Genomic DNA, 72,089 nt, shown 5'->3' with positions numbered 1-72,089 from the left:
TCTGCTGTGTGGGTGAAAAAAAGAATTGATGCTGAGTTATGTTGTCACTATGCACGCTTCTTACAAGACGAATCCTCTTCGTGTAGCAGTCATTTAATTCCTCTTTGAGACATCATTAATGCATGTGAGATTGATGTAAAGTCATAGGAGGTATAAGGACAAGGTTAAAATCATCAAGAGGTGGTGTAGGTTGTGGAAATTTTGATGACAAAGTATTTTCTGATTTGTTTTCATGTAAGGAAAAGTGGAATTTGAACATGACTTTTGGTTAGATGGAGTGTATGAGTGATGAAACTGGTGTTAAGGGACCTCTCTCAACCTTCCCTGAAGAATACATGACTTTTTGAGCCCTTTCTCCAATCGGATTTTCTCTTGTAGCTTCTTCTCAGCCATCCTGTAGTGCTACAGGATCTTTGTATAGCAATTACACTCTTCCTGTAGCAGAATTATTTTATGCATATCTCCCAAACAGTAGACTGGATTGACTTGAAATTTGGTGAGCATGTTTCCATCATCCCTATTCATCTCCCCATTAAAAATCTTAGCCAATGGATGTACGAATCTAAAGAAAATTTAAATATGGTTGTAGGTGATGGAGGTCAAATTCTTGAAAAGTGTGCACCAAAATTGGCTGAAATTGCTTGGGCATGTTACCATCATCCACATGCATCTCCCCATGTAGCGATTCAGAAAATGGATGTACGGTTTTCAAGACATGATAAAAACAATTTTATGTTCTATGTATTTTGACTTCCTGTAGTAAAACAAAGCCTTCTTGTAGCATTTTATGATAGCAAGGAAAATGAATGGGAAAATCTTGGGAATGATGGGTAGATGGTGGAAAGAGATGAGGGTGATGGATTGGCATGGACTTGGGCCTTCTAGAGCATATGAGGAAAGGGGGAGAAAGTTCAAGTTTGACTTCCTTAGACTAGAATTTTGACCAACTTTTTCTTTTGGTGCCAACTTGTTTCTATTGCTTGTAGAGGTTGGAGAGCACTTGCATACATCAGAGAGATACACAGAGCAAAGGATTTTTCTTTTTTCATTTTTTTTTTTCTTTTAGGCCTACTTGTTGCCTCAATGAGGTTTTCAACTAGTATGTCTGCCTAGGCACCTCAAAGGAGGTTTTCACCTATCATATTTTCTTTTTCTTTTTTTCTCTTTTTTGCCAGCCCATTGACCACCTCATGAATGTTTTCAATCAATGAGCCAATCTTAGGTGCCTTAAAGGAGGTTTTCACTTGAGATTTTTTTTCTCTTATTTTTCATTTTTTTCCTATCTTACTCTACTCGAAAAAAATAAATAAATAAATAAATAAAAAATCATTTTCAAGTGAAGGAATACTTCCAATGGAGCCACTTTCATAACAAGATGACAGATAAAATCATGTCTAGGCTTGAAACATATGCTTTGGCATGTACCTAAATGTGAGATACCAACTGCTTTGATTGAGATAATATCAAAACTTATTGAAGAAGTGTGTTGTTGCAACTTAACAATTTTATGAAACCCTATTTCAATATAGTTATGATGCCCTTGGTCCACTTGTTGATTTGGATCATCTTGGATGTCTTCTTCTTCCATGAAATTCATATCTTCTTCTTTTCGCTGATTATTATCTTGAACACATAGAGGATCTAATGGTGAACATGATGTAACTTCCTCAATATCTGATTCCGATGTCTTTTCTCCATCAAGTGCAGCCCATGATCCTTTGGTTTCATCATTTGAATCTTCTTCTTCTGGATGTTTTCCTTTAATGACATCAATAGAATATCTTTTTTGAAATACCTTTCTTGATATAAGATGAATACCATTTAGATAAAGAGATGTTAAGAAGTTTTGTGCCTCAACATTGTAAGTGGATTGAGTTACTTCCTTGTGTGGGTTTGGAAATGGTGGTACAATTAGTTGAGTGGGAGTGGATCTTCAAGATGGATGAGGTTGGGGTTGTGGTTGTGGTGGAGGTGGATGGTAGGGATAACATGGAGTTGGGTATGGAGGATATTGATGAAAAGATTAAGGATATTGTGGATTTCTCCCATAAGTTTCTTTCCAACCTTGTTTCTAAGACTTCTTTTCGGGTTGAGATGGCCAAGGTTTCCAAGGAAAGGGTGTGCTCCAATTATTTTGAGATGGATGTGCATAATTTTGACATTGTGAATGAGGCTCTTGCATCATACCAAGTTGACTAGGCTTCCATTGTCCTCTTGGAGCTACATAACATAGTTGCTTTGGTGATTGACTTGCTCCATTGTCCTCTTGGTAAACTTCCTTCAACCTTGGTAATGATGGGCAATATTTAACAACATGTGATTTTGCATGGACAACACAAATATCATCATCTTATTTTTCCTCATCTTTCATTCTTAACATTTCTACTTGTTCGCTTAGATCACTGAGAATTTGTGTTTTAAAGTCATCAAACAAATTTCCAAGTTTAGCCTGACTTACTAATCTTGATGCCAATTTACTTACTCTTGCCCTTCGTCTTGATAAGTGTTTGCATGTTTCACAAATTTCTTCAAATGATAATTGGTATACATCACCTCTACTCATGAGATCAAGGAGATGAATCCACTCATCTTTAATTGTTCTAAGTAAGAGGGTTTTTAGTGTTTCAGATCCTAAATGATTTAATTTTTCCCTCTTAATGTTATACATGAACCTCTTTATTAGATACTCAAGGATATCATATTCTTTTGTATTCATTCTAAATATTTCTTCCTTAAGATCATGACCTTTATATTTTTCTAGAAATATCTTTTGCATCATTCCATGATCTTATTGAATTAGTCCCTAAACTCATGAACTATTTAAGAGCTCCATCCTTCAGTGTTGCCAGAAACAATCTCAACTTTTGAGTGTTTAGTAAGTAGCCATAAGATATACAAAAGATTTCAAATTCAAATAGAAAGTTTCCTAGATCCTCTAACCTTAGACCATCAAAGTTTTCAAGAAAAGATGGAGGGATGTTCTTCATGTGCACATTAAAATCAATATCTTGAATGGGAAATCCAAGAGGATCTTCCTCAGTGTCATCATCTCCATCCATTTATCCTACCGTGTCTGTCATATCTTCTTATTCTACCTGCAAATATGAATGGTAATGTGGCTCCTACTACACCACATGATCAAATTAGGGGGTTGGTGTTAGAGAATTTTTTTGAATAAGAATGCTCATGCAATGCAATTTTTTGTTTTGAGATGAAATATGCCTCATGCAAATCTTTTTTTATTTTTGTAGAAAGTAAAAGAAATCAATAAACTAGGGAATAAAAAATGCATACTTTGACACCTCCCTGACAACAGTGCCAAAAGGTGACGAGGCTTAGTATTGCAGCAAGAATATTGCAACTCCCAAGGCTACCAACTTTAATTGTCAACCCAGGGTTCGTACAAACTTAAGAGGTATCGACACTATATGTGCAACATACAATGTGTCTTTCTTTCACTGTCATGATGTAATGGAGTGAATGTAATGAAATCAAATCCTAAACTGATTGCATAAATGGAAAGTTTACTTTGGAAAATAAATTGATCCTAGGCAAGAACAACAAATTGTAATTGAAATCCTAAGAGCATGACTTGAAATAAATAGGCCTAATCTACATTGTAAAAATGCATGTCTTAATCGGTGTTTATTATTCCTCAACCATTGATTTAGAGCCTAGGGGTCATGATTAAATCATAAGAGACAAAAAACCAATCTTTTTGAGCAAATATGGGCAAGTACATACGTGCTAGAAGAGTGCTACAGGAAGTTACAGGTGTCGCTAAAGGAAGTTACAGGATTTGCTACAGGAAGATATAATTCACCGAATGACCAAGTGAATCAAATCCAAATTGGATGGAATTTTTTTTATATGGAATAGGATGTCTTGGGTCCCCATTCCAAGTGGAACCACTTAAAAATACCCATGTTAACAAATTCTAAAAAATAGCAGAAAATTACTAGCCTAAAATCTAGAAATTCGAGAACTAGTGAGCTAGTTAATCTATCAAATGCCTAAACTAATCAAGTGAAAATGAAATGGGGAATTTTTTTTTTATTAACTTGAATGTGTTTTTTGATCTAATTCAAGTGGAATCAACTCAATTTAAACTCATTAGAATGTTCTAAAAAATAGCATAAAATTATTACTATTTACCACAAGGGACTTCCAGAAATTTAGATATGGGAATAAGAAAACTAATCCAAGTATCTCAATGATTACTATGACCCTCCAAAGATGTTACGAGGATTAAATCATGTTCATGATCCTGCAGAATAAATTACTTCAACCATTTAACCCAATCCTACAACAAGAAATCACCAATACTAAATGCAAAAATAGGAAAAACAAGAACAAGAGATGCATGTAAATAAGAAGTGAAAAGAAGAAAAGTAAATTGTACAAAAGAGATATGAGGTACTTGGGATGACCAAGCCCACGGAAATGAAGAGTCCTATGAAATAGAAAAATATTTAGAAGTTGAAAATGGCACCACACTTCATTATTTCCATAAATACAATTACATCCCTGCAATAAATGAAAGTGGAGCTACAAAAATACAATTTTTCTCCACAAGAAGAGTAATAAAAACCAACCCGTAGAGGAAAATTCGAATTGGTAATTATACAAAATGATGAGGAAGCATTATATTTGAAAGGAGGAATATTTCCCCTCCAAAATCCCTCAAATAGTTGATTTGGTCCCATCACTAGGAATCAGCATTAAATGTCAGGGAACACATTCCTATATTTTTTTCAATCATTGGAGCTCAAAATTTGTGCAATAATTCCATAATATCTTGTCGATGTATTATCCAATATTGATCCCCCTGTAGTAGGGAGAAAGTACCTAAATTATCTCCTCCAAATCTTCATAATATGCCCAATATTCTCACAATATTCTACAAAAATAAATAATATTAGGCACAAATATGCAGTTCTCCATAAACCTTCCTAATGAACATATTAAAGTTAAAAATATGTCATCTAATGCAAAAAAAGAGGTTTAATGTGCTGAAATATGGTCATATGGGCCTTAATTTATGTCTAATTTTGAGGCCCATCAATCTTGATCTTCATCCAAATTTGGGAAGAGCACCTCCACCATATTCAACAAGTCCTCCAAACCTTACGACAACACAAGTTGTGTGCCAATATGGAGAAATGCACTTTATGGCATGACCAAGTTCAATATCTGGGGTACATCATTGATGAGCAAGTTGTGCATGTGGACCCAACCAAGATACAAGTCATTCGGGATTGGCGAGCCCCAACCACTTTAACAGAGCTCCGCAACTTTCTGAGCCTTGCCAATTGCTACTGATTGTTCATGTTGGGGTTCTCTCATATCACTTGGCCTTTAAGTCAAGTCAAAAAGGGGGGAGTGAGAGAAAAATTATTGTGGTTCGAGACCCAGCATAAGGCGTTTACTGAGTTGAAGCAACGCCTCTGCTCTACACTAGTGCTCACATTACTAGACCTGCAACAACCATTTGAGATTGAGACAAATGCCTCCGACTATGCCATTGGAGCAATTCTTACTCAGAAGGGGCATCTAATGGCTTACTATAGTGAGACACTTTCATACACACTCCGAAAGTATCCCACCTATGACAAAGAAATGTATTCCATTGTGCGGTCCTTCCATCAATGGAAGCATTAAATTATGGGAAAGGAAATGATAATCCACACAAACAACCGACGCTTGCAGTTCATACAGACACAAGGGAAGTTACAGATGATCTCCATCAGAAATTGTCTACATACTTGCAACAATTCCATTTGAGCATTAAGTACAAGAAGGGCAACACCAATAATGTTGCAGACTGCCTCAACCGACCACCAGTCATGGCGTTGATCACTGTACTCGACTCCTATGGGATCGAAACTTCGGGGTGGCCACATCTTTACCAGAGTGATCCAAAATTTGGCAACACATTCCAGACACGCCTAGATCGTAAGCAAGTTCCAAATTTTCACCTCCAGGCTGCTTTGTTATGTAACCTGGGATACATTTGTGTTCTTTCAAGAGAGTGTGCCAAGATGATTTGGGATGTGCACTACAGTCGAGGCGTTGGACATTTTGGAGTAGAGAAAAAAATGGCATTACTGCAAAGGTATTTTTATTAGCTGAACCTTCATAATGATGTTGGGAGGTACATTAAATCCTGCACTGCCTGCTCCATTACAAAACCAACCATCAAGAAGCAAGGCATATATACTCCTCTTCCTACTTCTAGTTGACCTTGGGAATCCATCTCCATGGATTACATGTTGGGCCTTCCTTCTTCCAAGAACAACAATGAGTGCATTTTTGTAGTCATTGACAAGTTCTCTAAGATGGCCATTATGGCGGCCTGCAATAAGAGTATCACAACAAAGGTCACTGCTAAGCTCTTCTTTGAGCGAGTGTGGGCACACTTTGGGATCCCACAGTCCATTGTCTCAAATCGGGGAAACAGATTCCTAAGTGCCTTTTGGTCAAGTCTTTGGTCGATGTTGGATACAAAACTTACTAAGTACACTACTTTCCATTCCCAAACTGATGGCCAAATAGAGGTTGTCAATAAGATGATCGTACACATTTTGCGCATGTACAACTCTAAGAATCCACGCACATGGGATGAAATCCTACCCTATGTCTAGTACAACTACAATAGAGCTCTCCATAGCTCAATAGGGCACAACCCCTTTCCGGTAGAATTGGGTTTCCAACCATTATGCCCCATTGATATGACCATACCATTTGCAACTACTCAGGCAGATTCGACTCACGTCCAGTCTGAAGCCGACAAGGATAACAACTTAATTGAGCCCATTCAACACATCCACCAGTAGGTTCACAACATATTTGAGAAGTCAAATTCCAAGTACAAGTAGTTCCGTGATCAACATCAGGTTCCACACAAGTTCTAGGTGGGCAACAAAGTTTAACTACATTTGCAGAAGGAGCGCCTCGTAGGACCCCATCGCAAGCTTCACCCGCTCTGATGTGGGCCATACACCATCACCAAGGTTGTAGGGGACAATACCTTCGGGCTCAACATTTTACGATTCCTTGGTTTGCACCCAGTGTTCAATATAGACTGCCTTCGCCCATACTTTCTACCATTGTTGGACACATCTGACGTTTCAGAACAACTCACACCAATAGAGAAAAACCTATACTACATGGAACAGGCCACAACCGATCGAATCATGGACACACAAATCAAGAACACCTACCATCAGAAGATCCAACTATATCGGGTTGTCAAAGTTGGCCAACTCCTGCACTAAGACAAGTGACTCACTAGGGAACAAGTTCAGCACAAGTTTCCTTATCTCATGGAGGCACCCAATGCAATGGGGACCATTGCTTCCTGTGGGGGGGGAATGATCCAGGTGGATATTGGTGGCCACCCACCTATTCCAATTTGACCCTCTACACTGTCTCTTTCAGTTTTTCAGTTTCCTTAGTTGTTGTAAAATTTATTATTTTTTCTATTTTTTCAGGTCCTAAACTTCTGGAGTCATTTTGAGGCCATAAACGACGTTTTTAGAGAAAACAGAGAGAATAGAAATACTCCATATAGATTTGTTAGTTTTTTTTCGGCCTCCTCTTCGAATTCTTCAAAACTAGGTATTATGATATCCAAACAAAGATCATATGCCAAAGCTACAGCCCTTGGAAGTTGATGTACCAATTAACCCAAATAGGGCCCACTGTTTTGTTGCTTTATCTCCTAGGGTTAGGTTTTTTTAGGGTTTTCGATTGTTTCTCAATAATAAATAGGCCTTTGAGCCTCATTGCAACACAATCCAAAGGCATGTAGCCGCCGCATCTCTTGTCATAGATAAGCTACCATCGCCCGAGCTAGTATATTTCCATTTTTGTTTGTAAGCATATTTAAGTATTTGATATTAATGAAATGAAGTGTTAGTTCTGTTGTATCTCTATATTTATGGTTATATATGTGATTCATTGCATTCATATTTAAGTTTGGGTCAGTGATATCAGAGCAATCTCCTCGTTCTCTATTTTTCTTTGCATTTCCCCAACAAGGTCAGGATATAAGGAGTTAGGGTTCGAATTGGTCGAACCTTTGCAAGACCAGCCTCGCAAATCCAAATGACCTCCCACGGAAAAAGATAAGAAAGACGAGGGGGAATAAGATCCTTTCAAAATATTTCTCAAAGAAGCCCTTGAGTGACATAGGAACGGGATCATGGACAATTTTACCCAGATCCTTTAGCAGCTACCCAAAGGCGACACATCTTCTTCTAGCAGCCACTCTGTATATGCCACACCCTCTAAGGTAAAAGTTAACTTCGACATCCCCATATTTTAAGGGAAGATGGATGCAGACGCCGTAGATAAATGGTTAAATCTTCTAGAAGGATATTTTTTGTTCATGATTTTTCCAGCCGGGAAAAGATTACTCTTTCACTTCTCAAAGCTGCAAATTGGTGGGAAACCTATTGTGAGAAGAATGATGAAAGTATTCCTTCACAATTTTCAGCCACACCCACTTGTGATTCATTCCAGGATGCCATCAAGGAGCAATACTACCCTGTCGAAAGCTATGAGGATAAGTACCTAAAGTGGAGCACGCTGCGGCAGGGAAGGGACCAAGACGTGTCGGAGTTTACTAATGTCTTTCATACTCGTCACACGAAGTTTGGTATCAAGGATTTTGAGATACATTCATTACAACATGTATTTCCTAATACATCTCCTTGCTCAGCACAACATACCAATAAACTTCCAAGATTGAGCAAAAGTTTAAACAGAAGAAGCAAGACTTTGGATCTACGAGTCCAAAGCAAGGGGAAGGCACCCCCAAACTGCGGAGCAAAAAACAAAGCCAAGGCGGGGCAACCCAGGAAAACCCACCGAAGTCGCAAGCAAATAAAAACACCACAAAGACAAAGAAGGACATGGGAAAATGGGGTGAGTTCCATAAGAGCTCGACTCACAACACAAGTGAGTGTCGGGCCAAATAGTCACTGGCGGTTGAGCTGAAGGCTTCAGAATCAGACGCATGTTCTGACCCTGAATCATAAAACGAAAAGGGAAATGACAAAGGGAAGCAAATCATAGATACCGTAGCCACCACCAAGATCCAAAAGAACAAGCCTGAAGATCCAGAGGAGGGGGAATGCTTCTTCGACTCACAGATATGGGTGAAGAAATCTCCGCTGTAATTCATTGTCAACACCAGGAACCAAAATAACCTCATTTCAGCAGAGGTCATGAAGTGGCTAGGTGTACCGACTACAACACATCCACAGTCGTACACCATCAGGTGGCTTCACCAAGGACGAGATCTTCATGTCAACAGATAGTGTCACCTTCCCTACAACATCAAGCCCTTCATGGATGAGGTATTTTGTGATGTTGCTCCTCTTGAAGTTTCTGACATATTGTTAGGACAACCATACTCATGGAAGTGGCATGTTGTATATGAGTCTAGACCTCGCTATATGAATATTACTTTCGGCAACATGTTGTACAGGATACCGGAGGTAGCCCCGTTTACTGCCATTTTTTTTATCTCTGCGAAGAATGCAATAAGATCATTTGATAGACCAGAAAATTTGTTTTCCTTATGATTCGCCCTCGGGAAAAGAAGAATATTGTGGTTATGGCTTCCAAACAGGGCTCCTTCGCAGAGCAACAATAGATGTACAAGGTCATGGAGGAGTACAGGGACATTTTCGCCTCACTTACGGGGATACCTCTGCATTTCCAGATCAAGCACTCCATCAATTTGACCACGAGCATGATGCTACCCAACATACCAATCTATCGATGCTCTGTTTTGGAGAATGATGAGATCAAGAGGAAAATCCAGGAGTTGTTGCAGAAAGGGCACATCAGGCCAAGTTCATCAACCTGTGGGACCCCAATTGTATTGGTATAGAAGAAGGACGAGACTTGTAGACTCTATATTTACTATCGAGCATTGAAGAAAATCACTATCCAGAATAGGTATCCAATCCCACGGATTGATAACCTTTTGGACCAGCTCAAGGGGGGAAATATTTCAGCAAGATTGACTTGAAGTCGGGTTATCACTAGGTGCCTATCGAACCCTACGATGTGTGGAAGACCCCCTTCAAATACAAGAAGGGCATTTTTGAATGGTTGGTCATGCCTTTAGGGTTAACAAATGCCCCCACACCCTTAATGCGGTTGATGGACGGCATCTTGCGACCCTTCGCCAATGCATTCATGGTGGTGTATTTAGATGACATATTGATCTTTAGCCAGAGTTGGGAAGAGCACCTCCACCATATTCAACAAGTCCTCCAAACCCTATGACAACACAAGTTGTGTGCCAATATGGAGAAATGAACTTTTGGCATGACGTAGTTCAATATTTAGGGTACATCATTGATGAGCATGGTGTTCATGTGGACCCAACCAAGATACAAGTGAATTGGGATTGGCTAGCCCCCACCACTCTAACAGAGCTCCACGACTTTCTAGGCCTTGCCAATTTCTACCACAAGTCCGTGTGGGGGTTCCCTCATATCACTTGGCCTTTAAGTCAGGTCACTAAGCATGCAGCAAAAGAAAAGCTCTTTTGGCCTGAGACCCAATAGAAGGTGTTTGCTGAGTTGAAGCAATGCTTCTTCTTAGCACCAGTGCTCACATTACCAGACCTACAGGAACCATTTGAGATTGAGACATATGCCTCCGACTATGCTATTGAGGTAGTTCTTACTCAACGATGGAATCCAATGGCTTACCATAGTGAGACACTTTCAAACGCATTCTGAAAGTATCCCACATATGACAAAGAAATGTATTCCATTTTGCAGGTCTCCCGTCAATGGAAGCATTACATTATGGGGAAGGAAACGATAATCCACACAGACCACCAACCCTTGCAGTTCATACAGACACAAGGGAAGTTGCAGAAAGATCGCATCAGAAATGGTCCAAGTACCTACAACAATTCCATTTGAATATTAAGTATAAGAAGGGAAGCACCAATAATGTTGCAAACTGCCTCATCCAACCACCAGTCATGGCATTGATAACTGTATTAGACTTCTGTGGGCACGAGACTACGTGGTGGCCACATCTTTACCAGAGTGATCCAGAATTCGGAAACACATACCACACACTCCTCAATGGTAAGCAGGTTCCAAATTTCACCTCCAGGATGCACTTTTATGCCACCTGGGACACATTTGTGTTCCTTCAAGCGATCGTGCCAAGATGATTTCGAAGGCGCACTACAATCGGGTCGTTGGACATTTTGGAGTAGAGAAAAAATTGGCAATAAAATAAAAGTATTTTTATTGGTCGAACCTTCATAATGGTGTTGGGAAGTTCATTAAATCCTGCACTGCCTGCGCCATTGAAAAACCAACCATCAAGAAGCAAGACCTATATAATCCTCTTCCTACTGCTAGTCGACCTTGGGAATCCATCTTGATGGATTACATGTCGGGCCTTCCTTCTTACAAACACAACAATGACTGTGTTTTCGTGGTCGTCGACAAATTCTCTAAGATGGCCATTATGGCGGCCTACAAGAAGAGTATCACAGCAGAGGCCATTGCTAATATTTTCTTTAAGCGAGTGTGGTTGCACTTTGGGAACCCACAGTCCATTGTCTTAGATCGGGAAAAAACATTCCTAAGTTCCTTTTGGTCAAGTCTCTGGTCGATGCTGGATACAAAACTTACTAAGTCCATGACTTTCCATCCCCAAACTGATGGCCAAAGAGAGGTCGTCAATAGGATGATCTTACGCATTTTGTGCTTGTACAACTCGAAGCATCCACGCACATGGGATGAAACCCTACCTTATGTCCAACACAGTTACAACAGAGCTCTCCATAGCTCAACGAGGCACAACCCCTTTTAGGTAGGATTGAGATTTCAACCATTATGCCCCATTGATGTGGTCATACCATTTATAGCTACTCAGGAAAATTCGGTTCACGTCAAATCCAAAGCCAACAGGGCTAACAACTTCATTGAGAGCATCCAACACATCCGCCAGCAGGTTCACAACATCTTGGAGAAGTCAAATGCCAAGTACAAGCAGCACCATGATCAACATTGGGTTCCACACAAGTTCCAGGTGAGAGAGCTACATTTGCAGAATGAGCGGCTCACTGGACCCCACCACAAGTTTTGCCTGCTCTAATATGGGCCATACACTATCCCCAAGGATGTAGGGGACAATTCCTTCGAGCTCAAAATTCCACCATTCCTCGGTCTGCACCGAGTGTTCAATGTAGACTGCCTTCGGCCATACTTTCCACCATTGTTGGACACATCCGACATTGCAAAACAACTCACACACCCACAGCTAAACTCAGACTGCATGGAACAAGCCACAACCGATTGGATCATGGAAACATGAGTCAAGAACACTCGCCAGCAGAATATCCAACTATATCGGGTTGTCAAAGCTGGCCAACTCCTACACCAAGGCAAGTGGCTCACTAGGGACCAAATTCAGCGAAAGTTTCCCCATCTCACGGAGGCACTCAACGCAATGGGGACCATTGCTTCCTAAGGGGGGAGGAATGATCCAGGTGGATATTTATGGCCACTAGCCTTTTCCACTTGGTCCCCCAACACTGTCTCTTTCAGTTTTTCTATTTCCTTAATTGTAGCACAATTTACTAATTTTGGTAGTTTTTCAATTCCTAAACTTCTGGAGCCATTTTGAGGCCCTAAACAACGTTTTTAGGGAAAACAGAGAGACCGCAAAAGCCCCAAATTCCATTTCCTATTATTTTGGCCTTCTCTTTGCGTTCTTTGAAACAAGGTGTTATGATAGCCAAACAGAGATCGTATAGAAAAGTTAAGACCGCGGGAAGTTGATGTACCAATTCACCCAAACGGGGCTCAAAGTTTTGGCGCTTGATCTCCTAAGGTTAGGTTTCTGGATGTTTAGGATTTTCCATTGGTTCTCAATAATAAATAGGCCTTTGAGCCTCATTGCAACACAATCTAGAGGCATGTAGCCGCCACATATCTTCTCAAAGATAAGCTACCATTGCCCAAGCCAATCTATTTCCATACCTATTTGTAAGCATATTTTAGTATTTTATATTATTGAAATGAAGTGTTATTTATGCTACATCTTTGTATTTATAGTTATATCTATGACTTTTTGCGTTCCTTTTTAAGTTCAGATTAGTGGTATCAGAGCGGTCTCCTCTTTCTCTGTTTTTCTTTGGATGTCCCCAATGAGGTCGGGATATAAGTAGTTAGGGATCGAATTGGTCGAACCTTTGCAAGACTAGCCTCGAAAATCCCAATGGATCCCCATGGTGGAAGAGAAGAAAGATGAGGGGGAAAGAGATCCTTTCAAAATATTGCTTGAAGAAGCCCTCGAGCGACAGAGGAACACGATGATGGATAATTTTTCCCAGATCCTTCAGCGGCTACCCAAAGGTGACACATCTTTCAACAACCACTCTGGAAGTGCTACACCCTTTAAGGTAAAAGTTAACTTCGACATCCCCATATGTGAAAGGTAGATAAATGCAGACGTCATAGATAAATGGTTAAATATTCTGGAAGGATATTCTTATTTTCATGATTTTCTAGCCTAGAAAAGATTACTTTTACACTTCTCAAAGGCGCCCTTCACGTCAAGGACTAGTGGGAAACCTATTGTGAGTAGATGGACAAAAGTACACCTTCACTATTTTCATCTGCACCCACTTGGGTTTCATTCTTTGACGCCATCAAGGAGCAGTACTACCCTATCGAGAGCTATGAGGATAAGTACATAAAGTGGACCACACTGCGGTAAGGAAGGGACCAAGACGTGCCAGAGTTTACCAATGTCTTTCATACCCTTCGCACAAAGTTGGTATTAAGGATTCTGAGCAACATTTGGTACTCAAGTACCACGAATTTCTACACAAATACATTCAGGATACAATGGAGTTGCTAGGTATCTCCTCGCTCAACACAATGTACCGATACACTGTCAAGATTGAGCAAAAGTTTAAACAGAAGAAGCAAGACTTTGGATATGCGATTCCGAAGCAATTGAAAGGTGACCCCAAACCACAGAGCAAAGGAAAAAGCCAAGGAGGGGTGACCCAAGACAACCCGTCAAAGCCGCAAGCAAACAACTACACCCCGAAGACAAAGAAGGACATGGGAAAATGGTGTGAGTTCCATAAGAGCTCCACTCACAACACAAGTGAGTGTCAGGCCAAGCAATCACTAGTGGCCGAGCTGAAGGCTTCAGAATTAGATGCATGTTTTGACCCTTAGTCAGAACCTGACAAGGGAAATGACAAAGGGAAGCAGATCATTGACACGCAACCCAGTGCCACCGTAGACACCACCAAGATCCAGAAGAATGAGAATGAAGATCTAGAGGAGGGGGAACACCTCTTCCACTCATATATGTGAGTGAAGTGTTCTCCACTGCAGTTCATTGTCGACAGTGGGAGCCAAAAGAACCTCATTTCAACAAAGGTTGTGAAGTGGTTGGGTCTATCAACCACAACACATCTGCAACTATACACCATCGGGTGGCTTCACCAAGAACGAGATCTCCGTGTCAGCCAGCAGTGTCGCCTTCCCTACAACATCAAGTCCTTGATGGATAAGGTACTGTGTGATGTTGCTCCTCTTGAAGTTTGTGATGTATTGTTAGGACAACCATACTTGTGGAAGCGACATACTGTATATGAGTCGAGACCTCGCTCTGTGATTATTATTTTGGGAAACAAGTTGTACAGGATACCAAAGGTAGCCCCACCTATCGCCATTTCTTTGATCTCTACAAAGCAATGCAGTTATATCATTTCCTAGGCTAGGAAATTTGTTTTCCTTATAATTCACTCTTAAAACAAGAATAATATTGTGGCCACGATTTCAAAACAGGGCTCCTCCACACAATAGTATCAGATGTACAAGGTCATGGAGGAGTACAAAGACATTTTTGCCTCACCTACAAAACGATGAGATCAAGAGGTAGACTTAAGAGTTGTTGCAGAAAGGGCACATCAAGAGGTAAACTTAAGAGTTGTTGCAGAAAGGTAGACTTAACACCTTGTGGGAACCCAATTGTATTGGTACAGAAGAAGGATGGGACCTGGAGACTTGGTATTAACTATCTGGTGTTGAACAAGATCACTGTCAAGAATAGGTACCCAATCCCATGGATTGATGACCTTCTGGATGAGTGCAAGGGGGGAAAATATTTCAGCAAGATTTACTTGAAGTTCGGTTATCACCAGGTGCCTATCGAACCCTATGATGTGTGGAAGACTACCTTAAAATCCAAGGAGGTCCTTTTCAAATGGTTGGTTATGCCTTTCGGGTTGACGAATGCCCCTGGAACCTTCATGCGGTTGATGGATGACATCTTGTGACCATTCGCCAATGTGTTCATGGTGGTGTATTTAGATGACATCTTGATCTTCGCCACAGTTGGGAAGAGAACCTCTAAATATTCGACAGGTCCTCCAAACCTTGAGAAAACACAAATTGTGTGCCAATATAGAGAAATGCACTTTTGGCATGACCCAGGTTCAATATCTGGGGTACATCATTGATGAGAAGGGTGTACATATGGACCCAAGCAAAATACAAGTCATTTGGGTGGGCCAACCCCAACCACTCTAAAATAGGTCCGCAACTTTCTGGGCCTTGCCAATTTCTACCGCACGTTCGTGTTGGGGTTCTCTCATAACACTTGGCCTTTAATTCAGGTCACCAAGGGCAGAGCCAAAGAAAGGTTGTTTTGGTCCAAGATCTAATAGAAGGTGTTTTTTGAGTTGAAGAAATGCCTCTACTCTGCACCAATGCTCACATTACCAAACCTGTAGCAACCATTTGAGATTGAGACAAATGCCTCCAACTATGCTATTGGGGCAGTTCTTACTCAACAAGGGCATCCAATGGCTTACCACAGTTAGACACTTTCAGACACAATCCGAAATTATCCCACCTATGACAAAGAAATATATTCCATTGTGCAGGCATGCCATCAATGGAAGCATTACATTATGGGGAAGGAAACGGTCATCCACACAGACCACTGACCCTTGCAATTCATACATACACAAGGGAAGTTGCAGAACGATCACCATTAAAAATGGTCCACATACTTGCAACAATTCCAATTGAACATTAAGTACAATAAGGGCAACACCAATAATGTTGCACACTGCCTTAGCTGACCACCAGTCATGGCACTGATCACTGTACTTGACTCCTGTGGGCTCGAAACTTCGAGGTGGCCACATCTTTACCAGAGCGATCTAGAATTTGGCAACACATTCTAGACACTCCTAAATGGTAAGCAAGTTCCAAATTTTCACCTCCAGGATGCTTTGTTATGTAACCTGGGATACATTTGTGTTCCTTCAAGCGAGCGTGCCAAGATGATTTGGGAAGCATACTATAGTCGAGACGTTGGAAATTTTGGAGTAGAGAAAACAATGGCATTACTGCAAAAGTATTTTTATTAGTTGAACCTTCATCATGATGTTGGGAGGTACATTAATTCCTGCACTGCCTGCGTCATTGCAAAACTAGCCATCAAGAAGCAAGGCCTATATACTCCTCTTCCTACTTCTAGTCAACCTTGGGAATCCATCTCAATGGATTACATGTTGGGCCTTCCTTCTTCCAAGCACAACAACAACTGCGTATTTGTAGTCATCGACAGATTCTCTAAGATGGCCATTATGGCGGCCTGCAAGAAGAGTATCACAACAGAGGTCATTGCTAAGCTCTTCTTTGAGCGAGTGTGGGTACACTTTGGGATCCCACAGTCCATTGTCTCATATCGGGACAATAGATTCCTAAGTGCCTTTTGGTCAAGTTTCTGGTCGATGTTGGATACAAAAATTACTAAGTCCACAACCTTCCATCCCCAAATCGATGTCCAAACAAAGGTTGTCAACAAGACGATCATACACATTTTGCACATGCAAAACTTAAATCATCCACGCACATGGGATGAAAGCCTACCATATGTCCAACACAGCGACAACATATCTCTCCATAGCTCAATGGGCCACAACCCCTTTCAGGTAGGACTAATATTTTAGCCATTATGCCCCATTGATGTGGCAATACCATTTGCAGCTACTTAAGAAGATTTGGCTCACATACATTCCGAAGCTGACAGGGCTAACAGCTTCATTAAGCGCATTCAACACATCCCCCAGTAGGTTCACAACATCTTCGAGAAGTCAAATGCCAAGTACAAGCAACGCCGTGATGAACATCATGTTCCGCACAAGTTCTAGGTGCGCGACAATGTTTGGCTACATTTGCAGAAGGAGCACATTGCTGGACCCCACCGCAAGTTTTTCCCTCTCTGATATGGGCCATACACCATCACCAAGGCGGTAGGGGACATTTCCTTTGAGCTCAACATTCCACCATTCCTCAGTCTGCACCCAATGTCCAACATAGACTGCCTTCAACCATACTTTCCACCATTACTGGACACATCTGACATTGCAGAACAACTCACACCGACAGAGCTAAATCCAGACTTCATGGAAGAGGCCACAACCGATCGGATTATGGACACATAGATCAAGAACACTCACCACCAAAAGATACATCTATACCGGGTTGTCAAAGTTGGCCAACTCCAGTACCAAGGCAAGTGGCTCACTAGGGGCCAAGTTCAACAGCAGTTTCCCCATCTCATGGTGGCACTCAACACAATGGGAAACATTTCTTCCTAAGGGAGGAGGAATGATCCAGGTGGATATTGGTGGCCACCTGTGTATTCTGCTTGGACCCCCAACACTGTCTCTTTCAATTTCTCTGTTTCCTTAATTGTAGGACAATTTACTATTTTTGGCATTCTTTTGGGTCCTAAACTTCCTGAGCCGTTTTGAGGCCCTAAACAACCTTTTTAGGGAAAACAGAGAGACCGAAAAAGAAACAAATAAGCTTTAACATTTTTTTTAGCCTTCTCTTTGATATCTTCAAAACGAGGTATTATGATAGCCAAACGGAGATCTTATGCCAAAGTTACGACCCTGGGAAGTTGATGTACCAATTTAACCAAATAGGGCCCACAGTTTTGGCGCTTCATCTCCTAGGATTAGGTTTTTGGATGTTTAGGGCTTTCTGTTGTTTCTCAATAATAAATAGGCCTTTGACCCTCATTGCAACACAATCAAGAGGCATGTAGCCGCCACATCTCTTCTTAAAGATAAACTACCATAGCCTAAGCTAGTCTATTTCCATTTATGTTTGTAAGCATATTTCAGTATTTGATATTAATGAAATGAATTTTTATTTCGGTTGCATCTCTGTATTTATGGTTATATCTATGATTTCTTTCATTCCTGTTTAAGTTCGGATCAAGGCCCTAATCAAATTCCAAGAAAATATGTGAGGGAGGATGAAGTCTATAGCATCCTCACAACTTTCCATTATGGACCTTATGGGGGTCATTTTGGCGTAAAGAGGATAACTTGCAAAATATTGCAAGCAAGATACTTTTGCCCAACCCTTCACAAATATGTCCAGAGATAGACTACAAAATGTGATGGGTGTGAAATGATGGGGAATAATATTGAGAAGGATGAAATTACCCTTCAACCTCAAGTGTATTTTGAGCCATTAGAGAAATGGGTCTTGGAATTAATTAGTCCCATTGATCCCCATTTGTAGAAATGGAAATAAATTAGCTAGTATTGAGGAATTCCAACTCAATACAAGAGATACAAATTTCATCTACAACTTGCATAATATAAAATAATAAGATAGAAACACATGCAATGGCATGCAACCATCAAAACATAAGGAACACAACGATTTTATCGAGGAACCCAACTAGGAAAAACCATTCTGCTGCTTTTCATTAATCAGATGAGAATGAGAAACTATTACAATGTCTTGCTTCAACTCTAAAGCACACCCTAGATTGTAAACATGTTGTCTTGATGTCTGACTATCTTTGGCCAACACTTAGCCTATTCAATCCCCTAGTTTCCTCCTATTTCCTTGCGTAATTCCAAGGGAATTGATCACCTTCTTAATTACCAATCTTGTACACTCAACTAGTATACAATTGATAATTACAATGTTCCTATTCCTCCACTCCAACTAGGCAATTCGAATTTCATACATGTCTGGGATATTTTTACCTGATTTGCTAGTTAACTGAGAGATCGATGAATTAACAATAGTCATAACTACTCAACTGACCTTCAACTAACTCAATTAGTGACTAGAGCTCAATTAATTGAGTTCAACAAGAAATAATTGAATTAGGTTTCTAAATTTTAGCAATCACTACATGCACAACTCTAATCCAAGCCTACAAACTCGAATTTTCTGATCTAAATAAATGACAAAGCCATGTCACTCAAGATAATTGCAATCCAGGTCATCCCAGTGATGTGGAAAATTGAATTTCTCCATTTGACTAAGGCACTAATCAAATGAAGCTTTTCTTGCTAAATTTCTAACACTCGCTCTTAGCAAGAAAAGGGTTTTGCACCACCCCTATCTTGCACCTATAGAACTCAAATTTGCCTCTTGACAGTGCCTTTGTCAAAATATATATATGTTGCTCCTTAGTGGGAATGATTGCAACATTGTGATTCTCCTCTGCACACAATCTCTCAAGTGATGGTACCTAATACCAATGTGCTTGGACCTATCATGAAATACTGGATTCTCAGAGAGTTTGATATAAATTTGATTATCACAATAAATTATTGTCGGGTCCATTTCCTAACTGAAAATACCACAAAGAATTTTCCTCATCCATATGGCCTCACATGCTTCTTAAATTGCATCCATATACTCGACCTCTGCTAAGTTCAGCGCTACAAACATCTGTTTCCTGCTATACCAGGAAATAGTTGTAGACCCAACATTGAAGATAACTCCTGAAGTATTCTTCTTATCTGATGGGCTCTCTACCCAATCTACATTAGTGAAGCCTTGGAGCTTCACACCATCTATCCTCCTGTACCATAACCCATACCCATTTTTGCCTCTGATGTATTTGAACACATGCTTTGTTGCTTTCTAGTGAAGCTTGTTAGGCTTCACCATAAACTGACTCAATTTATTAACTGCATAAAATATGTTGAGCCTTATGTTGACCAAATACATCAAGGACACCACCGACTATCTGTAAATGGTAGCATCTAATCCATCTCCTGAAGAAGCATACTTCTTCCTCTAGTTTATAGCTAGAGGTGTGTCCATAGGCTTGTAGTCTTGTGTATGAAATCTCTGAAGTATTTCATAGGAATACTTCCCATGAATCACAAACAACTCTCCATCTCCCTTCCATACCTCTAACCCAAGGAAGTAATGCATCGAGCCCATGTCCTTCATCTCAAATTCTCTTGCAAGGTCCTCCTTACACGAGTGGATCAATTGCTCATCCCTTGTAAGTATCAAGTCATCAACATACAATACCAAGATAAGAAACTTACCATCCACCAAATTGTTATAGAGATTAGAATCTACTTCACTTTTGGTGAATCCCAATTCACTAAGATATGTTTCAATCCAAGTGTACCATGCTCGAGGCAACTGTTTGAGACCATAGAGGGCTCTCCTGAGTCTGCACACATGTGCCTCCCTATCATATGTTTCAAACCCCTCAAACCATTCTATGTAAATCTCTTCCTCAACGACTCCATTGAGGAAGGAAGTCTTCACATCCATCTATGTAACTAATTCCATAATGGCTCTAATTGAGGAATATCTTGCCACAGGGGAAAACATTTCCTCATAGTAAACTCCCTCTACCTAAGAGAAGCCTTTGGCCACAAATACGACCTTGTACTTATCAATTCTCACATAATTTGTATGCTTCACTTTGTAAATCCATCTAGAACCAACCACTAACTTGTTCTCTAATCTCGACACCACCTCCCATACATTGTTCTTCATGATGGAGTCATACTCCACCATGGCATAAACCCACACTGGTTGAGAAATTGCTTCCTCAAATGAAGAAGGCTCCAACTCAATAAATTCTATCATGAGAGACATATACCCAGTGTATCTGTCTAGTAACCTCCTTTGCCTACAAAGGGATGTAGGAGATCCCACATGCTCCCATGCATCTTACACCAACCTGTCAACCTCTCTGGTTCTCTTCCTCCCTTCTCTAGAATATTTTGGTTGAGTGGGTGTCTCCACTTAGCCTCCTCTATACTCCTCCATATGTGGTTGCTCCATAACATCCTGAAGCTCTATCTGAGGCTCGTCCTTTGGATCTAGAATCTCCTCATCTGGTCGGATACTCAACTCTCGCTCTAGAGAGCATCTCATAGCCTTTTCCTCATAAAACCTGACATCTCTCCTCACCACTTTCATCCAAAGTGAGGGAAAATACACCCAATAATTATGTGGTGTCTTTGTGTATCCTACAAAGACTGCCATCTCAATTGTAGGATCCAATTTCTTCTTGCTATTCTTGGATACATGGCAATACACAATAGTTCCAAAAATTCAAAAATGGGATACATTTCGCTTCCTCCCAACGAAAGTTTCTTCAGGAGTGATCATGCTAAGTATTCTGTGAGGGTTCCTATTCTACAAATAAACTGTGGTGTTGCATGCTTCTGCACATAGATGCAATGGAAATCCTTAATCATGCAACATGGCTCTTGCTTCTCCCAATATGCTTTTTTTTCCTTTCAACCACCCCATTTTGTTGTGGGTTATGAGGTTCTCTTAGTCCTCTTCTAATACCCTCTTTAGCACAAAATTTCTTGAAGTTGTTAAATACAAATTCTCCTCCATTATCACTTCTCAAGGCTTCTAATTTTTTACCAGTCTCCCTTTCAGCCAATGCTTTGAATTCAACAAATTTGGAAAAACTACGTCATTTTTCTTCATGAAGAAGATCCAACATTTTCCAGAAATTTCATCAACAAAAATCACAAAATACCTATGTTTTGTTACAAAGGCTATAGAAAATGGTCCACATACATCTGAGTGGACTTGATCCAATATTTCTTCAACTTTTTTATCTTGGCCTTGGAAGGTGGATTTGGAATATTTCCCTAGTGTGCATCCCTTCTATACATCATGCTGGTCAAGGGTGCATTTCAAGAGTCTAATGGTAATCTGCTGCATGATTTTTAAGATCCCATGGTGTAAGTGTCCCATGTGCTTGTGCCAGAGTTCTCCAACATCTCGACTATGCACATCTTCTGCCTTACTACTCAGTGCAACAGAAGAATCCACCTAAAGTTTGTAAAAAAATTTCACTCTAACTCTAATCTATTTCACTTGCCCCATGGATACATGCTTCAAACAAGATTTTCCCTTACTGAACACAATATCATAACCTTTTTCCTCTAATACAACCATAAAAATCAAATTCTTCTTCAACCCAGGTACATACATGACATCTTTCAGATGGAAATGGGCACCTAACTCCCTCTTAAAGGTGACAATACCAATTACTTCAATATTATACCTCCCATCATCTCCAACTTCTATGTGCATCTGGAAATCCTTTTGCTCTAGGCTACTGAAGGATTATTTACATCCTGTCATATGGAACGGGGCATTAGAATCTACATAACACACGCTGCCCATTACAATGCTTTCCATGCATGAAATCAAGGTGAAGTCCAATTTGAATTGTGAGGTGAGGGCTTCACCTCCTACTTCTCCTTAAGCCTTCTTGTTGGATTTATTGTGAAAACACTTGGTTGGATAGTATCCAAATTCATGGTAGTGATAACATTTTATCTTGTTGAGGTCCTTCTTCTTGCCATTTCTCTGGCTGGACTCGGGATTTCCTTGAACCTTCTTTCCCTTGGTCTTCTTTCCTTTGTCTTCCAAGGAAAAATTTTCTTCCTCCTCAACTTTGGATGTTACTCCATCTCTAGTATTCCTTCTAATTTCTTCTTGCACCAAATAAGACCAAAGTCTCTCCCAATTTGGTAATTTTTCCCTTCCATTTCAGAGTCCTAGTAACTATGCCAGGATTTTGGAAGGCATAGGAGAGATAGGCTCACTAACTCAGAAGATGGTACATTTTCTCCAACTCCTCCAAACTCATCTCGAACTTGAGTGAATCTAGAGAGGTAATGTGGAATGGTTTCATTTTTGTGCATGTAGATGATTTTGAGCTTATCCCTCAATGTCAATTTTCCTGACATCACTGTTATTTTCAAATAATTCACTGAGGTTCTTCCTAATAGCAAATGGAGTTTCCTTGCCATGAAATTCAAGAATATGTGGTATCTCACACCCTCTAGGATGATCCTCCTAGATTTTGCGGTATCCTTCTTCCATTGGGCTAGTTGTTGTGTATCTGATGTTGCTAGTTTTGCAATGTCATTTTGGGCGTATTCCAACACTCCATTATCATCGAGTACAACTTCCACATTGCCCTTCAAATCTATGAAATTCGAGGTTCCCTCCAAGGAATACTCCAATCTCAATCCGTTGAAAGACATTTTCCCGCACGAAAGAAAACCTGCTTCACTAAATCTGAAAATCAAAATTTCTAAAGGAGATCTATTGAATGGTTTCTATTGTGTTTCCAAGCTTTGATACCATTTAGAAATGGCAAGAAATTTTCTACTTCTGATGAATTTGAATTGATTACAAGAGATACAAATTTCTTCTACGACCCACGGAATAGAAAATCACAAGATAGAAACACATGAAATAACATGCAACCATCAAAACACAAGGAACACAATGATTTTGCAGGGGAACCCAACTGGGAAAAACCCCTCCACTGTGTTTCATTAATTAGATGAGAATGAGAAACTATTACAATATCTTGCTTCAACTCTGAAGCACACCCTACACTGTAAACTTGTTCTCCTGCTGACTAACTATCTTTGGCCAACACTTATCCTATTCAAGCTCCCAGTTTCCTCCTATTTCCTTATACAATTCCAAGGGAGTTGATCACCTTCTTAATTACCAAGCCTGTACACTCAACTAATATACAGTTGATAATTACAATGTGTCTTTTCCTCCACTCCAGCTAGACAATTCAAATTCCATGCATATCTGGGCTATTTTTAGCTGATTTACTAGTTCACTGAGTTTAGTGAGTTGAGAAAAGTCATAACTACTCAAATTACATTCAACTGACTCAATTAGTGACTATAGCTCAATTAATTGAGTTCAACTGGAAATAACTGAATTAGATTGCTACATTCTAGCAACCACTACATGCACAACTCTACTCCAAGCCCACAAACTCGAATTTTCTGATCTAACTAAGTGACAAGGCCATGTCACTCAAGCTAACTACAATCCAAGTCATCTTGTTGATGTGAAAAATTTAATTTATCCATTTGACTAAGGCATTAGTCAAACAAATATTTTTTTGCTACATTTCTAACACCGTCGAGACAAAAAAAGTTACATCATTGTATGCGTTGATTACTTGGCAAAATGGGCTGAAGTGAACGTATTGAAGGAAACAATAGAACATAAAGTGGTTAAATTCTTAAGGGAAAATATCTTCTACAAGTTTGGTTTTCCAAGAGAATTGGTGATCAACTAATTCTCCCAGATCACCTCCAATTTGATTGAAGGGATAATGAAGCAACACCACATTCACCATTGGAAATCCACTCCATACTACCCCCGAGAAAATGGGCCAGTACAAGTCATGAATAGGGCATTAGAGAACACTCTTACCAAATTGATTACTCATAGAAAAACATATTGGGAAAAAAAGCTTGTTGAGGTCACTTGGTCCTACATCACTACATGGAAAACCATCACTAATTTCACCCTCTATGAGTTAGTCTATGAGAAGAAGGATTTATTTTCAATTGAATATTAATACAACACACAGAATATGACATCCCAATTTTACATTGATTTGACTAAAGCACAATTTGATAGGATACAACAATTGAATACATTTTATGAGTATATAATGCAAGCCTTGTTACACATTGAGATAGTCCAACTACAAAGAAAAGTCTGGCATGATAAATACATTAAAACTAGAGCCTTTCAAGAGGGTGACTGGGCCTTCTTGTATGACTTCGCGTTCAAGGATTTCAAGTGAAAATTGATGACTAGATGGCTAGGGCCTTACCTAGTGGAAAAGTGCTATGATAACAACTCTACCAAAATTAGGACTATGGATGAGGAACAAATACCACTTCTAGAGAATGGATACCAGTTGGAGATTTACAAGAAGCCCCTCTTGAGAGATAAATTTACACATTCAATAAGGAAACAAATTTTATTCCAATCCACTTAGTCCACATTCAGTCCTTGAACAATAAGAAAATATGAAAAAAGCAAAAAAATAACCTGAAGTGAAAACCTCCTTTGAAGCACTTGCGGAAAAATCACTAGCTAAAAAACTCTATGAGACAATTGGAAACTCTGAAGAAAAAAAAGAAAAAATAAGAGCTTCACATGAAACCTCTTCCAAGGCACTTGAAGCGGGCTCACTCGCTTAAAAACTCCATGAGGAAGCCAATAAGTGCAAAATAAATAAATAAATGAATAAGAGAAATGAATGAAAGGAGTGTTTTTGTCTCACATTGATTTATGCGCAGGTCCCACAAGGATAGTGAAAATCAATTCAAACAAACCATCCTACATATAAGTCTAAGTCATTAACTCGATTACTAAAATGGGGGACCCAAACACAGGGGCTTCATTGGGGTAGCAATACCATACCACGTGCATTCATATTGGGGGATATCTATTGAGGAAAAAATGACATAATACACTGAGCATATAATAGGGGGTAAATGGTTTTTATATTTGAAGGTATAAAAAATGGAGTTCAAAGTTAATGAAAAAATATAAAAGGGTATAAAAAATGTTAATGAAAATTTGTATACCTACAATATCTAATGAAAGTAGGGATTTTTTAAATTGGGAAGGTGTAAATGCTTCATATTGGTAGGGCGTTAAATAATGTCATTTTTAGAGGTATTTTCCAATATGTAGTCAAATTAAGGGTATTTTTTAGTATGCGACAAACGCACATGATATTTCAAAATTTCATTGATTGAAGCCCCCGTGGGCCCAAATGATATCCTACGCTATCTCCCAGTCACCTTCATCACCCATAGCATTAGTCATCGCATGTCATATCCTTTCAATGTGTTTCTATAGTTTCCCAAACTGCTATAGGTATGTCCTGTATTGCTATAGGAAATGCTAGTTTGAAGAAAAAACTACAGATCAAGGAAATTTTTAGCATCCAGTATTAAAAAAGACATCAGGGGAATCCTAGCAACTAGATTTTTCATCATCGTGCATCAAAATCTAGTTTTTCCCCTTTTGTTTGCTTCCTTTTACCCTGTAGTGGCCCACTTCCTTCATTTTTTCCATCACAGTCACAACAAGAACCTTATCCATCAGCATCACCTTTATTTGCATACATTATCAAGTCACCCTACCACTTCAAAAGATTTTGTTTAGATAGAAAGATGGGCCTCTATGCTTGCTACATAAGACTACATAGTCTTGTAGCAAACTGCAAAAACCCTACATGCCTAGGTTTGATATTAACAAAAATTTTCTTGAATAATACCACACACTCCAATAGCTAAACAAATTCATAAACTCACTCCAACTTTTATGAAAGTGTCTTGAGTAGTTACAAGATCCCCTATAGGATGTTATAGGATTAACCGTCCACTATAAAGCATGTTGGAGGCACTTGCAAACTAACAAACAAGAATTTCCAGCACCATGAAAGGTGCTTTTAAGGTATGAAACCTATAGTATTCACTCTTTGAATTCATTCGAGCATAGGGAAAAAAGTATTTTTTGCAAAATGAATGATTTAAATAAGCCCAACCTAACTAGCAACAGTCTCGATGAAGTTAGTAGTCAAATCTCCTTTATCTAAAACGTAATTACCACTTATGGGGGAGGAAAATAAGATAAATCATCAATATTTCAAAAAGGTGTCCATTTTAATTAATGATGGCCGACTGAGGTGAAGTATATGAGCAAACATCACAACTCAGTGCTACACGCTAAGCCCTCCATCTCCACCACTCGAACACATCATTAAGATCTCAAGTTAAGTCATGAGATAACTTGAGCTCACCATATGTCCTCCCATCAATTTTGTGCAAGAAAAATACCATTAAAAAACCCACCATGAAAGATGCCAATGCTACAGGAAGGAGAGATACAGGTTGCAAAGCTATAAGAAACAGGTTGCAAAATGCTACAAGAGACTTAAGGGTTTGCTACAAGAACACAATTTATTGCCAAAATCACTTAGAGATACCGATGTGCATGTTGTAGAGGTTGGTACTCTAAAAAGCAACATTGAATTCTTTCCACCACCTTATTTTGAATTTGGCAAGGGTTTGTTGCATGTTTGTTAAAAAATTACCAACCCTGTTTTCAAAAATTCTTTTGTCCAAGTTGTGACATAAGGGAAAGAGGAGGGTGCATTAATTTTTATTCTCCATACATTTATGCTTTGTCTGGTAGTTAAAAATTAGATAAGGATGTGTTTCTTTTACAATTTTAGAAAAAAAAACAGAGTACCTTGCTGCCACAGGAAACTTTGTATCATGTAGTAGCACAGAGACAATACCTTATTCTACTTATAGAGAGAAACTTGGTTGAAAGGACTCGATTACCTAAAATAGGGGTAGTTTTAATAGGAGGGAACCTATTGAAACAAACAAAATCTACCAAAACCCTAAGGTTGTCACCATCCTAGTAATTGTCAATGGTTGGGATTGTTTGAAAAACTTGTAGGGACTGATGATGAGATAACTATGGAGTTTGTAATGAATTTGGGAATTTTTTAGGGTCAAGAATTAGTCACTACAATTACGGGGCTAGTGATCTATATCAATGATGATTCTATTATCATGCTTACCACTCTCCCTAATGGGATACATTGGAACAAGGAAGAAAGAGAAGAAGTAATTAATGTTAAGAGAGTATTTTTCTTTCCCAATGAACAACTCGATGAAGAAAAAAATGGAATGAGGAGTGAGAGTCTGCCTAGCCCTTGGGATGAGGTAGATTATCAAATTCTCAAATATATTTCTTGTGAAGGTAGTTTGAGCATAGTATATACCTATTAATTTAAATTGTTATATCAGTTGAGGTTTCAATATCACTTTCCAATCAATGAGCTATTGCGTATTCCATTCTTCCTTCTTTAATCCCTGAAGGAAATCAACCCCAAGTGAACATAACCAAACACATCTAATTGTCCCATCACAAATTGATCAAGTTAATAGTCTCTAATGCATTAGAGGGCCTACATCATCACATCCCTTGGTTTGATTTTATAGAAATTGACAAAAAATAATTCTTAGAGGTACATGCAGAACTTAGTAGACCAAAAAAGGGATCAACCAAGAAAAGGAAGGGGAAGGAAATTTCCAACCCTACAAATAAGAATAGGGAAAACACCCTAGAAGAAGAGGAAAAGGATATTAAAATAACACTCATCTTGGTTTAGGCATGAGGAAATCAAGGTAGAGGAACTGAAGAAAAAATTAGATGTGGAATTAAGAAAGCCAATGTGGATTAGGCCTGAGCATCCAAGCTCATTCATACGTGATCCTTGCAGAAGACCCCAAGATAGTGGACATTTGTAAAAAGAGACATGTGGAGGCCATCCTCCATTTCAAATACACTTTAAAACTATTAGGAGAGGAGAGCTCATAGGCTTGTCAAATAAGATGGCAAGGGTTTCCCCCTAACATGAAAATAAGAGAATACCACTCTATTGGTCGATTGCAAGAAACACTAGCCAAAACTCCCTTATACAAAAGGATCATCCAAAGACTCAGAGTCTAGTGGATTGAGCTTAGGTTCAATTCACCCTTGCTACTAGGGCTCCAAGAACACCAAGATCAGGAGGAAGAATCGAAGGAATGGAAGTTTATAAAATAAAATGTAGGATTCCCCCCAACAAGTACAAGCACCACTAGATCAGCTTGGGATATCAAACATGCATCATGGAGATGAATGAATAAGAGTAGACAAGAGAAGAAGAGAAACTTTCTCAGGAGTGAGCAACAATTCCAGTAGGGGGTATGATGGACCTTATAAATAGGTAAATCACAAGGCCCATCAATCCACTCTTGAGCACATCAAAACTATATTAAACCCACCCTTTTCACTTAGTGATACATTTTCCTAGCTTAATGGGTTCTTAGAAGAGTCATTGAGGTTTTTCATATTTTGTGTGCCTTAACATGTTTATCGTGCAAGATTTAAAGAGATATTGCACAAATTCAAGAGATCCACCATTAGATATATTCTTGGGGCTTGTTCCCTACTAAGTAAAGCCTTAACTAAGCTATATGAGGGGTTTTAATGCCCCTTGTTGTTGTTGTGATTTTGATTAGGAGAAAGATCCATTTTTCATGGCTTTTGGAGGGAAAAATAGTCCTCCTCTGAAGGAAGTTGCTCCCCACTCATTATATAAATAAGAGGCTCAAGTAGCTCAATAGAGATGTAGAGTAGAGTGTGAGAATAAGAAGAAAGAATAAATTTGTATTTCCAGGCAAGTTTTGTAATTCTATAATGTGAAAACAATTTCTTAGTTAATGGAAGTGGTGTTCTATTTCATCGCCTAGTTTGGCTTTCCTCTAAGCGACTCTGAGCATTCTTTGGTTGGGCCCACCCAAGGATCTCTAGAGCCCTCCTATAATTTTTGTTAGTATTATGCTTGTATTTGTTTTTGAAACATTTCTGAAAGTTACCTTTTCATAACACTCATGCAAGGTTAAAAAGAAGGTTTTCATGAACAACTCTTTCTTATAAGTTATTTATGCATTTTATTGTAGGAGTAGCACTAATTAATCTCATTTCAAATCTTCTTGTACATTATTTCTCTTGGTGTAAAACATTTATTGTTCAATGTTTTCTCATTTACCATTTATTGTTTTCTTTTATGGTGTAAACAATTTTGTAGCTAGAGGAAACACATAAAGTTTAGTTTTTCTACAGCAAATTTGCAATAGGTTGTCTTGAAGCTTTGATCAAGTTGATTTAATCATTGTATAACATTTCCATAGCTTCCTTACCTCTTAGACCTGCATTTTACTTGGTTACATGCTTGTTGGGTTGTCTCTCGTAGCAAAATAGGGACTCCTCTAGCAATATGTAACCAACCCTCCATTCTAATTTGGCTTTGCAATAAATTCACGATTTGAATTCTTTAGCATATTACAACACACCTAGAACACTGGTAATGGAACTTGGAAGTATAGAGAGCTTGTAGATGCTTTTGTTGATTTGCTTATTTCTTTTTTTGCAAATTAGGGTTTTGAATTCACATTCTTTCAATTCATGGGGGCTTCACCAAGGGATCAATAGCATACCACGTGAGTTCATATTGGGGGATATATATTGAGGAAAAAATGACATAATATATTGGGGGATATATAGGAGGTAAAGGGTTTTTATATTGGTAGGTATAAAAAATGGAGCTCAAAGTTAATGGACAAATATAAAGGGGTATAAAAAATGTTAATGAAAAAAAGGATACCTACAATATCTAGTGAAAGTAGAGGGTTTTTTAATTGGGAAGGTGTATTGGGTTCGTATTGGTAGGGGGTTAAATAATGTCATTTTTTGAGGTATTTTCAAATATGTAGTCAAATTAGGAGTATTGTTTAGTATGCCACGAACGCACATGATATGTCAAAGGTTCATTGAGTGAAACCCCCGTGTTTCAATTTCAGCAGTGTTCTTTTCATTTCTTTACAGATAACATAGAAGTGTGTGAGTGTGCTTGAACCATTAATTGCAGATAGTATAGAAGTGTGCAAGTGTGCTTCCTTCCATTGCAAGTAGCTTAAGTTTATGTGTCATTTTTCCTTTCAACAACTTTTTTTCTATAATTATATTTTTCATGTAGCATAGATTAGTTAACTTGATCTTTATATATCTAACTTTCATTTCAATACTTCTACCTACATTCTACCTACATAAAAATCAATGAGAGAAAAAAATAGTTCCTCTACACATATCATGCTAGGCTATTTTAACTTGATACAAACTTTGGGTTGACAATTAAAGTTGAGGTACTTCAAAGTCACAACATTGTTATTGCAATAATGAAATCTAACAAAGAGAACAATGTTTTGACCTATAAGAGCACTTGTGATTCCATTTGATACCCTCCATATCATTATAAGAGCACTTGTGATTCCTTTTGATACCCTCCATATCATTTTAGTGGTGCCTACGTGAATCCCAACAAGTCTAACGCTAGTGCATACTCAAAGCTCTTCAAGGTAGCGTGCACGGCCACTTACAACTACTGTTACATGAACTTAAACTACACAACTACTTTTTATCCTTTCCTTGTTATTGCTAAGCACCCTTTTACTCAAGTGATTGACTATTTTTATTATTAGGTAGATTTGGTTGGACAAGTATTGACATTGATGTTGATGTGAGTGGGGGTGACCATGGATAATCTATATTAAATATGTGTTAACTGATGTAATTAATTATTTATTGTTTCACAAATCTCGGTGGTATCTGATTCCAATTAACTGCAAGTGCAAAATTTTCCAATACTACATGCTACTATAATCTCAAAAAATTTCCAAAATTTTTCTTTTGGCTCCAATAAAGAAAATCTCAACTGAAACAAATTAGAATATTACACTCTACAATACCACTTACTTATTGGACAAACAAACTACATGTTGCGGCCTAACACTCAAGGCGGCGTTGCCAGAGGACCAACGTAAGGTAGCTATCTTGCCATTGTTATGAAGCCCAGCTTCAATGTTCGCAGCATAGGTAACCGTGAGTACTATTTTATGAACATGGTAAACAGTGTACACAACTAACTTGGAGAAACTACCGACAATTTAGAGGAAGTTTATCGCCCACGCCTGCATCTTCACTCAGAAAATAAGGTGTCTCTGCCATTCAAGTAAAAAAAAAAAATTATAATTCGTTACAGGTCTCCGAGTACCGATTGGATGCATCCAAGTAAAGAAGCTGACCAATATTTATTCTTACCAGTCTTATCAACCATGGCCATACCAGCCATAGATGCTGCTGCAACATTCATCATCAACATAAACATAACGAGCAGAATCAAAAGGTGCCCGCAATGCCACTCCTGGAGGAACGTTGCCCGAACAACACCGTAATCGAACATGCCTCGCTTGCTGAGAATTCCGTAACCAAATTAGGCCAATAAAAACCGTTGTAGGGGTCCGGTAGAATTTATTTTTGGGGAACCACAAGATCTCCACGTGAGTGTGGGGATCGGCTAAAGAAACGACCATAAAATTCCCCCGAATCAGCGGCCTGAAACTAAAAACCCAATTAGACGTGCCCGAGAAGAAGCTGAAATAGAAACATTATATAGAAGGGAAAGAAACGAAACATGGAAATTACATGGCAGTTCATGGGTAAAATGGAAATTACATGGCATCTGAGAGTTCACGCGGTATTTTACAGATTTGGCTTCTTGCATTAGAAACCAATCCATCGTGATCTTTATGTCAATTATTACGCGGAAAGGCGTTCTGGGGGAGGTTCCTCGCCCATTCCATATACTATTTTAGAAAAGGGCTTCATGTGTCATCTAAAAAAGACCACCACCTGCTCATGTCAAAAGAATTAGAAGGATCTATGCGCATGGCCTCTTACTCTTTTGGAGTCCATTGTTCCTCGGTTACAATTCGATTTTTCTACGGAAAAATCTCTGCATGTCACTACGAACGTTCCTCCCATGTTCTCATTGTTGCAAGCAAAACCAAGGCAAGATTGGCACGCGACTTCGCTGTGTGCCTTCTGGTTGGATAGGGGAGCAACTCTTTTTTTTTCCAAATTTCGACTTTACTGTGTGTTTTTTTGGATGGATTGGACTACATGATACTCTCTCTCCACTACACCTGTATGTTTTTTTTTATTGGACCACATGATTTATAAAGACTAAATCTCTCCACCTAAACACCTGTATGTTTTTTTGGGATGCATTGGACCACATGACTTATAAAAACTAAATCTCTCCGTGACTTGTAAAAACTAAATCTCTCCATCTAATTATTAGACCATATCCAAGAACTTAAATAAAAAGGCAAATTGTAAAACCTGTTTTCTAATAGCATCTTTATGTCAATAGCAAATATTTTATTGTATCAATTAAATTGTGCATAGTTAAAGAGGAGATAAGTAATTGGATTTCTCTTATTGTCTTCTACATATTCTTTATCTATTAGTTGAACATGAGCATTCCCATCGAAGACAGGCTATCCTTTTATACTCTGCTCAAACACTTTTTATTTCATTTTAATTTTAGTTTTGATTTTGATTTTGTAAAGAAGAAAATATATGTTTTTTTTAAATCGCGGTTTTTTTTTAATTGAACTAGTAATTAGGATAGTTATTTCTAGTTGCTATGTGCAGCTATGGGCTTATGTAGATCAGTCATCAAAGTTATTTAAGGAAAATTATGTCACTTGAAATGATCGGGAGGGGTAGGTTTTCACTCCTACCAAATGCCTTTAGGTCTTGGGCTGTTAATTGTTCCTTAAGTCGTAAGAAGAGAAACTCATCTGGAATGATCCGAGAGGAGTAAGCTTTCACTCCTACCAAATGTCTTTGGGTCTTGGGCCATTAACCCATTCCTTAAATATCTTTGGTTCTTGGGCAGTTAACCAGTTAACCCATTCCTTCAAGGAGTAGTCTAACCCATTCCTTAAATATCTTTGGTTCTTGGGCCTTTAACCTATTCCTTAAAGGAGTAGTCTAACTTGGGTGAGAAATTACCCAGAATCCGTTCTTGCTAGCCCTAACCAGCGTTCCTCCATCCCTCCGACAAGCTCCGTTTCTGATTTGACTCTCCATCCCTCCGACAAGCTCCGTTTCTGATTGGAATATCACAATCCGTCAGAATCAAAATCAAATTTTCAGGCCTTAGCCAGCATTCCTCCATCCCCTCCGACGAGCTCGGTTTCTGATTTGACTATCACAATCCGTCAAAATCAAAATCTTACAGACTCGATTAGTCATATTCTCCGTACAGCCAGGCGACCCTACTCAGCGCGTTAATGCTCTCCGACCTCCCTGTGCACAGCTTGAACTGTAAGTATGCAACAGAATTGTTCGCGTCATTGTCTTTCAAATTTAATCGTTTGAATTCTGAGTCTCTATCTAGACGTGCCCAGCGACTAGGAGGGCACCTAAGTCACCTGACATGGGGATTCAGGATTCGTAGGATTTGGGATTCGTGGTGTCGGATTCGGACACGTTCACCCCCGAACAGGACACATAGGATTCATTATATATATATATATATATATATATATATATATATATATATACATTTCTTACACAAATTTTAATTAATGATACAAATTTATTGATTTCAAACATAGATCTTCATCTATAGCTATTAGCATGCATGGTACATACAAAATTCAAATACATGTCAGTGGTAATGGTCACATAAATCATGATTCATAATTCATAACTGAAAGACAACTTACAACTACAAGATAGTAAGATAAACACACTGACAACTGTGGTTTTCTCATTAAGTCATCAAATCAAAATTTGTTACATAGGTAGTGATGGTGCAATGCCAATGGCAAATAGAAATAGAAAATATAAAACAGCTACAGGTATATAAGCCTCAAGGCATATCAACATCAGAATCAACATCAATGTCCTCATCACTGCTCTCCTCTGCATCCTCCTCCTCCCCTATATCCATAGTCACCTCTGCATCTGCTGGTGTGGAGGATGACCCTTCTAAGTCATCAAATCTAATAGGCTCTAGCACTGGATAATTGAGATCCATGTTGACCAATGCCAACTCAACACTGGTGTCCAGACCCATATCATCAGGAACAGTGCTACTTGGGAGCGGGAGTGAAAGCAGGGAGCGGGAGCAAAAATGGGAGTGGGAGTGAAATTTTCAAAAGCTCCTGGTTTGGTACTCTTGATTAAATACGAGTTCCATACCCTAATACATGACAAAATTCAATGGAAACATCGCAATCCCCCATTCCTAAAATCCTGAAAAAATGATAAGTCTATTGGATTTTGAATGAAATCTAAAATTATACTTTCTCCATATGAAATCCAATGAGGTCAGAACCACTCTCAAACATCCTGAGTCATTTCATGGTAATGTTAAAAATTTAAGTAAAAGGATGAAAATGAAGATTAAGGAGAATGTCACTTTTACTTTAAGAATTTAACATTACCATGAATAGCATATCAATACTAGGGCCTAGACTTGATCATGAAGCTGACAAAACACTTGCCAAATGAAAATGTGTATCGTTGTAATAACCAACTGCGGCCTTTTGATACCCGCGCAGGTCACTTTTGTCGCCTAATGAGTCTTGGAAAACAGGGCACGATTTCCAAAATCGTGACATGCTGCCAAAATCATGACACACTGGGGATTCGATGTGTCAAAATAGGACACGACATGTCATGTTTTTTGGACACGAATTTCGAGAAAATCGTGTCGGACACGACGGATTTAGATTCGTGGACCCTATATAACGAATCTGGTTACTTAGGAGGGCACAGAACAAATGTTTTTAAAATCATCATAGGTACCTGCAAAAGCAAAAATGTAAGAGGAGAGACGGCCCACACAAATATTGCTGGAAGACCCACCATGGCTCCTTCACTGTTTCAATATCTTCTGGGTAAGTAGGGTTTTGTTGAATCTGTTCGTTTTCTGAAAACTTTTTTTGTTGAGTCTAGCCATTGCATTATTTGTTTTAAATGCTCAAATAGGTTTATGGGCAAAATCGCACGTCAGTGTGTGTATTGCAGTGTGAAAATCCTCTGCATCAGTAGTTTTTTCCTTTGCATTGACTCATCTAGCTTTCTTTTCATTGGTTTCAAGCCTCAAGTTTGATGGGTTTTATGTGGGTTTCTAATTTTAAGTATTTTTGTTGCTGAAATCAGGTATTTGACTGATCTATGTTTCTTTTCATCGGTTTCAAGCTTCTATTTTGATGGGTTTTATGTGGGTTTCTAATTTTAGATATTTTTGTTGCTGAAATCAGGTATTGGGTCAAAAAAGGTTCATCGAATTTGTTGAACTTTCCTCTTAGGTTGACGATATGAGTCGCAATGTATTCTATGGAGTTTGTGATTTGATTAGTCTTCGAGCTGCAATCTACGCCCTTTTGGGCTCTTGAGATTTCATTTAGGTTTCTTATTGGAATTCTTCATATATATGATTGAAGGAGGATAGAGAAATAAAATTTATATATCCAAGGACTGGTTTTTAGGAGGTTGACATTGCTAGGTCATGGTCAGATTCCTGATAGGTGTTTGTGAGAAAAAAAAACAACCTTTGCAATGACTGACAACATGGATATCGATGATGATTCTTTGAGAGGGATTATGGATGTGTTGCCCTGATGCAGTAGTGCAGCACATGCTCTCATTTGTCAAGAATGGCAGAGATGTGGCCATGTGGCAGAGATGTGGCCATGTGTTGCTGTGTTGGTAAAAAATGGAGAGAGGCAATTTGCCAAGAATGCCAGAAATGTGGCCATGTGTTGCTGTGTTAGTAAAAATTGGAGAGAGGCGATGAGCAACATTCGCAACCTTTATTTTTCGATAAGTGTTTGTGACGAGAGATCGACTGTGTCAGATGTTGTTGTAAGTCGCATTGTATTTTTAACATCTGCATTAGGGCTAATTGTTTATTGCCATTTTTCTGGGAATAGCTTACGAGCTTGGTTGTCACACATGCAGTTCATTGAAGCACTTGGAACTTTGACTATATAATCTTGTAGTAAAAGGTCCTGTACCTAATTTTCCCACTAAGCTTGATTACATTTGTTCCTTGCCTCATCTTGAAAGCCTCAAGTTACGGGGTGTTCATCTATCACAACTGATTGCTCTGTGAACTTAACTGCTTCCAAACCTCAATCCTTTGAAGCACAAGGAGCTGCTTGGATTCGTATAAAGGGAATTCACTCCCTAAGGCGGCCTTCATTAGTAAACAATCCAGGTTTACAGATTATGTTTTAAGATGCTCTTACATATTTGCTTTTGGTTCTTCTGTTTCATTTCGTTTTCGTTTAAATGCATATTTTTATTTTGATTTCTCACTTATTTTGCTTTTGTAAGCTAAAGATTTGAGTTTTATAGATGTTAATCAGGCAAAGCAAGTAAAATCCATGTAGCCTCAGCGTACTGTCGTTAGTCTAATCTCGATATGTGAAATAAGCCACTACATGTTTTCAACTTCACATAAATCTTAAATAGCTTGTTATGATTTATTCAGGTTAATGTTGAAGTACTGGTAAAACAAGGAGAGAGGGCAACTACCATTGTCCGGCTCACCAAGAAATTAGAAGCATCTCTGTTGGTGTTGGGGCAAACAAGGCCTTCATTGCTTGAGAGGTCTGTTCAAATATTATTACGCCAATCCTTGCACAGTTAGAAGAACATGCTGATACATTGCAATAATGGTGCAGGATTTTTGGAAGAAAGAAAGGAGGATTAGTACAATACTGTATTGATAATGCTGAGTGTCTGACACTAGCTGTCAGAAAGCAGAGCAAGAGAACTGGTGGGTATGTAATTAACAGCCGTAAGCAAAGAAACTTTTGGCTTTTGGCTTGAAATGTTAGGCAATGGAACATCACACATTTCACTAGTGTAAATTGTATACATTTTTTGCCTGGTTGAGCAGTGTAAAAATATAGTTGTTTCACACGGAAATCTTCAGGTTGTTTGTGTGTTCAATGACCGATGAAGTTCTCAATTTTTGCATCTATATATGAGAAAGCTTCAGTATTGCCACAACATAAAGAAAAAAATTGTGAAATGAAATGGAAGTGTTACTAGTGTAAATTGTATACAATCTTTCACTGGTTGAGTAGTGTAAAAATATAGTTGTTTCACACAGAAACCTTTAGGTTGTTCTCGTGTTCAATGTCTGATGAAATTCTCAATTTTTACATCCATATATGAGAAAGGTTCAATATTGCCACAACGTGAAGAACAGAAATGTGAAATGAAATGGTTGTGCTCGTATCTTATTAAACCTGAGGGGATTTTTTCCGGTTTAATTTTTGAAAAATAGCTAAAATGATATTAGTAAGGTGCAAATGATTTCTGTTCTAACCTAAATATGAATGCTGAAGAAACACAACGTTCACCTAATGAAATGAAAAGAAAACAGATTAAGATCAACAGATTTCAGTGTCTTCAATCCCAGTAGTTTAAGATGGGCCCAGTTTCATATGTGCAATTGATTTTTAGTATTTTATCATTTATGATAAAGAAAACTATCAAATTGAGATGACATTACTTGTTTAAAATCCTGAATTGTATCAAACTTCAAAACAGTTTAATGGTTTAATTTTCTTTTGTAATTACTAATTATATATTATTTGGTGGATTAAATGTGGCACCTGCATACTACCTTTTTCCCACAATTGGTGAAGTACATTGGGTCATTTCTTAACGCTGTTACATATTGCAATTTAATACATAATACTAAGGTATTATGAGATTGGGATGCGTATAATCAGGCTTTGCTGTCCCAATTAATTTGAAAGGGTTTCACAACCTGACTTGTGCCTCCCATTAGATTTACCAGCACCGCCCCATAATCTCTGCCCAACCATATTATTTCATATTAACATGTCATGTCTACTTCAAAAGACCATGGGCACATATTTCTCAAAGAATTCTAGGTCACAGCATTCCAAACACTGAAACTATTTTTTGTATAATGGAGTTGTTCCCGTGCAACCTGCATAATCAGTGGCAAAATTGAATAATGGCCGATTAAATCTCAAGTACGCAGATTGGCTAAGAAGAAACTAGGTACAAACATTTGAAATTTAAATGAAACAAGCAGAAACCTTCAAAAAGGTATATTTAAGCAAATAGATGGCCAGGCAAGTACATAATCAAATTTAAAAGGTTTGATTACCACTGACCAGCACCCTTTTGGGTAAACTACAAATGCTGTACCTTTTTTGGTATCACACTACCCCATTTTCATGGCACCAAATGATAATTTTCTATTTCAGTGAGTGCGTACACAGAATTTCAAATTGAAGGATAAATGTTTTCACTAAATTCAAGAAACTGACAAGACAATTACTGTCAGAGAACTACAACCCTTCAGGCTACCTTAAGCACTAAATCAGTTGAATGTATGCTCGTTACCGTGCTTTTGCCTTCTGTGCAATTAGTAGCATGCCTTCCACAATCATTACCAATAGAGCTTATGCCCCCGACAAAAATACTAAGGAAACACTCGCACAATCCATTATCAGTTCAATCCACTTTTGCAGTCAGGTTTAATAAGACCAGTGCCAACATAGTTAAAACTTAAATTCCTTGTTTCAACTTGAACATTTTCTCTGACAGATTCTGCAGTTGTCTTTAAACTATTTCAGAGAAGAAACATGTGAGAATAATGAAGAAATAGGATTAGTTAGTTATAGTTAGTTATTGAACAGAATAGTTGGTTGAACAGAATAGTTAGTTATTGAACAGAATTGAGTTCCTATATAAGTGAAATGTAATTGAGTAAATGAGATATCAATAAAGTTTGTGAGTTTCTGTTTTTAATATGGTATCAGAGCTCAGGGTTTGAGCTGGGGTGAGAGGGCAGGTGAGGAAGTGCCACCTGCGTGGAGCCCAGCAGAACCGGACTCGTCGAGCAGGAGGCGTGAAAGGCGACCTGCTGTGTGAGGCCAGTTTGTGGTGCAGCGTGAGAGCCGTGAGGCGGAGCTGCGTGTTGCTGTGACTTGGTGCAGCGTGAGAGCTGGTAGCGTGTTGTTGTGAGTTTAGCGTGTTGCTGTGAGTTGGTGCAGCGTGAGAGCTGTGAGGCTGTTCGTGAAAGCCGAGATCTTGGGAGACCTGGTCGCTGAGGAGCCCATTCCTCTGTTCGACGTGCCAAGCAAGAGTTGCAGTGTGTTGTGCGTATGACCAGAACGCGTGAAGACGGTTGCGTGGAGTCGTTTTTCTAACTGTTGTGCAAGGTTGGTCCTGTCCAGAATCTGGTGCTGTCAAGAAGTGAGACCGTCAATCAAGAACCGTCGACTGGTGTGTAGTCAAGAACGCTGTGGAGAGAAGTGAGATCTCCGTGAGGCCGAGATCTGCCTTGAGGTTGTGCGTTGAAGTTTTGGTAAGTTTGCTGTTTTGCCGTGGTGAGCCGTGAAGAAAGACCCTGCCATGCGTTGGAGTTTTGATAAGTTTGCTGTTTTACCGTGAAGAAAGACCCTGCCGCAGTTGTCATAACCGTTGGAGTTTTGGCGTTGGAGTTTTTGTGTTGGTAACGCTGCGTTTGTGCAAGTTTTTTTTTAGTAGATTTCTTTAAATGTTAGGGCTTGTTTGAAGCGTTAATGGCGGAACAAAAGGATTCAATGCCTTATTGCTCCCGGAGTCTTTGAGATTATGAAGTCTCTGGAAGAAAGACCATAATAGCCTTGTTTTGACTTTGGAAACGACCGGCCAAGGTTCGAAGGTCGAGCACGTCAATACGTGCCAAGAAGTGGTAGAAGAAGGCGCAGAGTGTTATTCGTCCGAAAGAAATGAAAGTATTGAAGTCTTTGCTTGGCTTCTGCAAGTTTTCTGTTTTATTTTGGAGTGCGTTGAGTCTGTAAGTGAAGAGGTTTTCACCGGAGGAGTGTGCCCAGCGTTTGTGGTGTTGGTGAGCGCTGTTGTGACCTGGTGAATGACGTCGTGGTGAAGAACCTGGTGACTGACGTCGTGGTGAACCCTGCTGTGGTGTTGGTAAGCACTGTAACTGTTGTGCCGTGGTCATATTCTTTTTCAGTCGGCCCGGTTTTCTTTGCAGAGAGAGGCTGTAGAAAAGGTGTTGTTTGAAGTGTGATAAAGCTAACTGATATGTCTATTTTTTTAGACTTTTTTGACGATGATCCTTTTAATGATCATTTTTTCATAAACCCATTTGGGATTAGCAGTATTCTTGCGTCCATTGACAAAGACATCAATGTTGTTGAGGATCATGTTGTTGAAGAAATCACTCATGTTGAAGAAATCACTCATGTGGTTGAGGATCAAGCTGTTGAAGACATCAATGTTGTTGAGGATCATGCTGTTGAAGAAATCACTCATGTTGTTGAGGATCACGTTGTTGAAGAAATCACTCATGTTGTTGAGGATCAAGCTGTTGAAGACATCACTGAGATTAAAACTTGCCCGGTTGTTAGAAGTGTTATTGGATCTACTTTCAAAGATGACTGCATTTTGGTGACTCCTTCGTTGGTTCCCCATGGAAAGTGGGGAGAACATGAATTAAATTACCTCGTTCGAGATCTTGTATTGCCTCTCCATCCAAAAGCGGTTGTTGACGTTCAGTATGTACGCAAGGAGCAAAGGAATTTCATAAGGAAACCCAAAAAGGTGAAGATGAAACTGCAACAGCAATGGAAAAGGAACAAGCATGGACCTTTTAATAAGAAGACAAAAATGAAATGTTTTGTTGTAAGCCTAGCTGAGACTTAGACCAGCAGGCAAGATAAAGTTTAAGTCGTCATCATTAAGAATATATATAGTTTGTTATATAGTTGGAATTAAGGGGGAGTGATAGAAAGGTATTAATCCCAACTACCCTCTGTTAATGCAGTAGTTACAGCAGATGTTCAAAGTACAAGTTCTAGAAGTCAGTTAGGTATGGTAGAAAATCCATTTCTCCATTAAGGGAGGATGTGAGAATAATGAAGAAATAGGATTAGTTAGTTATAGTTAGTTATTGAACAGAATAGTTGGTTGAACAGAATAGTTAGTTATTGAACAGAATTGAGTTCCTATATAAGTGAAATGTAATTGAGTAAATGAGATATCAATAAAGTTTGTGAGTTTCTGTTTTTAATAAAACAATGTTGTTTATATATATATATAAACAAATGCAATTCCAAGAAAAAGTGAGCATGCATCTCCCATAATGTATGTGTCATTTTCTTGAAAACAACAGTCAATACCGCCATGTTTCATGATTTAACTATTCATAAAAATGCACATCGCAGATTCACAACACATGATTAATGAATAATGTTATATTGGAAGAATAAATATTAAAGGCTCAATGTGTGTCACACGGGAAAAAATTGATGGACAATTTCCAGAAAAAATCGAATTCGAATTTGAGAGAAGTTCAGCCAAATTTCATAAACCTTTGCGAAATTTTCAACAAGAAATTTAGGCACTGAGAACAGCCATAACCCTAAAGAATGGAGAGGAATAAATCTCACATGATTGTCATTAATATACATTTGAGTAATCAAAAGCCAAAGAAAATCAATAAACATTTGATAATAACCATTGAAATGACCCATTTTCGAGCTTTTACTAGCCCCAAAATCAAAGCCATTTGTGTCAAAGTCAATAAATGCATGAATGAATACAAATGGGTGCACTCTCTGATCAGGACTGCGGTTTCATCTTTTTAAGATCATTCCATCAAAGAGGCCCAATCTTTTATCTGCACTCACAATTACAGCTGCAAATTGATCCACATGCAATCAGCAGCAACAGAAATGACCACACTGCATTCTTGGTTAATCCAAAACATCTATCTTCATATTTTGGAACTCAGGAATTTCTTGTTTAGCTTTAGCTTGAAAACATGTTTCATCCGTGTCAAAGGATATATGTGTAAATCATGGCATACAATTAAGGAGAGCATTTTAAGCTTTTACCAGCCAGAACAATGAATGACATATGGATTAAAATTGTTATATGAGTCATGTATAAATGGATGGAGGTTCATATCAGGACTATCATTTTAAGGCCATTTCATCGAAGGACAATCTCTAATAATACAATTTAAGGCCATTTCATCAAAGGACAATCTCTAATAATACAATCAAAGCGCAGCTGCACAATTGCACAATATGAAGGAACAACAACATCTCTTAGCAAAGGTATTGCTTTCTTGGTTTAACCCACAAGATCTATCTTAATATATTGGGAAGTAGGAATTCCTTAGTATTAGCTTGAAAACGCGCTTCAACAGAGACAAATAATAAATATAGAAAAGTGATCACTTATTCTAGTAGTACAAACCGTCTCTCGGTATTTTAAATTAACTTGTCAAAAAGTACAAAGTAAATTGCAGGTTCATATATACCGAATGCCTAGGTGTTATCAATGAAAGGTACAATCTTAACGGGTTTCTAGCTCATTTTCTATAAGTGAAACGTAGTTCTTTCAAGGTAGATTGACTATTTATAACACCTCAATCAGAAAACTGCAACAAACAGGGAACATATTCTTTTTGAAGTCTAGAAATCAAAATCAGTGATGAGTGCTCCATTGAGTAGAATACTCAATGCAAAACCCAATGCTTAAATTGATGATCAATTATCTTCGTTGACATAATTTCAAATTAAACCTATTAGCACTCTAGGAAACTCTCTTAGGTTGTAGCTTGGAAATGCCTGGTAACATATAAATCTTCAATATCGTTCTCAGAATTATTGGAATATATGATGGTTTGGATCAAGTTAGATGACTGTTTCAACTCTGTTTTTTACTCAAGACATGCATGAACACCCTCAGCTTGACAAGGCTTTAGACCACTAATGCTCAATAGTTTATAGATTCAATGAATAGGTGGAAAATCCTAAGTGTACCAGCAGATACATACATAAACACATATGAATGGCTAGCTACAAAAAGTAAATAAAGCTTGCAAATCTAATTTATCAACACAGAGATAAGATGACAGTTATCTAGCATTGGACACAGAAGAAAACATGAATAACTTATTCAAGTGCAAGCTTAGAACAGAGGAGAAGATGGCGATTGAATATATAACAGCAAAAGAAGCATGTATTATTGGAATGAAGATAAAACACTGGGAGGAACAGAGTATCCACAGTCTCCAAAAGTTGAACCTCTGTTTTTTCTAATTTTAAGCCATTTATAAGCTTTTTACAGTGCTCTCGGGTTCTCTGAGGCTCGAGATATCTTAATCTATCCCCTCTGTTTTCTTAACTACTTGTTAAATTGGCAACTAGGGCCAAACTCCATGTGGATCAGCTTATTTATGACAGCTGATATTTTTATTGGATCCCTCTCGTCGAGAGGTGTAGGATTGATCCAAAGATCATCCGATTCCGATAAGTATTTATGGAGATATGAATTTATTTTGTTTATATAATTATTACCAAGCCGACCAGCAAGCCCAATAGACGTGTCTATTCATCATCTACGTTCTAGTATAAATTGGTGAGGATTTGAAGTCATTTTAACACACATTCTTGGTGTGTTCTCCTCCTCTCCACGTCTTGGGTTTTTGGAGAAGGAGGGACACCTAAAATATACATTTGCTGATGCCCTAGCCGCAGTAGCTGATGCCCTAGCCACAGTTCAGTTGTGCCCTAGCCGCAGTGCAGATGATGCCCTAGCCGCAGGCTTATAAGAAGATCTAAATGCAGATAAGAGGAGACTTATGTGCAGCATGAATAAGCCCCTATACGCTGTCTCAAGAGGCTCAATCCGCAGATGAGAGGAGGGCTAATATAGGCCCTAAATGAAGGTCTGAATCCATTGTCTATTGACCCTATATGCAGCAAGAAAGAGACTCCTTATCCACAGTCATAATCTGCCTTAGCCGCAGTCAAAGAAGGTGGTTCCAGCCACAGCAAATGGAGGTCTTAAGCAGCTGTATAGTAGTGCCCTTAGCCGCAGTAAGGGGAGCCCTTATACGCAGCTCAAAGAGACCCAGTTGCTGTCACCTAAGCCGCTGACATAATGCTACATTGCTGTAGGTAACAGCGTGGCCTATTTCAGGATTGTTTGGGCATAATCAAGCTGTTCTTGATCTCGGTGTGCTGAGCAAAAGAATCCGCAAAAAGGAGGAGCTAGGGACAGTAGTTTAAGGAGCTGTTTGGATCACTGTTTGAAGGGACTAAAGTTACAGTCCACTGATGGGCTAGGCCGCAGGCCATAGCCAGCAGTTGGAGGCCTTTATTTAGTAGCTGCGTTCAGAAGGTAAGCAGCCCTATAAGGCAGCGTATCATTGGAGAATTGTATGAAAGCTAGCTGCAGTAATCAGGTGAACTGTGGGGCACGGTTAAGGTGTTGTGGCTCTCAGAGGGTGCCCTAACAAATGACCAGGTCTGCCATGCACCAGTCCTTATGAAAGGTACCAGATTAGCAGCCTTGACATGATCAGTGAATCGGCAAAGGAAGGAGAGTCTTATGGAAGGAAAACTTCAGTAATATGGGTAACTGACTGAGCTGTTCATCTGCTACATATCTTCAGTCCTTGGGATCAGATCTGCAACCTCATTGTGTCATCGTCAAGGTGAAGATCTCTGATGTCTGATCTCCTATTTGGCAAGTCAAGTATTGACTTAAAATCATTGTACTCTATCTCTCTCTCTCTGCTGAACTTTGAAGATAAAAGAAGATTTGATCAAAGGGTTTCCCCACACATTGTGGGGTTTGTCCCTGGCTTGCGCCATATCTTGTGTCCTCTTGTCTTGGCTTGTCTTCTGCGTTTTATATTTATGTTCTATCTGCAGTTTATCATAATGCTGATGTGATTTCCAATTGTGAAAATTTAAATAAATTGCTCTAGCATAGAACATACCAAAAATTAACATGGTATCGGAGCTGAGGTGAAGACAATGCCCAAGCAAGAGTGAAAGAGCAATCACCAAAGGCAGTTGGGACAAGACAGAAGGATCAATGGGTTCCCCATAATTCACCTAGGGTGAAGTCAAAGCAGAGAATGTTATTAGAATGGCGCAGCAGAAGTTTCTGATGGCCCATCTAATGACCCCTTCATTGGGAAGTTTGGTTCTAAGGGTGAAAGGAAAGGCAGATGCCTTGTTGAAATAAGTTCGGCCGTTATGCGAAGGAGTGTCCGAATGGCAGGGACACATCTCTTGATGAAGATAACAATCATTCCTGGGACATCTTCAATAATCAAAGGAATGACTGGTAATGCAGGTCATCAAGGAAGTGGTCGACTCCTCCACGAAAGCAAGAAACCCCTGAATCTCTTTTATGTACCTGATCGCAAGAAGAACCCGATGACCATCTCGGAAATGGAAATCAAAGGTTACAAGATGGCACTTATCAATGGAAAGGTACGTGTTTGAAAATATATCTTGTTAAGATGTTTTGAGTTCTGGGTTGTATCAAGTTGCTGGAAGTCCACTGGGGACCATGTCCGTTGACTCAGCACTGGAGGTCTGTGAGTCAGATGGTGACTCGGATGCTTGAATTCAAAGAGGAGCATGTAGGTACATGTCTGAAATGTACCGAAGGAAAATATTATAAGGGGACCATTCCCTTCATGCAGCAGGTCCACAGGCTTGGAACAACCCGAGGAGTTTAAGACTCATGATCGGGAATCTCATGTATACAGGTGGAAGAAAGCTCTCTATGGCTTGAAGCAAAACACCTCGAGCATAGTATGAGAGGATTGATAGCTGTCTAATACAGCTGAGACTCACCAGGAGTGAAACTGATCCAAACCATTACTCAAAGGTTGTGGATGATAAACCTCTCATACCGGCACCTATGTCTGACAGGTGCAGACCCTCTCATTTATAGGAGATAGAGGGAGTTGGATTCTGAATGTGAAAAGATAAGCTGCAAGCCTGTGACTACCTCAAGGGTCTTAACTTTCAGAAGTTATATGGTAGTGATGTCGGACCTGATTTGGGAAATGCCTCTGAGTTTTATAAACTCATTCGCGTTGATGTTCTTGGAGAACCTCTGTCCGGACATCTGTGTTGCAGTTAGCATGGTGAGCTCATATTTGGTTGAGCCTCACTGGATTGGTGCCAAGAATCTTCTGAGGTATCTTCAGGGCACAATCTCTCATGGATTGAGATACACTGCCGAAAAAATGAAATTGCATTATTATTCGAATGCTGAATGGGCAGGCAGTGTGGAGGATCACTAAAGCACTTTTAAGTGCTCTTTCTCTTTGGAATCTGCCTCGATACCCTGGATGAGAAGGAAGCAGACGTCGGTGACTCTGAGCACCACCAAGGCAGAATACATTGCTGCTAGTATGGCCTTCTGTGAGGCAGTCTGGTTGCTGAAGCTCTTCAGTGAGCTGTTTGTTCACATGATGAGTACCACTGTGATTCTCTGTGACAACCAGAGGTGGGATTCGATTATTGAGGAATCACGTATTCGTCGATTGCTCCAGCAGATAGACATCATGGTAAGACGATGAGCAAGGAGGCTCCATCGCATTAGGATGATGCACAGGACAGAGCCCCTAGGAAAGATCAAATTTGTGATTTTCCTGAACGACTTGGAGTCGTCGAGAGACCTTTGAAGAAGGGTCCTACATGTTGTATACATTGAGCTCTGGGAGCTCTGGGGGGCTTGCAGTTCTACTGGAGCAACATATGACCACAGGGTGACTCACCCTCCCCTGGTGGTGTGCACTGGAACAAGATGATTCGCTCTCTTGTGGGACAAGATGATTCGCTCTCTTGTGGAACAGGATGATTCGCTCTCCTGTGTAGCAGGATTGATTAGTTCTCCTGTGAGGCCTGGATTGATGTGTTCTCCATGGCGATTGTGGCAGGATGATTAGTTCTCCTGTGAGGCCTGGATTGATGTGTTCTCCATGGCGACTGTGGCAGGATGATTAGTTCTCCTGTGAGGCCTGGATTGATGTGTTCTCCATGGCGATTGTAGCAGGATTGATGTGTTCTCCTGTGAGGACAGGATTGATTAAGTTCTCCTGTCGAGGCATCCTACCCATGCAGTCTGGGACTCATGGGAAGTACCTCTCATCTGATCAATGAGCAGGGAAATGAAGTTAGGGACCATAGTAGTACCGATGGACGCATCGTTGTATCTACCGTACTCCCTATGCTAGGATGACCTCCATTGATCTGGGATCAATGATACTGGTCTAGGACCAGTGGTAGGAGTTGTACATACTATGACGCTGACTTCGGGTCAGCTGTGACTGGTCTGGGACCAGTGGTACATACTCCGAGACTGACTTTGTGTCAGTGCAGGACTGGTCTGGGACCAGTGGGAGTTGTACATACCATGACGCTGACTTCGGGTCAGCTGTGACTGGTCTGGGACCAGTGGTACATACTCCGAGACTGACTTTGTGTCAGTGCAGTACTGGTCTGGGACCAGTGAGAGTGGTACATACTATGACACTGACTTCGGGTCGGTTGAAACTGGTCTGGGACCAGTGGTACACTCTCTGAGACTGCGATACTGGTCTGGGACCAGTGGTAGGAGTGGTACTTACTATGAAGCTGACTTCGGGTCGGCTGAGACTAGTCTGGGACTAGTGGTACGCACTCTGAGACTGACTTCGGGTCAGTGGAGAATGGTATGAGACATTCTCGATCAATTCTTCTTCTTCATAGTTCAGCAGAGCTGAGTAGAGCAGAGCTAGCAGAGCCAGCAGAGCTGAGCAGAGCAGAGCTAGCAGAGCCAGCAGAGCTGAGCAGAGCAGAGCTGAGCAGAGCTGAGCAAAGCAGAGTTAGCAGAGCCAGCAGAGCTGAGCAGAGTTGGGCAGAGCAGTGCAGGGCACTGATGGCCGAGATTGTACAGTCGGACTTATGGATCACTGGATGGAGTTCTCCCTAGTTGAGAGGGAGTGTTAAATTGGATACTAGGGCCAAACTCCATGTGGATCAGCTTATTTATGACAGCTGATATTTTTATTGGATCCCTCTCGTCGAGAGGTGTAGGATTGATCCAAAGATCATCCGATTCCGATAAGTATTTATGGAGATATGAATTTATTTTGTTTATATAATTATTACCAAGCCGACCAGCAAGCCCAATAGACGTGTCTATTCATCATCTACGTTCTAGTATAAATTGGTGAGGATTTGAAGTCATTTTAACACACATTCTTGGTGTGTTCTCCTCCTCTCCACGTCTTGGATTTTTGGAGAAGGAGGGACACCTAAAATATACATTTGTTGATGCCCTAGCCACAGTAGCTGATGCCCTAGCCACAGTTCAGTTGTGCCCTAGCCGCAGTGCAGATGATGCCCTAGCCGCAGGCTTATAAGAAGATCTAAATGCAGATAAGAGGAGACTTATGTGCAGCATGAATAAGCCCCTATATGCTGTCTCAAGAGGCTCAATCCGCAGATGAGAGGAGGGCTAATATAGGCCCTAAATGAAGGTCTGAATCCATTGTCTATTGACCCTATATGCAGCAAGAAAGAGACTCCTTATCCACAGTCATAATCTGCCTTAGCCGCAGTCAAAGAAGGTGGTTCCAGCCACAGCAAATGGAGGTCTTAAGCAGCTGTATAGTAGTGCCCTTAGCCGCAGTAAGGGGAGCCCTTATACGCAGCTCAAAAAGACCCAGTTGCTGTCACCTAAGCCGCTGACATAATGCTACATTGCTGTAGGTAACAGCGTGGCCTATTTCAGGATTGTTTGGGCATAATCAAGCTGTTCTTGATCTCGGTGTGCTGAGCAAAAGAATCCGCAAAAAGGAGAAGCTAGGGACAGTAGTTTAAGGAGCTGTTTGGATCACTGTTTGAAGGGACTAAAGTTACAGTCCACTGATGGGCTAGGCCGCAGGCCATAGCCAGCAGTTGGAGGCCTTTATTTAGTAGCTGCGTTCAGAAGGTAAGCAGCCCTATAAGGCAGCGTATCATTGGAGAATTGTATGAAATCTAGCTGCAGTAATCAGGTGAACTGTGGGGCACGGTTAAGGTGTTGTGGCTCTCAGAGGGTGCCCTAACAAATGACTAGGTCTGCCATGCACCAGTCCTTATGAAAGGTACCAGATTAGCAGCCTTGACATGATCAGTGAATCGGCAAAGGAAGGAGAGTCTTATGGAAGGAAAACTTCAGTAATATGGGTAACTGACTGAGCTGTTCATCTGCTACATATCTTCAGTCCTTGGGATCAGATCTGCAACCTCATTGTGTCATCGTCAAGGTGAAGATCTCTGATGTCTGATCTCCTATTTGGCAAGTCAAGTATTGACTTAAAATCATTGTACTCTATCTCTCTCTCTCTGCTGAACTTTGAAGATAAAAGAAGATTTGATCAAAGGGTTTCCCCACACGTTGTGGGGTTTGTCCCTGGCTTGCGCCATATCTTGTGTCCTCTTGTCTTGGCTTGTCTTCTGCGTTTTATATTTATGTTCTATCTGCAGTTTATCATAATGCTGATGTGATTGCCAATTGTGAAAATTTAAATAAATTGCTCTAGCATAGAACATACCAAAAATTAACATGGTATCGGAGCTGAGGTGAAGACAATGCCCAAGCAAGAGTGAAAGAGCAATCACCAAAGGCAGTTGGGACAAGACAGAAGGATCAATGGGTTCCCCATAATTCACCTAGGGTGAAGTCAAAGCAGAGAATGTTATCAGAATGGCGCAGCAGAAGTTTCTGATGGCCCATCTAATGACCCCTTCATTGGGAAGTTCGGTTCTAAGGGTGAAAGGAAAGGCAGATGCCTTGTTGAAATAAGTTCGGCCGTTATGCGAAGGAGTGTCCGAATGGCAGGGACACATCTCTTGATGAAGATAACAATCATTCCTAGGACATCTTCAATAATCAAAGGAATGACTGGAAATGCAGGTCATCAAGGAAGTGGTCGACTCCTCCACGAAAGCAAGAAACCCCTGAATCTCTTTTATGTACCTGATCGCAAGAAGAACCCGATGACCATCTCGGAAATGGAAATCAAAGGTTACAAGATGGCACTTATCAATGGAAAGGTACGTGTTTGAAAATATATCTTGTTAAGATGTTTTGAGTTCTGGGTTGTATCAAGTTGCTGGAAGTCCACTGGGGACCATGTCCGTTGACTCAGCACTGGAGGTCTGTGAGTCAGATGGTGACTCGGATGCTTGAATTCAAAGAGGAGCATGTAGGTACATGTCTGAAATGTACCGAAGGAAAATATTATAAGGGGACCATTCCCTTCATGCAGCAGGTCCACAGGCTTGGAACAACCCGAGGAGTTTAAGACTCATGATCGGAAATCTCATGTATACAGGTGGAAGAAAGCTCTCTATGGCTTGAAGCAAAACACCTCGAGCATAGTATGAGAGGATTGATAGCTGTCTAATACAGCTGAGACTCACCAGGAGTGAAACTGATCCAAACCATTACTCGAAGGTTGTGGATGATAAACCTCTCATACCGGCACCTATGTCTGACAGGTGCAGACCCTCTCATTTATAGGAGATAGAGGGAGTTGGATTCTGAATGTGAAAAGATAAGCTGCAAGCCTGTGACTACCTCAAGGGTCTTAACTTTCAGAAGTTATATGGTAGTGATGTCGGACCTGATTTGGGAAATGCCTCTGAGTTTTATAAACTCATTCGCGTTGATGTTCTTGGAGAACCTCTGTCCGGACATCTGTGTTGCAGTTAGCATGGTGAGCTCATATTTGGTTGAGCCTCACTGGATTGGTGCCAAGAATCTTCTGAGGTATCTTCAGGGCACAATCTCTCATGGATTGAGATACACTGCCGAAAAGATGAAATTGCATTATTATTCGAATGTTGAATGGGCAGGCAGTGTGGAGGATCACTAAAGCACTTTTAAGTGCTCTTTCTCTTTGGAATCTGCCTCGATACCCTGGATGAGCAGGAAGCAGACGTCGGTGACTCTGAGCACCACCAAGGCAGAATACATTGCTGCTAGTATGGCCTTCTGTGAGGCAGTCTGGTTGCTGAAGCTCTTCAGTGAGCTGTTTGTTCACATGATGAGTACCAATGTGATTCTCTGTGACAACCAGAGGTGGGATTCGATTATTGAGGAATCCCGTATTCGTCGATTGCTCCAGCAGATAGAAATCATGGTAAGACGATGAGCAAGGAGGCTCCATCGCATTAGGATGATGCACAGGACAGAGCCCCTAGGAAAGATCAAATTTGTGATTTTCCTGAACGACTTGGAGTCGTCGAGAGACCTTTGAAGAAGGGTCCTACATGTTGTATACATTGAGCTCTGGGAGCTCTGGGGGGCTTGCAGTTCTACTGGAGCAACATATGACCACAGGGTGACTCACCCTCCCCTGGTGGTGTGCACTGGAACAAGATGATTCGCTCTCTTGTGGGACAAGATGATTCACTCTCTTGTGGAACAGGATGATTCGCTCTCCTGTGTAGCAGTATTGATTAGTTCTCCTGTGAGTCCTGGATTGATGTGTTCTCCATGGCGATTGTGGCAGGATGATTAGTTCTCCTGTGAGGCCTGGATTGATGTGTTCTCCATGGCGATTGTGGCAGGATGATTAGTTCTCCTGTGAGGCCTGGATTGATGTGTTCTCCATGGCGATTGTAGCAGGATTGATGTGTTCTCCTGTGAGGACAGGATTGATTAAGTTCTCCTGTCGAGGCAACCTACCCATGCAGTCTGGGACTCATGGGAAGTACCTCTCATCTGATCAATGAGCAGGGAAATGAAGTTAGGGACCATAGTAGTACCGATGGACGCATCGTTGTATCTACCGTACTCCCTATGCTAGGATGACCTCCATTGATCTGGGATCAATGATACTGGTCTAGGACCAGCGGTAGGAGTTGTACATACTATGACGCTGACTTCGGGTCAGCTGTGACTGGTCTGGGACCAGTGGTACATACTCCGAGACTGACTTTGTGTTAGTGCAGGACTGGTCTGGGACCAGTGGGAGTTGTACATACCATGACGTTGACTTCGGGTCAGCTGTGACTGGTCTGGGACCAGTGGTACATACTCCGAGACTGACTTTGTGTCAATGCAGTACTGGTCTGGGACCAGTGAGAGTGGTACATACTATGACATTGACTTCGGGTCGGTTGAAACTGGTCTGGGACCAGTGGTACACTCTCTGAGACTGCGATACTGGTCTGGGACCAATGGTAGGAGTGGTACTTACTATGAAGCTGACTTCGGGTCGGCTGAGACTAGTCTGGGACTAGTGGTACGCACTCTGAGACTGACTTCGGGTCAGTGGAGAATGGTATGAGACATTCTCGATCAATTCTTCTTCTTCATAGTTCAGCAGAGCTGAGTAGAGCAGAGCTAGCAGAGCCAGCAGAGCTGAGCAGAGCAGAGCCAGCAGAGCTGAGCAGAGCAGAGCTGAGCAGAGCTGAGAAAAGCAGAGTTAGCAGAGCCAGCAGAGCTGAGCAGAGTTGGGCAGAGCAGTACAGGGCACTGATGGCCGAGATTGTACAGTCGGACTTATGGATCACTGGATGGAGTTCTCCCTAGTTGAGAGGGAGTGTTAAATTGGCAACTAGGGCCAAACTCCATGTGGATCAGCTTATTTATGACAGCTGATATTTTTATTGGATCCCTCTCGTCGAGAGGTGTAGGATTGATCCAAAGATCATCCGATTCCGATAAGTATTTATGGAGATATGAATTTATTTTGTTTATATAATTATTACCAAGCCGACCAGCAAGCCCAATAGACGTGTCTATTCATCATCTACGTTCTAGTATAAATTGGTGAGGATTTGAAGTCATTTTAACACACATTCTTGGTGTGTTCTCCTCCTCTCCACGTCTTGGGTTTTTGGAGAAGGAGGGACACCTAAAATATACATTTGCTGATGCCCTAGCCACAGTAGCTGATTCCCTAGCCACAGTTCAGTTGTGCCCTAGCCGCAGTGCAGATGATGCCCTAGCCGCAGGCTTATAAGAAGATCTAAATGCCGATAAGAGGAGACTTATGTGCAGCATGAATAAGCCCCTATATGCTGTCTCAAGAGGCTCAATCCGCAGATGAGAGGAGGGCTAATATAGGCCCTAAATGAAGGTCTGAATCCATTGTCTATTGACCCTATATGCAGCAAGAAAGAGACTCCTTATCCACAGTCATAATCTGCCTTAGCCGCAGTCAAAGAAGGTGGTTCCAGCCATAGCAAATGGAGGTCTTAAGCAGCTGTATAGTAGTGCCCTTAGCCGTAGTAAGGGGAGCCCTTATACGCAGCTCAAAAAGACCCAGTTGCTGTCACCTAAGCCGCTGACATAATGCTACATTGTCGTAGGTAACAGCGTGGCCTATTTCAGGATTGTTTGGGCATAATCAAGCTGTTCTTGATCTCGGTGTGCTGAGCAAAAGAATCCGCAAAAAGGAGAAGCTAGGGACAGTAGTTTAAGGAGCTGTTTGGATCACTGTTTGAAGGGACTAAAGTTACAGTCCACTGATGGGCTAGGCCGCAGGCCATAGCCAGCAGTTGGAGGCCTTTATTTAGTAGCTGCGTTCAGAAGGTAAGCAGCCCTATAAGGCAGCGTATCATTGGAGAATTGTATGAAAGCTAGCTGCAGTAATCAGGTGAACTGTGGGGCACGGTTAAGGTGTTGTGGCTCTCAGAGGGTGCCCTAACAAATGACCAGGTCTGCCATGCACCAGTCCTTATGAAAGGTACCAGATTAGCAGCCTTGACATGATCAGTGAATCGGCAAAGGAAGGAGAGTCTTATGGAAGGAAAACTTCAGTAATATGGGTAACTGACTGAGCTGTTCATCTGCTACATATCTTCAGTCCTTGGGATCAGATCTGCAACCTCATTGTGTCATCGTCAAGGTGAAGATCTCTGATGTCTGATCTCCTATTTGGCAAGTCAAGTATTGACTTAAAATCATTGTACTCTATCTCTCTCTCTCTGCTGAACTTTGAAGATAAAAGAAGATTTGATCAAAGGGTTTCCCCACACATTTGGGGTTTGTCCCTGGCTTGCGCCATATCTTGTGTCCTCTTGTCTTGGCTTGTCTTCTGCATTTTATATTTATGTTCTATCTGCAGTTTATCATAATGCTGATGTGATTGCCAATTGTGAAAATTTAAATAAATTGCTCTAGCATAGAACATACCAAAAATTAACACTACTTGATGCCATAAACAAACATGAGCTTAGAGGTATCTTTTTTTAACAACACAGTAACCAAAGTTTGGTATTTTTTCCGCGCTGTCAGGTGGCTCGCTCGTGCCAGTGACGTTCCATAACCATTTATGTTGGTTCAGCTGCATCGTGCCGTTGTTTTTCCTCTTTTTGGCTTTCTGTCTCCCGGTCTCTGTCTGCTCGAATCCCTCTTCTAGCGTTAAATAATCATTGCATAACGCCTTAAGGGGAGGTGGCCACCTATTCTGCAATGGATGAGTGCATTGGGCCTTTGAAATCCCTGAAATGGCCGCTTTCTGTTAACACAGAGAACTGCATTCACTCCGTGAAATAACGCCAAAAACACTGTTCATCCAAACTTCAAATGTCCTCAAATCCGGTCTATTATCCTATTGGGTCCGCCTGTGAGTCGCTATCGCATGTCGCAAATGGTATGTTCCTTTGTATTTTAGAAATACATTAAAACTCTAAAAATCCCATAAAAATGGCTTTGGGCGGATTTGAAATGACATACAATAGCCTTACGAAACCCTTTTGGGTCCGGTTTATCACATCGACGCTTTATCCTTTGTATTTCGTTTGATAAATGAAATACGCAAATACAAAGGAAATCGTTGTTTCCCGGAACTCAAATCATATTGAATATGGTTTATAATGTTATCGGGTTCAGCTAATCGCGTCGCACATATATATAGGTTGGTGGCCCCGCTCCATTGTGTTTCTCTGATTGCGATATCGCGATGGCCCTGGGCCGTTTGGTGAGCGCTCTATTGTTGTTTGCCAATTGCAATTCGTCGATCAAATCTGGACCGTTGATCGGCCAGATCTAACGGCTGGTGTGCCAAGTTGCTGTAAGCCTCCACTAAGCCTTATTTCACTGTTTTCTTGTGTTTTTCGCCTCCCGATAGTGTTTTTCCGCCTGTTTGAAGGTTCCCCTTATGCGACGGTTTTGATCTTTTGAATGATTTTAAGAAGATTTCGAAGACTTAGAGAGTGTTTTGGATCTATTTGGATCAGCACCTCAGGGCTAACACTGGCTCCTTCTGGGCTTGAAAGCCTCCCTGTGAGGTTTCAAGAACTGTAGACTACTGCCTTTCCAGTAACAATCCAAACAAACTTATCTCCTAGTGTTCGATTGGGCATGGAGTTTATTTGCATAGAAAACAAAAACTGAAAAAACCTTTTACAATATTAAGGCCTTAAAGCCTCATATGAAGTAAAGTTTCAAAAACCGCTCATTGACTGGGCCATCAAAAACACCTACCCCTCCAAATTGTATAGAATAAAAATATTGTTCATATGAACTTGAGCAATGACAAATGATCCCGTCCATAAAGCATCAAATTTACCATGGTTTCCCTTCTTTTCCTTCAATGCATCCCATTTGAGAACCTAGTCACCAACCTGAAAACTGTCCATTTTTGCCTTCCTATCAAAGGTTTCTTTGATTTTCTTCTGATGAATTCTTGACTTCTCAACTAGTTGTTCTCTTATCTGTTGTAATTCAACCAAGTTACTCATTCTCCTTGCCATGTCGTTCTCTTCATCCTGTTCTTCTTGCAAGAATTTGGCCACAGGGAGAATCAACTAGATAGGAAAAACAACATCAGTGCCATAAACCAGCTTAAATGGAGAATTTCTTATGGACTTCTTGTTGGTAACTCTGTCAGCCCATAGTGCAAACTTCAACTTGGAATCCCAGTTCTTTTTGTTGTCCTCCAACAGTTTTTTGATTATCCTTACAAGACTCTTGTTAGATGATTCTGCCAGGCCATTGCCTTGAGGATAATATGAGGTAGAATGCACCAATTGAATGCCCATGGATTCACACATGTCCACCAATTCTTCTGCCTTGAAAGTTGCTGCATTATCAGTGACTAGTTTGGTTGGGAAACTAAATCTAGTGAAAATATTCTCATTCAAGAACTTTATGATAACTTGATGATTAGCATTTTTAGTGGGTATAGCCTCAATCTATTTGGTGAAATAATCAGTGGCTACCAATATCCCTTTGTGATGGCCACTGGAATGTGGATTGATCTCACCTATAAAGTCCAAGCCCCACTGTTGGAAGGGACCATTGACGTGTACTGGCTTCAAGGGAAAAGATTTTAGCTATTGTCTTCCTACAAACCTCTGACATTTGTCACAAGACTTCACAAAAGAAGACACATCAGAAAACAGGGTAGACCAATAATACCCAACTCTCAAGATCTTGTGGGTTGTGGTTTTCCAATAATGATGCCCTCCACAGATGCTAGAATGGAACTGGTGCGTGACTTCCACAGATTGTCCTTTGTCTAGACATCTCAAGAGGATCCCTGATGGGTCTTTCCAATAAAGCAGGTTTTTATTAATGCAGAATTTCGCTGATCTGAGCTTAATGGCTCGGGATTGACTTGAGCTAAGACCTGGAGAGACTTCTAGCTTCTGCAAAAAATGAACTACACTAGAATACCATTAACAGGTGGCTAGATTTTCAGCCAAAGACTGATTCTGCTCTTGCTCTTCTGCTGCTTCCTTTGTCCGCTCACCACCTAAATTTGAACCCATGCAATTGATGTCTAAAAAACTGCAATTTTCCTCAACCACAAGCTTAGCCAAGCCCTCGCCTTTGACAATCTTGGTGGGCTTCACCTCTATGTTGAACTCTATGAATTTTGCAATCCATTTAGCTCTCTTTCCATCAATATCTGATTGAGTTAGGGCATCTTTTACTAACAATAAACGTACATACGCAACCACTTTGGAATGAAAAATATAAATTTTGAATACCTTTAAAGATTTCATGAGAGCTTAAGCTTGTTTTTAAATAAGTTCATACCTTAGTTTAGCGCCCCTCAGAGTTTTGCTGAAAAAGGCCACAGGGTGTTCTACGCCTTCATCGTTTTTCTGCAATAGCACTGCTGCAAGTGTATCATAAGAGGCAAAAGAGAAGATATAAGACTCCCTAGTATAATCTGCGCTGATTAGAGTGGAAGCTTCCATGATAGCTTGTTTTATGGCTTCAAAAGAGCTTCTTGCACCATCTGCCCATTTTATTTCTGATCCTTTCTTCAGCATGGAAGTGATGTGATTCACTGGCTCTGCAAAGTTTGGAATAAACCTCCTGACAAAGTTAATCTTTCTCAGGAAAGATTGAATGTCCCTTTTTGACCTTGGTATGAACAATGTCTGGATTGCTTGAACTCTTGTTGGATCGATCTTCACACCTTCAACAGAAACAATATGTCCTAGAAGTTTGCCTTCTACTAGGGAAAACTGTGACTTCTTTGGGTTCACAGAAATTCCAAACCGTCTGCACTTTAGAAACACCTTCTTTAAATGTTGCAAATGGTCCTTGTGACTGCTAGAAAAGACTGTTATGTCATCTAGGTAAATAAGGACAAACTTGTCATTCTCTCCCACAAAAGCTATGTCCATGGCCCTTTGAAAAGTAGCCCCAACATTCATCAATCCAAAAGGCATCTTGGAGTACATGAAAGTGCCCCAAGGAGTAGTGAAGACGGTCTTTTCCTGATCTTCTGGATGTACAACAATCCGATTGTAACCTAAAAATCCATCTAAGAAAGACATGGCTCTAGCCCATGAAACTTTTTGCAGCGATTGTTCCATCTTAGGCAGGGGGTAGTTGTCTTTTTTAGAGCATTTGTTCAGATTCCTGAAGTCAACACAAAACTTGATTTCTCCATTCTTCTTTCTTACCACCACAAGGTTAGCTATCCACTTTGAATACCTTAGGGGAACTATGATCTTGGCATCCAACAGCGTCTTGATTTCCTTTTCAATCAAAGGCAATAAGAGAGGATTGATAGGTCCTAATTTCTGCTTAAAAGGGATGGTGTTCTTCTCCAGTGGAATCTTATGCTGAATGATGTTGGCGTCATAGGTCTTAAGATCACTGTATTCCCAAGCAAAAATATCGGCAAATTGCTTCATCAAGGTGCAATACTAGGAACTTTGGGCAGAAGACAAGTGAGTGGACAGATTTATGTACTTTGGATGGGTTGAACTCCCTACATTATGTCTATGAACTGCAGACTCATTTTCCTTTTTGGCAGGCCTATAAGGTACATCATTATGATCGAACAACTTCTCTAGGGGCACCAATCCTTTGGGTATATGGTTACTAGGCAGCTGAACAATGCTATCCTTACCAATCTCGTCCTTTAGCTTGGACTGGTTGCATTCTTCAATGGTTTCGTTTTCTTGGTCAATTTGCATTTTAGAAAATTTGTCAATGACTTGTAAAAACCTATTAATTTCATCATCATCTTCAAAAACTTTCCAGTATTTGACATTGTCAGGCAGAGATGGTCTATATTTCACCTAAACTTCATAAGTCAATTTAGGAGGTAAAGGAGGAATAAATGTGCTAGCAAACATAGCAATGGAATCAACACGCTGGTTCTTCATTCTAGGGATGTAAGAAATGTTAAAACTATTAAAAGAACCTGTGAGTTTCCATACCTCATCTCTGTATGCTTTCAGCCTTGGATGTTTTGCTTGGAAATTTTTGTTCACATTATGAATGATAAGGTCTGCATCTCCGAACACCTTCAGACCTTTGATGCCCATTTCTTTAGCAGCGATTAAGCCCAATATCAAGGCTTCATACTCTGCTATGTTATTTGTGACCTGAAAATTTAACTTGAAAGATAAATAATGCATTCTTGTGTGGGGGGATACAAGGACTACACCTGCCCTTGCGGCTTCCTTAGAGCAAGCTCCATCAAAGAACATGTCCCAAATTTGTGGGCCTTCTTCGTATGTGATCTGGCAAACCAATTTCTTAAGTTGCATAGAGGCCAAATGGGATTCTTCAATCTGAAGAATACAGGTTCCAAAATCAGTGTTGACAACATAGATGGGATGATTAGTGGGATTCCTTTCATCAGTGATGATATAAGCCAACTGAGCTTCTCTATATAATCTCCTACTCTCACCTCCAAAAACTGGAACAATAGCATAGGATAGATAATTTTGCAATGTTCCACCTAATCTCTTGATCCAACCTGTGGAAAGAATGTTGGCATTATGATTCAGGTGTTGTACTTGATGGCAAACTCTTTCAGATGGTAAATCAAGAAGGACGCAGGAAATTTTGTTCAGCAAGTGCGTCCCCGCAGGTATTCCATACAGAACCCGCGTCCAGGGACGCTGGCCAGCCGTTCAGAAGGTGCGTCCGCCCAGTGCACACATTTCAAGGTAGAGAAAAGCTCGTGGGGGCTTCTTGTGTGGTATCTAGCCGACGGTTGCGTGTTTCTATGGTGTCGGCTCGTGGTATTGTTCCACGCTTTGGGGAGAAGCTTGCCTATATAAAGCAAAGGAGTTCATTTGGATTAAGCATCATCTTGGTTGATCATCTCTTGGTGTGATCTAGTCCATATCTTTAAGGGTAAATCTTCTAATGGACTACGATCTATATGGCGCATGATCAGATCTGTGGATCTGAGTGTTTGGGTTGGTTCTGAAGTCCTCTTATCTTCTATATCTAAAAGGACGCAGATTCAGTGAAGGAAAAGTGCGCCGGGACGCAGTACAGTAAAGGATCAGGTGCGTCTCTGAAGCGAAGGACGCGGCGCGACTGTGGTATTGGGTGCGTCTCTGAAGCAAAAGACGCGGCGCGATAGTGTTGATGTGTGCGTCGGTCGCAGACAAGCAAAAGTAACAGTGCGTCTGCACGCAGAACAGCATAAGGTATACTGCGTCCAGTCGCAGGCCACAGAAAGAAAATATGCGTCCCTGTCTCAAGATGATCTGTTAACTGTATATTTCTGTTCATAAGGTGTTCTGGGTTGTTTCTGTAATTACTGATCTGATATCTGTAGTAGACTGTATCTGTTGTATACTTGTTGATCATTTTGAAAAAGAAGTAGGGGGTTGTAGCTCCCTTCCAGGAGAAGTCTGGAAAACAAAAAAGAGTTGTAGCTCTTTGCAGGTTGCAGCCTGCGTGCTGGTAAAGGACTGCACCAGTACAAAATCATTGTAAAAAGAATTTCTTGAAAGAAGATAGAGACATTATTGCAGCAGGTGGTTTTTCTCCCGCATTGGGTTTCCACCTTACATCTTGTGTTCTTTGGTGTGACTGTCTATTTTCTTTATTCATGCTCATTGTTTTATGGTACTGATATGCGAGAATATTTCAAAAGATCAAATAAGGAAGATTTGGTAAATTGCTAGATAATACTGATTCCCCCCCCCTCAGTATTATTTCCAACAAAGAAACATGCCAAACTTGGGGGGCACATCTACTACCACAATATCCATCATCATCCTCTTCATGGGCAGCTGAGACAAGGTGATTGCTAGGTCCTCGATTAATCCCAAACATTTCACTTTTCTAGAGTCAAAAGAAAACAATTCATGATAAGACTTGGTAATGTCAAGACCCAACTCATCCATGACAGCCTTGGGCATTAGATTATGGCTGGCTCCTATGTCCAGAAGGCAGTTGTGAAGGATTTTGTCATGAATAGTTAAAAAGACATAGAATGATGGGGCATTGTCATCACAATTTTCAATCATTGGGCTAAGAACAACAACGGATTTGTCATCTTGCAGATTTACGTAGTCAGTGGAGGTTTGGATGGCTTTAGGCTCACGGGTCTCGAGGATAGATCTCTTGAAGGACTCATTCTTCACTAGTTCAATCAGAGGTATAAGTATGCTTAGCTTCTGAATTTTTGATTCAAAACTGAAAGGAGAGGGAGGCTTGTCAAGGCCTCTTACCTCGTGAGCTGGAGCTTTGAGGATGATGGGATCAATTGCCGGTAGTTTATGCTTTTTAGCTTGTTGTATTGCAGGGACAACAGCTCTCTACAATATTTTCCTTGGCATTATTCATCTTCGACCTTAGATCATATCTGTGTTGATCATTAGTTTTCAGACCAGCTCCACCATCCCACTCTTGGCTGATCTGGTCATTGAAAAATGATTTTTCATAGGCAGCTGAGGTCAAAAAGGAGGCACTGCCTTTGTCTTCTAGACAATGGATCTCATCATCTTCTTTAAACTTCTATTCTTCCATGACTATATTCTGGAAAGGGGTCTTCACCCTTTGGTCTTCACTGACATCTTTGGTTCTTTGCAGAATCTGCAACTGCTCATTGGCTCTTCTATATGGATTTGGGTTTCTAGGAGTAAAGGTATTAGGAACTCTTCCTTTCCTAGGGTGCTGCTCAACCTTTAATTTGGATATTTTAGAGGCTAATGACTCTATCATCTTGGTCATTTTATCTATCTTGGGATCTCAAGATGATGAGGATTCACCCCTCTGTCTCCTTCTATCAACATTCCCCTTGAGCTTCTCTATAGCCATGATGTTTGATTCTACTTCCAAGGCTGCATCCTGCATATCAGCCAAAGTAGCACATCGTCTCTCCCTCAACAGTAGATAGAAGATAGAATCAAAGGCACTGGCATAGGTGAGTTTAGCAGAGGTAGTGGTGGGTTTTACTTCAGTTGGTATCTTGTTGTAGATGCGGTTAAACCTCTTATTAAAATCAGACAACAACTCACCATTTTCCATCTTTAAGTTCCCAAACTCAGTGTGGTAGTAGAGTAGATCCTTCTTATCCCCCCAATGCTTTAAGAATGCATCATCTAAAGCCTCAATATCTGCTATAGACCTTGGGGTCAGTTCTCTGAACCATTTTCTAGCCTCTCCATCTAGACTTTGGACAAATACTCTCATCCATACATCATCTTCACTAATGTCCAGGTTATCAACATAGCTATAGAATGATTCAAGATGTTCCTCAACTGTAACATCTTCAATCCTAGTGAATGTAGGCCTATACTTCTGATTTTCTCCAGTAGGCATGGCATTCAAAGGAATGGGCAGTACTAGAGGTCCATACCTAGCATCTATGATTCTTTCCATTTTGGTAGGTGCTTGTGGTCCTGCCATAGTTGTGGTGGCTACAAGGGTACTAGAAGTCTAAATGATAGAGGGTTGAGGAGTGACTGATAGGACTAGAGGAGTATGATGGATAGGAGGAGAGGCTTCCTTTAGGCTTAGAGCAAAAGGAGAACCTAAATAATAAGGAGCTCTATGAATCTCTGAGATTTTTTCTTCACTGCTAATATTAGATGTTATACTCTCAACATGTATTTGTTCTATTACAGGATTTTATTGAAGAGATATATAATATTGTTTAGAGCTACCTGAACCTAATGCTCCTTTCTGCAATGCCTTTCTTTCTTTGATGATTTTTTTAGGGTTAGGTACTGGGCCAGCTCATGGCTTCTGAGGATTTCTCCGAGTATGCCTCACAAACTGAGCCAGAACTATGGAGTGGAAAAAGGTTCGTCCTCCAATAGAGTCACCAGATAGATGATTGCAACCCAAATAGTGTCCAGGCTTTATCTATCGTCAAAGTTGGATCTATGTCGTCCCCCAAGGAAGCTGAGCTTTAGTCTCCTCTCCCTGGCAATGGCGCCAATTATGTTAGCACTCCAGGAAACCCTCCTAGGTTGTAGCTCGGAGATGCCTGGTAACATATAAATCTTCAATATCGTTCTCGGAACTATTGGAATGGATGATGGTTTGGATCAAGTCAAATGACTATTTCAACTCTGTTTTCACTCAAGACATGCATGAACACCCTCAGCTTGACAAGGCTTTAGACCACTAATGCTCAATAGTTTATAGATTTAATGAATAGGTGGAGAATCCTGACTGTACCAGCAGATACATACATAAACACATATGAATGGCTAGCTACAAAAATTAAATAAAGCTTGCAAATCTAATTTATCAATGCAGAGATAAGATGACAGTTATCTGGCATTAGACACAGAAGAAAACATGAATAACCTATTCAAGTGCAAGCTTAGAACAGAGGAGAAGATGGTGATTGAACATGTAATAGCGAAAGAAGCTTGTATTACTGGAATGAAGATGAGACGCTGAGAGGAACAGAGTATCCATAGTCTCCAAAAGTTGAACCTCTATTTCTTCTAACTTTCAGCCATTTATAGGCTTTTTACAATGCTCTCGGGCTCTCTAAGGCTCGAGATGTCTTAATCTATCCCCTCTGTTTTCTTAACTACTTGATGCCATAAACAAACATGAGCTCAGAGGTCTCTTTTTCTAACAACACAATAACCAAATTCTGGTAATTTTGTCGCGCTGTCAGGTGGCTCACTCGTGCCAGCGGCGTTCCATAACCATTTCTGTTGGTTCGACTGCATCATGCTGTTGTTTTTCCCCTTTTTGGCTTTCCGTCTCCCAGTCTCTATCCGCTCGAATCCATCTTCTAGCATTAAATAATCATTGCATAACGCTTTAAGGGGAGGTGGCCACCTATTCTGCAACGGATGAGTGCATCAGGCCTTTGAAATCCCTGAAATAGCTGCTTTCTGTTAACACAGAGAAATGCATTCAAACTGTGAAAATTCGCCAAAAACATTGTTCATCCAAACTTCAAATGTCCTCAAATTCGGTCTATTCTCCTATTGGGTCCGCCTGTGAGTCGTTATCACATGTCGCATATGGCCTGTCCCTTTGTATTTTAGAAAAACATTAAAACTCTAAAAATCCCGTAAAAATAGCCTTGGGTGGATTTGAAATGACATACAATAGCCTTACGGAACTCTTTCAGGTCTGGTTTATCACATCGGGCTTCATCCTTTGTATTTCATTTGATAAACGAAATACACAAATACAAAGGAAATTGCTATTTCCCGAAACTCAAATCATATCAAATATGGTTTATAATGTTATCGGGTCCGGCTAATCATGTCGCATATGTATATAGGTTGGTGGCCCCACTCCATTGTGTTTCTCTAATTGCGATATCGCGATGTGATTGATCGCAATCGCATATCGCGATGACCCTGGGCCGTTTGGTGAGCGCTCTATTGTTGTTTGCTGATTGCGATTCGTCGATCAGATCTGGACTGTTGATCGGCTAGATCTGACGCCTGCTGTGCCAAGTTGCTATAAGCCTCCACTAAGCCTTATTTCATTGTTTTCTTGTGTTTTTCGCCTCCCGATAGTGTTTTTCCACCTGTTTGAAGGTTCCCCTTATGCAACGTTTTGATCTTTTGAATGATTTTAAGAAGATTTCAAAGACTTAGAGACTGTTTTGGATCTGTTTGGATCAACACCTCAAGGCTAACAAAACCTATAAGCTAGCCTACCTTGATCCAATTTCAAAATGAAAAAATAAGGTATTCCCAGAAAAATGGCAATAAACAAATAACCCTTCCAATGCAGAGGTTGAAAATATAATGCGGCTTACAACAACATCTGACACAGTCAATCTCTCATCACAAAAACTTCTCAAAAAATAAAGGTTGTGAATGTTTCTCATCGCCTCTCTCCAAGTTTTACTAACACATGGCCACATCTCTGGCATTCTTGACAAATGAGAGCATGTGCTGCACCACTGCTCAGGGCAACACATCAATAATCCCCTTCAAAGAATCATCATCAATGTCCATGTTGTCAGTCATTGCAAAGGTTGTTTTTTCTCACAAACGCCTATTAGGAATCTAACCATAAACCAACAATGTCAACCTCCTAAAAACCAGTCCTTGGATTTGTACTATGGAAAATTTTCTCTTCAGGCCTTTTTATGAAATACTATTGAATTTCAAAGCTACTATTAATGAAGACTCTTTTTTCATGTATATATAGAAAGGAACATGTTGGTAGATCCCCTCTCTAAAGATGGTCTACCCATGGCTCCAGGAGTCTCCTTTTCCATGTATATAGAGAAAGGAACATGTTGGAAGAACCCCTCTCTAAGGATGGTCCACAGATGGCTCCAGGAACTTGGCATTAGTGGGACCATCATGAAGGTTTCCTTGCTGAATCCTTTTTCTTTTTTTTTTCTGATCTTCAAGTCTGAGCTGGTGCTGTGTCTAAAGATGGCTCCATGAACTTGCCATTGGTGGGACCATCACGAAGGTCTCCTTGCTGAACATGATCCTGGGCATTTTTCCTGATCGTCAAGTTTGAGCTGGTGTCATGAGTACTTGCTGCCATTTGCTTGTAGATATGAAATGGTTTATGGATGATTTGGTTACTGTTTTTGTGTGAAGCTAAGACTCAAGGGTCTGGGTTATATGGATAACTATATGATGTTTTGTCATGGAGAATCTATTTTCTGGTGTTATATTTGAAGGCTTATGTGGGAAATTTCCTTTTTTATTATTTTATCTCTTGGATTGCATGCCTGAATTTTGCTATGACAAAGAGTAATTTTTACTCTCTCCTTGAAGATTGTTTACTAGGTGCTGGAAGGCATCTATCAAATGTATTTTTTTTTGTTTGCTTTTAGTATTCTGTGGGAAAAAAGGGCATCTAGCATTTTTGCAGTCCTTTAACCAGTTCACTTTTTCAAATTCATGATGAGGCAAGGAACAAATGTAATCAATCTTAGTGGGAAATTAGGTACAGGACCTTTTACTACAAGATTATATAGTCAAAGTTCCAAGTGCTTCAATGAATTGCATGTGTGACAACCAAGCTCATAAGTTATTCCCAAAAAAATGGAAATAAACAATTAGCCCTAATGTAGATGTTAAAAATACAATACGGCTTACAACAACATCTAACACAATCTATCTCTTGTCACAAACACTTATCGAAAAATAAAGGTTGTGAATGTTTCTCATCGCCTCTCTCCATTTTTTACTAACACATCAACACATGGCCACATTTCTGGGATTCTTGGCAAATTTCCTTTCTCCATTTTTTTACTAACACAACAACACATGGCCACATCTCTGCTATTCTTGAAAAATGAGAGCATGTGCTGCACTATTGCATCAATGCAACACATCCGTAATCCCCCTCAAAGAATCATCATCAGTATCCATGTTGTCAGTCATTGCAAAGGTTGTTTTTCTCTCACAAACACCTATCAGGAATCTGACCATGACCCAACAATGTCAACCTCCTAAAAACCAGTCCTTGGATATATAAATTTTATTGCTATCTCCTCCTTCAATCATATATATGAAGAATTCCAATAGGAAACCTAAATGAAATCTCAAGAGCCCAAAGGGGCATAGATTGCAACTCGAAGAATAATCAAATCACAAACTCCATAGAATACATTGAGACTCATATCGTCAACCTAAGAGGAAATCTCAACAAATTCGATGAACCTTTTTTAAGCCAATACCTGATTTCAGCAACAAAAATATTTAAAATTAGAATCCCACATAAAACCCATCAAAATTGAAGCTTGAAACCAATGAAAAGGAACCTAGATGAGACAAATACCTAATTTCAACAACAAAAATACTTAAAATTAGAAACCCACATAAAACCCATCAAACTTGAAGCTTCTACTAATGCAGAGGATTTTCACACTACAATACACTCACTGACGTGAGATTTCGCCCAGAAACCTATTTGAGCATTTTAAAAAAATAATGCAATGGCGAGACTCAAAAAAAAAATGTTTTCAAAAAACTAACAGATTCAACAGAACCTTGCTTACCCAGAAGATATGGAAACAATGAAGCAACCATGGTGGGTCTTCTAGTAATAATTGTGTGGGCCGTCTCTCCTCTTACATTTTGTTTTTATAGGCACCTACGATGATTTTAAAAACATTTGTTCTATGCCCTCCTAGTGGTTGGGCACGTCTACATATAGAGATTCAGAATTCAAACGATTAAATTTGAAAGACAATGACGCGGTCAATTATGTTGCATACTTACAGTTCAAGCTGTCGGTAGGGAGGTCAATGAGTTTTGGAGAAGCAGGGAGGTAGGAGCCCAAGGATCTCTAACGCAGTGGGAGGTCTTGGAGTTCTGGCGTAGCCCGGTTTTGTGTCTGGTTTAGAATTCCAGCCATCCACCTGCCACATTCTTTGCATTAACACGTTGAGTAGGGTCGCCTGGCTGGATGGAGGATGTTACCGATCGGGTCAGTAAGATTTTGATTCTGACGGATTGTGAGAGTCAAATCAGAAATGGAGCGCGTCAGAGGGGTTGGAGGAATGTTGGCTGGAGCCCGAAGCTTTTCCGAGCCAGAACAGAATTTGGGCAATTTCTCCGTCTTGTTAGACTACTCCGTTACTTAAATCCTAAGAAGAGAATCAATTTTAGGACATACTCCATATCCAAAAAAGTAAAAATAATTTTTTTTTTATTTGTTAAAGCTGTTTTTGATAGTGATAAATCTAATTTATAGATATTTGTTTAATATAAATTTTTTACCTTATAGTAAATAAATATGTATAAATTTGAGTAAAAACAAGAAAATGCATGTTCTTACAAAAAATGTACACCCCTATTTATTTATTTATCATAAATTAAAAAACAATAAATCTATCTATCTATCCTAAATTAAAAAAATATATATTAAGCAAATATTTATAAATTAGATCGATCACTATCAAAACATCCCTAACATATATATAAAAATAAAAAAGTCAACCATTTGCATTGGCTTTGGTAGATTATGCATGTTCATTGCTAGAGTTTGCATATTCTAGTAAGAAGGACAAGAGGGAACTAAAGAACTAGCTAAAGACTTATTTGTCAAGGTCCATCACACAATTGAATCTCTCAGCATGACTCAACCCAATTAACAATTCATATGGCTGCTCTTTATGTCACTAACATAGAGGGGGTTTTAAGACAATTTTTGAGTAAATTATTTAAATTTCAAATGGGAAAAAAAATAAAAAAAACAAACAAACAAACAAACTTATTGTTTTAAATTTTCTCTTTAAATGAGTGTCTCAAATTATTGTCTTAAAATTTTGTCTTTATAAAGACTATAGAATACAAGCATTATTGTCTCATAGAGACATTTTCATTTTTGTCTTTAGTTGGGATTAAAGACATTGTGTCTTTATAAAAACAATATTTCTTTAATCATAGCTATTGTCTATCTAGAACAATAAAAAATTATATTTAAAAAAATACAATAACACTTTTGTTTCTTTAGAGACAATATAAAATAATGAATCCACAAAAAAATCTCACCACTCAAATAAATCAATAAAAAAAGTATTTAATTAAAAATAAACACAATATCATTGATTAATTTATCTTAGGGCTTTAGTGGAATTGAACCACCAACCTCCTACTTATACGACATATCCTCTTCTATTGAGTTAACACCCTTTAAAGAATTATGTGAAGAGTTATGTCAGTGCTTAAAATCGCATATATAGGCATGATTTTAAAAAAATGTTATACACATAAAGTCATAATCTTTGTTTAATCTATAATCATGCAACTCCTATTTTTAACTTAATAAAAAACAACTCAATGGAGTTAGCTCAATGTCACACCCCTGTAGGATGACCCACACAACTTGTTGACTCCGTTCAATGTATTTCTACAATAAATATAATAATAATGATAGTTAATTTAACAAAGTGCATCCACTTGCACATTTTGTAGGGCTGAAAGGAGAAAAAACAAAGAAAGGAAAAGATAGCAGATTGACATATCATTTTTTCATTATCTGAAAGCTTGTTCCACAAATCATTCATCTTCGTACACGATATATATGTGCATGTCTTTTTTAACCTAGCACATTGCCCGACATAAAAGAATATGTAACCAGTTTTTGATAGACACGCTACACTGAGATCTCTCTTAGGTACCCTTTCTTTCCTCTTCTTCATGACCTGCACCTCCAACCCAAGGGAATCACAACCTACATTGCTCATTATCCCTAGAACCATTGCACATTGTTGAACAATTCTCTTTGTAGGAACATGATATAAAATACCTTTAAGTTGTTATGAGCCTACCACCACAGTCGCTAAGTAGCCATTATCAAATCTATGATCGACTGTTCTTGTCACAGTTTGCCCAACATATGCACTTAGATCCACTGGAAGGAAAACCAAACAAAAATGAATATTAAAGTTAGTTCCTGGATAAAACAAATGACATGGAACAAGAATATAGAAATAAATATATTGAATTCACAACAATGTTGGAGATATGTTGCATTCTTCCTCAAATTTCATAATCTCGCCTCCAAATAGCGAGGCATGATCAACCATGTCTTTTCTTTTCTTTGTTGGTTGCTTTGGATCAACTAAAAGTTGGTATGTGATGTCATTGTCCATAGAATTAGTAGAAAGATGAGGAGTAGGTAGTGGACTTACACATATGTACATTTTCTAAGCAACATAAGATAAAATAACATTCAAATATACATTTTTTAAATAGATTTTTAAAGAAGCAAAGGAAGTTGTAAAATAATTGTAGTTCTAACTATTTGATTATTAAAAGATGAATAGTGGGAGGAGGAGCAAGTTGTCCCTGTGCTCCAAAGTAATTAACTTACTCAAAGTGGTGCAAAAAATCTATGTAATGTTTGTGAAGCACAAACAAGTAGTTTATAAAGTAGCCAAGGATTTTTAAATTTGTTTCTATTTCCTTCCATCTTCTCTCTTTACTAACCTACAAGTCATTCATTTCCCATGAATAGTGGAGCAAAGAGAATAATTCAATAAAATAAAAGTCCACATATAAATACCAGTTAACATAAGTTAAATATAGATACTAGATGTAACTAAGATTAGTCTACTAGCACCTATAAACCATTCATTTCCCATAAATAGTCAAATAAAGAGAAAAAAACAATAAAAAAATGCACACATCATAAATACCCATTAACATATTTCAAATATAAATATAAGAAACCACCAAGCTACTAAAACCATTCCTTTAACAACACACCAAAATAGATACAAATAAACTATAGTCCAAAGTATTATACACAAATTATAATAACCTGTTTATAGAAGTAGCTATGCTGCTATAAAATACTAGCATGTTTCTTTTGAAATATATACTCTTGCTGACACAATGTATAAGCTTAGAGCTATCTAAAATTTGATGTGTCCTGAAATAGAAGTACGGTGAATCCAAAATTATTATAGAAGAATGCCAAATATGAAAGCATTATCCAATGTATTTATGCAAAGTTCACATGGAAAACTAAATTATGAGAGGATATCAATCATAAATAGTATTTTCTTAACAAGGTAGAAAAATATCAATATATAGTTTGGCACAAAGAGAACAAGTTAAAGTGTTGATATGATGTTAAATGTCACCCATGTATATATATTTGCTTATACATTCTGAAATTGAATGTGTGATAAGGGAAGATAATGAGAAAATGGGGTGTTACTTAACAAATTGTTACTTGAATTACTTTATCTACTTAATGTAAGTTGTTGGTCCAGGAAGAAAATGCAAAATGACATTAATCATTTCAATTATGGATTTACCGGTAAAACCTTGTCATTGAACAACTCCATAACAATATAAAACTTAAACTAGAAATTGATTTTATGTATCAAGCACAATGAAGTGGCATAAATCTTGTATGAAGCAATCATTGCATGGATGATTCAATGGTTTTGTAATCTCTGCTAATGATAAAGAAAATACTACATAGCCGTAGACATAATTTGTATACAAATGTAAGAAATCCTAACGTGTTGGAAATATTTTAAGAACATCTTAAACTTCCTATTTTGTTAGAAGTGGTAAAAGCTATATTAATTTTTATAAATATCTATAAAATATTTTTAGTCGCAGTTTAAGATTTATTACAAAGGTGACTTTTAATAATTACATATGTTATACCTTTATCCATACTTATGTGTTCCTATATATACCTACTCTTATATGTTATATATTATACTTATAACCATTGTTATGAGTATTTGCAAATTGTTAATGCTAAAATCTTGTGCATAGTAGATCACGAGTTCAATGTTTTATTTTTAGTTTGTAACTCATGAGTTATGAATTACTTTATATTTAGATTATGCACCTTTAGTATAATGTCTAAGTCATATAAGGCATTTGACCTCATGAGGAGATTAGGTGTGCAATTTGTCAATAGGGTACACATTTTTGACCCCATAAGGAGGTTAAGTGTTCAATTTGTCAATAGGGTACACATTTTAGAGCTTTTAGGTGAAAGAGAGAACTTTGTAATAATTCCAGTTGAGACCTGTGATGTTATTTCTTCCATATTGCATGGATGGTGTGAATTAAGATCTTGAATACATCGCGGGAGGGCATATTCTTCTAGGAAAGATATTGAGAATACACATTATATGAAAGTAGAAATTCATGTGATGTTTAATCTTATGGTTCTAGTATTGAAAAAGACGATTATATAAAAAATGTTGGCAAGTTAAGAATTCAAGGAGAACATCTGACAATATTGAAGAAGAATAATGGACTTACAAAAGAATAGGGAATTTGTACCAAGATCTATGAACAAATATACATGAAAGTTGGGGTTCTTTTGTGACCACCTCTTACATAACTAGGAAAATAATTACCATTGAAGTTACATCAATTATGTAAAATTGGATCACTGACATAA

The 72,089-nt window shown here is 39.4% G+C and overlaps 1 long non-coding RNA gene across 1 annotated transcript; it reads right to left on the bottom strand.

The window, feature by feature from the left end:
- Positions 1-31,535: 31,535 nt before the first annotated feature.
- LOC149176992 (uncharacterized) lies at positions 31,536-32,252 on the bottom strand. Its single transcript, XR_016258703.1, has 2 exons — positions 31,935-32,252; positions 31,536-31,834 (listed from the first exon to the last, which is right to left on the bottom strand). It is a non-coding gene; the product is annotated as an uncharacterized LOC149176992 (long non-coding RNA).
- Between the last annotated feature and the right edge of the window lie 39,837 nt (positions 32,253-72,089).

This window comes from Pinus tabuliformis, chromosome 4_1 (genome assembly GCF_031772625.1).
Source record: "Pinus tabuliformis cultivar Carrire ecotype Pingquan chromosome 4_1, CPIR1, whole genome shotgun sequence".
In the NCBI taxonomy this organism is placed as follows: domain Eukaryota; kingdom Viridiplantae; phylum Streptophyta; class Pinopsida; order Pinales; family Pinaceae; genus Pinus; species Pinus tabuliformis.
Note: the sequence above shows the minus strand (reverse complement) of the source record. Positions and strands in the feature narration are given on the sequence as shown.